The sequence below is a fragment of the Lissotriton helveticus genome, chromosome 5_1 (assembly GCF_964261635.1).
Source record: "Lissotriton helveticus chromosome 5_1, aLisHel1.1, whole genome shotgun sequence".
In the NCBI taxonomy this organism is placed as follows: Eukaryota; Metazoa; Chordata; class Amphibia; order Caudata; family Salamandridae; genus Lissotriton; species Lissotriton helveticus.
The window spans coordinates 1,659,475,517-1,659,547,605 of record NC_136065.1 but is presented as its reverse complement, the minus strand read 5'-3'; the positions used below and the strand labels follow the sequence as shown (position 1 = coordinate 1,659,547,605).

Genomic DNA, 72,089 nt, shown 5'->3' with positions numbered 1-72,089 from the left:
AATTTAGCGGCACAAAAATGAAAATTTAGCGGCACAAAAATGGAAATTTAGCGGCATTTAGCGGCATTTTTTTTTTTTTTTTTTTTACAACAAACAGATATCTTATTGTTTGAGTTATTTTAGAACATGGAGCTATGTACATTTTGTTTATTTACAATTCAGCCCATTTGTTTTGGTTAAAAGGCATGTTAATCTTGACCATGTACGTTCAGTTCTTCCGAGCACTCCAAATCTAGACCAGTATTGTGCTGCTGGTTATAATGTAAAAACAATAATGCCCGGATCGATTGCTCTGAAAGGGACCGTCGTCTGGATGAGAGAATAATTTTGTAGATGCTATTGCTCCTTTCAGCATCTGCAGAACTGGTCACACAGTCCTTGTATACAGCTGCAAGTTGGGAAAGAGCTGGAATGCGGTCAGCCAGCCCACGCCAAAAGAGGTCAGTGTCAATCACTCCAGAAACAGATGCCTGCACTGCTTCTGGGCCTACATTTTCAAAGTAGAGGCGAAGCTCCTGATCGGGAACTTCGCTCAAACCAGGGATGGCTGAATAGGCACTCTTCTCATTAGGCAGGATGCAGAGTCGCGCAGGATTAAAAATGCGTACTTGTTTCAAGAATTGTATGCCTGGCTGGGCCTCCCCCATGTATTTGGCCACCTTTTCTAGTGAATGTTCAAAAGCGTCATTAAGCTGGGCTGTTATCCTTTTTTTCTGTGCCAGACTTAATTTTGCCCCTGCAGTGGTCTGTAGAAATGGCTGTAGTGACTCCACAGTGAGGACTGAATTGTTGGTTAGGTTCATGTGGAGGTCCTCCAAATAATCATATACCTTCATGGTCACTGGTGTCTGACTCTGGAATAACTCCATCAGGTTTAAAATGGTTTGGCATTTTTCTGCCACAATGTCCAATTGGACTTTGATGCACTCCCTTTGGTCGCTGTGAAAAATCTTCTGTAGATTTTCAAGGGAATCTGGGGGCGACTTGCTGAGTTGCATCTCGGACTCCACAAACCCAGCATAGGCCTCAAAGTGCTTGGAGTGGTACTGGACAGCTGCAAACCAAGAATTCCAGCGGGTACTGCAAGGGTCAGGTGCCACCCGTGCCTTCATCCCATGGTTCTCAGCAAGATGGTGCAGGTACCTTCTCTTTCTGCTACCGGCCATGTAAAAAATGCGGGAGAAGTACAGAAGGAAAGCATTTAGCTCCACAAAAGGCTTCCTAAATGCCTCTCCAACAAGATTCATGATGTGTGCCAAGCAGGTGATGTGTATGGAGTTTGTATACAGATTCCTCAACACCGTGTTGTAGGCCTTGAGCATGTATGCCGCGTTGTCAGTGTTAAAGGAAATAACGTTCTGGAAGTCTATGCTGTACTCTGTGAGCACCTTTACAACAGCTTGCGCTACAGTCCCATGGTTGCACTGTGATAGGAAGACTGTGTCCACCAGGTGGGTATGGATCTGACGGGCACCCTGCGGAGAGACTACTGCAACTAGCACATTCAAAACACACCGCCCTTCGACATCTGGTGTTTCATCAAAGATGACACTGATCTTCTGATCTTTCAATAGCTCTTTCAGCTCGTTCTTGGCACTTATATATCTCTCAGGGAGATGTCGTTCTTGCAGCTGATGACTCCCAGGTATCGCTCCACCATTCCGTACTCGCTCGTGTAGGAACTTGCGCAACACAGGGTGGTCGGTTTTGCTCAGCGGAATGTTCAAAGCGGTGCAGACGTTAACCCACTCACTTATCATTTCATGGTTTGCGGCATCGGCAGCCGTACTCTTTGTGAATAGCGAGTTCACAGTCATCTGGCGTGCACGTTTTGGCGAGGATTGAAGGTCAGGATCATCTGAACAGCGTTTTAAGTGTTTTTGGGACCGCACATGCATATCCACAGTGTGTTTCCGGATGTGGTCCACCGCCACATTGCACACACTGCAAAACAGCACCCCACCGTCAGCGTGCATCACGGTGCTGTAGTCTCTGGCCCGATCTGCTGCTGTTATCTGGGTGGGCAGATGTGATCTGTGCTTCACACCCTTTGCAGCCTGCATAAACTTCTCCATTTTTGCTTTTCTTCTTGTGGCGCAGTCAGTTAACTCACCTACAAAGATAGTTGGTATTACTAATGCATCTCAAAGGGGGGAAAGGCAATTGTTGAATGGGAAGTTCAGAAAGCGCCGGTGCTCAAAAATTCAGTACAGTGCAAGTAAAAAACCATGCCAAAGGGTCAAGATTCAGGACAAAAACTCAGTACAGTGCAGAGAACACAACAATTGCCCAGAACCAAAACAAACAATTATGAAATTCCCCAAAGGTGCCCACAACCCCAAACTTACCAGTGCGCTGCGGCAGCTGGCCCAATTGGCTCTTGCAACAGCAGATTCTTCCCTGTGATGCTCTGCAAAATAACCAAAATAAAGAGTTAGGAAACTCACCAGAGGGGCTCAGAACCCCAAACTTACCAGTGCGCAGCGGCACCTGGCCCAATGGCAAGTAAAAATGCATGCCAAAGGGTCAAGATTCAGGACAAAAATTCAGTACAGTGACAGTAAAAATGCATGCCAAAGGGTCAAGATTCAGGACAAAAATGAAGTACAGTGCAAGTAAAAAACCATGCCAAAGGGTCAAGATTCAGGACAACAATTCAGTACAGTGCAGAGAACACAACAATTGCCCAGAACCAAAACAAACAATTATGAAATTCCCCACAGGTGCCCACAACCCCAAACTTACCTGTGCGCTGCAGCAGCTGGCCCAATTGGCTCTTGCAGCAGCAGATTCTTCCCTGTGATGGTCTGCAAAAGAACCAAAATAAAGAGTTAGGAAACTCACCAGAGGGGCTCAGAACCCCAAACTTACCAGTGCGCAGCGGCACCTGGCCCAATGGCAAGTAAAAATTCATGCCAAAGGGTCAAGATTCAGGACAAAAATTCTGTACAGTGCAAGTAAAAAACCATGCCAAAGGGTTAAGAATCAGGACAAAAATTCAGTACAGTGACAGTAAAAATGCAGGCCAAAGGGTCAAGATTCAGGACAAAAATTTTGGCACAGCTTGCCCATCAGTTTACAATACAATTTCTTATGCAGGACCTAGAATATCAAGTCACAGCTAATTTTGCCCGCCCGGGGCCCGCCACGGGCCCCCACAACAAAGTACAAAAAAGACATTTTGACCGCCCGGGGCCCGCCGCGTGCCCCGTTGCGGCCGTCCCCCACAGAAACAACCAAAAAGAATTATGGCCCCCCCGGGGGCACGCCGCGTGCCCCTTGTGCGGCAGGCCCCTACAACAAAGTACAAAAAAGACATTTTGCCCGCCGCGTGCCCCGTGTGTGGCGGGCCCCCACAACAAAGGCATCGAAAAGAATTATGGCCCCCGGGGGCCCGCCGCGTGCCCTGTGTGCGGCGGGCCCCACAACAAAGGCATCGAAAACAATTATGTCCCCCGGGGGCCCGCTGCGGGCCCCCACAGAAACTACCAAAAAATGATGGCCTCCGGGGGCCCGCCGCGTGCCCCTTGTGCGGCGGGCCCCCACAACAAAGTACAAAAAATACATTTTGCCCGCCCGGGGCCCGCCGCGTGCCCCGTGTGCGGCGGGCCCCCACAGAAACTCCCAAAAAGAATTATGGCCCCCCCGGGGGCCCGCCGCGTGCCCCTTGTGCGGCGGGCCCCCACAACAAAGTACAAAAAAGACATTTTGCCCGCCCGGTGGCCGCCGCGTGCCCCGTGTGCGGCGGGCCCCACAGAAACTCCCAAAAAGAATTATGGCCCCCCGGGGGCCCGCCGCGTGCCCCTTGTGCGGCGGGCCCCCACAACAAAGTACAAAAAAAGACATTTTGCCCGCCGGGGCCCGCCGCGTGCCCCGTGTGCGGCGGGCCCCCACAGAAACTCCCAAAAAGAATTATGGGCCCCCGGGGGCCCGCCGCGTGCCCCTTGTGCGGCGGGCCCCCACAACAAAGTACAAAAAATACATTTTGCCCGCCCGGGGCCCGCCGCGTGCCCCGTGTGCGGCGGGCCCCCACAGAAACAACCAAAAAGAATTATGGCCCCCCGGGGGCCCGCCGCGTGCCCCTTGTGCGGCGGGCCCCCACAAGAAAGTACAAAAAAGACATTTTGCCCGCCCGGGGCCCGCCGCGTGCCCCGTGTGCGGCGGGCCCCCACAGAAACAACTAAAAAGAATTATGGCCACCCAGGGGCCCGCCGCGTGCCCCTTGTGCGGCGGGCCACCAAAACAACAAAAAAATTTGACCCCCGGAGCCCGCCGCCTGCCCAGTCTGCTCTGCCCGGGCCCCCACAGCACAGCCAGCCTGAAAATGCAGGTACCTGGCTCGGGTCGTTGGTTGCTCCCTCCTGCCTCCTGTGCTGGTTCGTCTCTTCTTGTCGCTGCAGACTGCTCTCCTCCCTCGGCGCCGCCGCGAAATCCTGGATGCTGGATGCTGGAAGCAAGCTAGAAGCTCGATCGTCGGAAGTGAGGAGGGGTGGAGAGGAGGGCAGCAGGCAAAGTCTAGGAGAGAGAAGACGAGATTGGCTCCTGTGTCTCGTCCAATCAAAATGGCGGATTTCACGGCCGGTTTGCAAAAAATCGCGGGATTTGCACAAAGATGCAAATTTCGAGATTTTTTTGCAAATCGCGATAGCCTGGAGGGTCTGATTAGGTACTATTATGTACTTGTACTAATTGATTTAAGGAAATCATTTATGAATTTGGATTGATGATTCTCATGAGTATTCCTGAGCACTATGCTATAATTCCTTCTGTTGTGTCATTTCGCTATCGAATGCGTTTAAATATTTACTTTAATGCTTGGTTTGTATTCTTGTCTACCCATGCGTCCTGTTTCTTTAGGCGTATGGGCTTTTATTCACTATAAATGTACCAGCCTACTTCTGACGAGTCATGTGACCAAGCTCCGTCCGCGGAGCGAAACGCGTCAGGGAGGGCACTCGCTCTGATATTAACAGAAAATAAATTTCTGCACTGCTGACACTTCATTGGTGTGATGGCGTTATGATATTTGATTAAGTTCATCTGAAAAGAGGAGAGGAGATCTGCGCCCGTTCATGACCGCAGCGAGAGGCGGTCGGGATTCTTTTGATATATATATATCGATTCCAACTCCTGCCTGTCGGTCCTGGATACCAACGTCGATACAGGTACAGACCACAAGGAAAACGCTCAAGTCATATGCAAAAGGTGGTTTATTGTCCCCTCGTCTCCAGCATGACGCGTTTCGGCTACGTCACTGTAGCCTTGTTCACATGACATTAGGAACCAATAACAGTGTTTAAATAGTGTATGCAATCAGAGGCTAGTCATTACAGCGCATAGACATAGACAACACATTTTAAATACTAAAGTGCATTCATGTACAATGTGGCAATCATATAAAAGTATATATAAAAGCAATTAATTTGATAAATAGCTAATTCATAAATAACCAATTTCAACGGTGATCCTATTTTGTGGGATGTTATATATCGGAATCAAAACCACATTTAAAAGGATTGAATATGCTAAAATTCATGACCACAACGATATACTAATGAATGTACAGCAAAATAAGAAGTTCATGAATCTCCAAAAATATGTTCTATGGAACAGTGCTGAAATTAAGACAGCCCCAAAAGAAGACTAAAAGTGCTAGTGCAAAAATATGCATAAGTGCAAATTCGTGCATAGTGCAAAATTGTAGTGAAACTTGGATAAAAAGATATATAATCACCATATCACATTACCAAGTAAAAAATAAATAAATATATATATATATATATATATATATATATATATATATATATATATATATATATATATTTATATACACACTGAAAAAAACATAGGTTTCAGACATGCTATAGTTAGGAATTAGCATTTAAAAAACCTTAGAAATTCACTGAAAAAAACATAGGTTTTAGGGGTGTTATAGTTAGTTGCACATTTCACTCGTATAAAACCATTGAAATTCCCACGTTATAGTTAGTTGTACTAACTATAACTCGCGCGTCCGCAATCCACTGCTGATGATGTCACATATTACATCATTCATGACATGGTCGGTGACATCACTGATGACATCTCAAATGACATCACTGATGACATCATCCAGTGAATGTGGTGTGCTTCGATATTTAAATAAGTATTATATATAGCAATCTGCCTTGAAGACTGAGTGGATGTATAAGTGTCCGAATGGAGGATTTAGTAGCAATGTGATTGACTAAGTGACGAATTTAAAGTGTCTCACTAAATATATGGGATAGTGATTAAACTGTGTGAATACCTGTATCACTCTATCTCTTGTTGTGTAAACTATACATAAGTTGGTTACTAGCTATGTGAAAGTCTATATTAGTTATTAATTAGTTAAGTTTGTATGGGATAGTGAATGAATGTGTGTGTGGTTGGGTGGGAGGAGAGTGGCTGTCCATAGATGTGTAAATAGTTGATTTAGTAGGTGTATGAGGTTAAGACTGTATGTTGAAACAGTTGTTTGGATGAGTGAATCTATTTATGGATGTGGTGATGAGTACATATATTTCTCTATGATACATGTCCAACAAACTAGAAATACAAAAGGCAGTGTATGTGACAGTTGTTTATAAATAAGTATACATAAGACTCAGTGATTGTATGAGTGACGTATGGATAACTGTATACTTGTAATAGTGATTTTATAACACACTAATTATGAGTTACTATCTATGTGACTAAATAAAGTGTTGTTTGTGTATTGTGTAGCTTAGTAAATGTAAATATGATCAATTGTTTGCATAATTGAGTAGGATTACTGCATAAGTGCACAGGATGTGTGCTAGTGTGTAATGTCGATGTAGGTGTACAAGTATATTTAATAGTGTTCTATTGATCTTTGTTAGCATGTATGAGTAAATCTATAGGTAAGTGTTTAGATGTGTGTGAAGATGTAGGAATCACTGAGTGGGTTTTTAGAAGCGTGTATTGGTGTGTCAATGGTTTCAAATATGGTACTCCATATTTTATTATGAGTGTTGAAAGGTTATAATAATGTATGATAAGATGTATCAGATTGTCACGTGGAGGATGTCATCAGTGATGTCATTTGAGATGTCATCAGTGATGTCACTGACCATGTCATGAATGATGTAATATATGACATAATCAGCAGTGGATTGCAGGCGTGCGAGTTATAGTTAGTACAACTTACTATAACGAGGGAATTTCAATGGTTTTGTACAAGTAAAATGTGCAACTATAACACCCCTAAAATCTATGTTTTTTTCAGTGAATTTCAAAGGTTTTTTAAATGCTAATTCCTAACTAGAACAGTCCTCAAACCTATGTTTTTTTCAGTGAATTTCTAAGGTTTTTTAAATGCTAATTCCCAACTATAACAGTCCTCAAACCTATGTTTTTTTCCGTGAATTTCAAAGGTTTTTTAAATGTTAATTCCTAACTATAACATGTCTGAAACCTATGTTTTTTTCAGTGAATTTCAAAGGTTTTGTAAATGACCTTTTTTAAATGTATTTATTGTGATTTTTATTTTTTTATAATGATTTTCTACATTTTGTAAACAGTTTATTTTTAGATATTTTTATTTTTTAAATTACATTATAATTACATTATACATTACAAAATATACTTTCTCAGAATGAATTACATTAGTTTAAATCCTTTGTAAATAGGCAATAGACTTTTAAGTACAGTAGTTACAGTTGTTTCAATGGGCAACTCAATTTCAAAAACAATGCAACATTGAGGTCAATGTGAATTTCTAGTTAAATGTAATTAATTACTTTTTGGATTACTTTTCTAACCACAGGACTGGATCCTATATTCAGTCCTGAGACATTACCTGTAAACAGTTGAGTAAAAGCGTTTTGGTTACAGTAGTGATTTTTAAGGAATGTTTAAAAGATGACACTTTTTCACATAGAATAACTAATGTTATCCTATGGGAGGAAATTCACTTATGAGGTAAGTAGTGTTAACGTTACTTTTTCTTACTCAGTGGTGGATCCTGGTTCCAGCATGGGTGCATCTCCTGTAAACAGTCAAAAGAATGCGTTTAAGTCATACAGGCAATTTTTAAGGAATATTTTTAGTTTGTGAAACTAGGCACTCAGAAACTTTTCTGGTGAAAACCGCACAATGGATTCCTATGGAAGGAAATACAAGTTACTTTAAGTACGCTTACAATTATATTTCAGGGTCAGTACTGGGCTAAAAGATGCCGCACTGGGTTCTCTCCTGACCTGATAACAGGTGAGTAAATCAGGAATTCGTAGTTCGGCTGATTTTACAGGAATATTTGTACAATGGTGAAAGAAGGGGCCGGGCCTGATGTGACATGTGTGCAAACATGCCCTGTGGCGCGTTTTAAGTTGCAGGATTAAGTGCCCTTGAATCCTGTGGTCCCCTGGGGTCCAACTAGCCCACCAGGTACCTCTAGTATGCGCCACTTGGTACCTCTAGTATGCGCTGGAAAGCAGTTTGCAATGACAGGGTGGGAGCCGCGAACAGCAGTGTCCTGGGGTGGGCACCCCTGGACACAGCAGGTGCCAGCCCTGAGGGGTGGTGATCCCCAGGGCCATCGAGGACTCCAGGAGGGGGGACCGCGCGGCCCCCCTCTCACATTTTGAGCAGCCCCGGGGGGAGGAGGGGTGGTGGTCCCGGGGCCTCAGAGCCTCCCCACCCAATTTTATTAAGCCCAGGGGCGTGGCGGTCCCCGGGGCTGGGGGGGCCTGAGAGCCCGCCACCCATTTGTTTGAATCCCTGGGGGGTGGCGGTCCCCGGGGCTGCGGGGGGGCCCCGTGAGCCCCCGCATACATTAAATTCTTGCCCCGGGGTGGCGGTCCATGGGGCTGGGGGGCCTGAGGGCCCTCCCACCCATTTCAAAATAGCCCCGGGGGTGGTGGTCCCTGGGGCTGGGGGGGCCCCATGAGCCCCCCGCATACATTAAAATTGAGCCCCGGGGGGCTGGCGGTCCCCGGGGCTGCGGCGGGCACCCCCGTGAGCCCCCACATACATTAAATTCTTGCCCCGGGGTGGCGGTCCCTGGGGCTGGGGGGGCCTGAGAGCCCCCCACCCATTTCAAAATAGCCCTGGGGGTGGCGGTCCCCGGCCTCAGAGCCCCCAGTTAATATTTTAAAGCCCCGGGGGTGGCAGTCCTCATGGGCTGGGGGGCCTGAGAGCCACCCCAATCATTTCAAAATAGCCCCCGGGGGTGGTGGTCCATGGGGCTGCGGGGGGGCCCCCATGAGCCCCCCGCATACATTAAAATCGAGTCCTGGGGGTGGTGGTACCCGGGGCTGGGGGGCCTGAGACCCCCACCCATTTCAAAATAGCCCTGGGGGTGGCGGTCCCTGGGGCTGCGGGGGGCCCTGTGAGCCCCCGCATATATTACATTAGAGCCCCAGGGGTGGCAGTCCCCGGGGCAGTGTGGGGAGCATTGGGACCCCCCCACACACTATTTTTTCAATAATGACCTCTGGATTTGGCCCCACCGGAGGCAAATTAACATTTACCGCGGGAGACCGTGTTTATTTTTTTATATCGCTAATATGCGCAGATCCTACGCGCATTCCGCTATTTAAAAAATATACATATATTTCTGGGGCCCTGGGGGTCCTTGTGGGACCCAAAAGCAGGCCTAGGGGGTCAGGGTGTGTCTACCCTGCCCCCTTTTCGCGTTTCTGTTTTGGTTTCCTGTGCTTCGGTTCTACCGAGGCACAAGATGGCTGCCAACACTTCCTGATTTGGAGTGTTGACAGCCAATTAAAAAGCAGCTCGTGCAGGACAGGGTGTGTGCAGGCTCCGCGTAGGGTACGCGGACCCTCCGAGCCCATAGATATATATGTACTTTTAAATGCCATTTTCTCAGAAACTACTGAACAGATGTATACCAAATAAGCAAAAGGCACAAGTCTGAACTGAGGACTACCTCTTTGCCAAATTTAGTGTAATTCCGTTCAGCCATTCGGGCTGTAGCCGTGGCTAAAGGTCCTACGGGAAATTGCATGGGGAAAACACGTTTAAGGACCCCTCTATTTTCTCGGCCTCGCTTGACCAATCACCCCCAAACTTTCAGGGAAGGAGCGGAACTGAGTCAGGCCAAAAGTTTGGAACATTTGGCGCAGATTCACCAATCTGCGCCAAAGTTATTGTCAATAGAATGTTGCGGATTTCCTTTTTTAAATTTTTTTATTAAAGAACCAGCAGCAGCATAAGACAATCAGGGATAATATTAAACAGTGATAAAAACAAAACAGAACATAAAGCTTTAAGAATGGATACATTATAGATACATTTAGGAACATTTATGATCTGTGGAACTGAATACAGAAACTAAGAGCTACTAAGTGGCAAATATACAATCAAATGGAGTCTTGTAAAAGCTCAACCAATTCCGCTTGGAAATATCCCGGCTTTCCAATTTGAAACAGCCCGCCAAATCGCCTCCCCTCGAAGCATTGCTTTAAAGCCTCTAGTAGCAAATGTAGCCGATTCGTAACTGTAAACCGCTAAGAAGAGGGCTAGCCACATCTGAAAGCTAGGTGGGGAGGCTTCTTTCCAACGGGCGGACAAAATTAATCTCAAAACCGCTGTACCAATAAATAACAGTCTTTCTTCAGTTTTTGAAAGTTGTCATAACCTAAGACAAATAGGGTATCAGACTCGGGGAGTTTATGACCAAATATTTTCTCCCAAAAGGAAGCAATCATACTTTTTATAACAATAAGTTCGGAACAATTGCTGAACATATGGATTAGAGTAGCGGGTCCCTGTAAACATCGTGGGCACAGATCATTCTCTCTTTTGCCCCACGCAAAAAGTTTGGCCGGGGTAAAATAAAGATCAAATACTGTTTTGAACAGTTGAGCTTTTAGGTTACTAGCCATAAATAATTTATGGCTCAACTCCAAGACTCTGCCTATGTCAATATCTGGATTATTAAGTTTCGCCGCCCATTTACTTTCCGTCTGTTCCATATCATCCTGTGATTCAGTCAGAAGGGTGTCCTAAAACGTTCCTATCCTAGTATTTGGTCTAACAGTTGCCTCAATGATATCAATTTTTGAAAGACACAGTGGAGACCCTTTAGCTCTTAGCTTAGCGAATAACTGTGCAAACTAAAGAAAGTCCCCGTTAGAAAGACCATACTTCGATTTTAAATCAATAAAAACAGTGTCTGATCCTTTTAGCAAAAACTCGTTAATAGTTTTAATACCTAGCCTTTCCCATTTCCTTGCAGTAGATTTAAAATCAAGACCAAGTGTAATGGTGGAATGCCAGAGAGGTGTATAACGATTAATTTTCCCAATGTGCATGTGTTTGGCTACTTTATCCCAAATTTTCCAGGCGCTATTTAGAATTTCTCCCTTATTCTTCTTATAATAACTTGCCTCAGTCCTTCTTAGTAATAAACCTTTAGCATCTTGGCCGAGTACGAGCTCATAAATTGAGGGAATTAACGTTGTATCAGACCAATTTTCTTCGATCGAATCTAACACCATAGGAGTTAGCTGTTTAAGAAAAGCTGCCCAGTGGTAGAAGTTTATATTAGGTAAAGTAAGCCCACCCCTATCCAGTGGAAGACACAGAAAAGAATGTGATCGCCTAATCTTTCCGTGCTGCCAAACAAATTTAGACATAAGGGCGTTGATCAATGTGAGAATTTTAGGTTCAACAGATAAAGGAATAGTTCGAAATAGATATAGGCATCTAGGGAGTACATTCATTTTCAAATAATTGACCCTACCTATGATGGAGAGGTAGAGACCATTTACCCTATCCAAATCAGTCTTTATCTTTTCCAGGAGCGGATCAAAGTTAAGTTTCACTACAAGCTTAGTATTAGAGCACATGACTACTCCAAGATAAGTAGCTGTCTTGGCTCTTCTTTGATCCGGGCAGACAGTATTATCAGTACATAAGATAACAGTCTTTCCTCTATTGAGAGAATACCCCAAGCAATTACCATATCCTAAAGCCACTCGCTCAATTTCCTGAATCGCCTCGATCGGGTCAGGTGTTAAAACCGCGATGTCATCGGCATAAGCTAACACTTTTGTTTCAAATTGATTACAGAGTGCTGGTTTAATGACATTGCTTTCCAAAAATTTAAGAATTAGGGAGATGATGTAGAGAGTTAAAAGCAGGGGCGAACAGGGACACCCCTGCCTCGTGCCTCTTGCAATATTAATATAACCAGATTCTGAACCTAACATTAGAAGCTTTGGGACGTAGATACATTGATTTAATAGATTTCAAAAATGTAGGGCCGAAATTAGTGCGTGCCATGGCTACCCACAAAAAGTTCCATGAACACGATCAAAGGCTTTCTCAGCGTCAAGTAGGATCATTGACATCCGCCCCCCGTGACAGACATGGCATCAAATAGGGCAATAGCCCGACGGGTATGGTCTGTAGTCCCCTTGCCCGGGACGAAGCCATGTTGCCACGGAGAGACCAGATGCCCAATGACCCCACTGAGTCTAACAGCCATCACCTTTGCGTATAATTTGGAGTCCGAATTAATCAAAGATATTGGGCGATAGGATGTTAATTGCTCAGGTGGTTTTCCCTTCTTTGGGAATACAATGATGCTGGCCTCATCCCAGGAGTGTGGAGGAACACCATTGTACTGAACCCCCAGAAATAAATCATATAGAAGGGGACATAGTTGTTGGCCAAGAATTTTATAAATATCGATCGGCAATCTATCGGGGCCCGCTGCTTTGCCAGATGTTAAAAGCGATAATGCGGACTCTACCTCAGCCAACGTAATCTCACCTTCTAACTCTTCCCTGGATATATCATCTAATAGGCTAACAGCCTCAGGGTTATTAAGGAAGTTCGCCAGAAAATAATCGATATCTTTTTCGGTGGTAACAGCTTTTTCTGAATACAACCTTTGATAGTATTTTTGGAATTGAAGGATGATATCAGCTGCTTGCGAAAAGGTTTGCACCACCGTCTACAATTGTAGAGATGTTATTTGTTACGTTTTTTTGACGGGTTCGAAGTGCAAGCTGCTTGCCCACCCTTTCACCGCTTTCATACACCTTCCTCCTATGAACTCTATAGGTTTGAGCAGCTTTCTGGCTAAGATTAGTATTAAGCTCAGCTTTTATGACCGCTACCTGGAGCATCTGGTTACTAGTATCTCATAGAAAGACTCGCACTCGGGATAACCTCAGTTTATTTAAGCAATGTAACGCGTTTCAACAGCAAAAGCTGACTTGATCACACAATTTGCTCATTGAAACAGGAAGTCTATACATAGGTATTAAACACTAAAGAAGGACTGGTGGTTTGATAACTAGTGTTCACATATCAACCTTGGCGGCCATCTTAAGATGGTAAATGTAACTGGGTAGTAGTTTATACATGTTCATATTTACAACATATTTACACATATATGTACAATTCCTACGTCCATTTGGAGACTTTGAATGTGAATAATACTATTTCTATAGTATTTGTATATGTACATAAGTATGACAATCAAATATATACATATTAAGCAATTTGCAAAGTTTAGGCAACATATCCATTCGACATAGTGTCTATAAAGAACTGCCCAAATTGTCTCCCAAACACAGACAAGTTTATATCTATTTTCGGCATAGTGCCCAAATTGTATCGGAATTGTACTTGTTATACATATGGCAAATTAAACATAGAAACTTAAATGAACATTATCCTACAAATCATATTATGTATTTTTCAACGATGGACCAATGTATACACTGGGGCCCGGGGCCTGTCATTCTGCCCGTCCCCTCACATACACCCGCTCTGCCCTTATCAATCTCCATGATCACGCGCTTCCCTCCCCCTGAGTCCTCATTTAGACTTGCTTTGTTGGGTTTGCTTACGGCTAGAAAGGTCTTTCCCGAGACTGCACCTCTCCCGGGTGCCTCTAGACCGGTTGGTCTGGTTTCCAGGTCTAGCTCTCCTCCATCTGTAAGGGCCCGCAAACCCAAACTATCAGTGATCTATCTTAACACCCGTTCCCTGGTCAGTCATCAGCTGGATATATTCCATCTCCTGGGATCTGAGCAACCTGATATTTTATTTCTTACCGAGACCAGGCTCACCGAAGACTCATCCCCCGACATTCTGGCTGCAATCCCGCCGGGCTATTACATACTTCAGGCAAATCGCCCTTCCGGCAAGTCAGGCGGTGGAGTTGCAGCCATTATTAGGCACCCGATTCGATTTTCCACAGTTGTCACCACCAGTATTCCCATGACCGACTGCTTGGTGCTTAGGTTGGAGCAGCCAGGCTCGTCCCTTATATGTGTTCTGGTTTATCGCCCTCCCCAGCCTATGCCCAGCTTCTCGGCCCAGTTTGGTGACCTTATCTCCCAACTTGCCCTTAATAACACCAACATCCTGGTCCTAGGCGACTTTAACTATTGGCCTTCCGACGCTCATGAAACCCCATGTTCTTTTGCCTTTTCTAACCTCATGTTGGGTCTGAACTGCTCTCAGCACATACATGCACCCACCCACATTAAGGGCCATATCTTGGACCAGGTTTGGACCTCTTGTCTGGACATTTCTACCCCCCTTATCCTTCCATGTCTTTGGTCAGACCATTCCATGATCACTGTCACTCTAGCTATGCCTCCCCCTGTTACTAATGTCCTAGAAACCAATTTTTTCGCACGCAACTGGAATAGGGCGGACCTGAGCAAATTCACCTCCCTTCTTAGCACATCTGTCCCCCCCAGCACTGGATCTATTGACTCTCAAGCACAGGGCTTGACTTGCTGGCTCACTTCTGCCTCCGACTCTGTGGCACCTCTAAAACTGGTCAGAGCCAGGCGCCGCCATGACGCCCAAAGGTGGTTCACTGAGGGTCTCAAAGCTTTGAAACTCGGGCTCCGACAGGCCGAACGGTGCTGGCGCCGGGGCTATTCTCCTGATATCAAATTGACATTCTCCACCCTGCTCAAAGAGTATAAGCTAGCCATATCCTCAGCCAAGACTCTGTATTTCTCCAATAAATCCAAGGACATCTTCTCAATAGTCGAGGAGTTATCCAACCCTGAAAGAGTTACTATTGCACCTCTCCCTTCCCAGTCACTTTGTGACTCTCTCAACCAATTCTTCATTGACAAAATAATTAAGATTAAAAACAGTATCCCCACTCAAGCCTCCCTTACCCTCCCTCAACCTGTTGTTCATTGTCCCTTACAAGATTCCCACACTTTAACCCAGATTCCCCTCATCTCGAAGGAAGGCTTTCTTGCCCTCCTACGCAAAGTCTCCTCTGGTTCACCCAGTGACTGTTGCCCCCCTATAGTTCTCCGCGAAGCCTTCACTGCCTGCCCTGAACCCCCCTGGCCCTTTTGAACAACTCTCTTGCCATGGGTGAGGTCCCTTGCTTCTTTAAGCAGGCAGAGGTGGTGGCCATCCTAAAGAAACCCTCGGCAGACCCCTCGATTATGAGCAACTTTCGCCCCATATCTCTCCTTCCTTTTCTCAGTAAGGTACTGGAGTCACATGTTACCAACACCCTCAGTTCTTTTATTGAGGAATCTTGTTTTCTGGACTCCCAGCAAGCTGGGTTCAGACCTGCGCACTCCACAGAGGCAGTCATACTCTCTGTTATGGAGGAACTGCGTAGAGGGGCCGACACTAACATCTGTCAGGCCCTGGTGCTTCTGGACTTGTCGGCCGCCTTTGACACGGTCGACCATGGCATCCTTGTCGACCGTGTCGGAGAGGCCGGCATCCAGGGCACCGCTCTTGACTGGGTTCACTCTTTCCTGTCTAACCGCCAACAAGCAGTTAGACTGTCCCAGTTCTCAGCAGACCAGGTTGGGCTGACCTGCGGTGTCCCGCAGGGTTCCTCTCTGTCCCCACTCCTTTTTAACTTATACTTGGCTCCCTTGATCCGCTCCCTCCGTAGGCTGAATATCACCGCGTTTAAGTACGCGGATGATATTCAACTGGTCTTTACCATCGACCCCTCGGATCAATCTATCTCTACTTTTCAAACTACCCTCTGTTTTATCAGTGACTGGATGAGCTCAAATCATCTTAAGCTCAACCCCGACAAGACCGAGCTGGTTCTTGTCGGGGGACCCTCTAACCCCTGGCAACCCTCTTTCTGGCCGGCAAGTCTGGGCAGTCCCCCTTGCCCAGTGAATTCAGCTAAAAGTTTGGGGGTTATCATCAGCAGCGCCCTTTCAATGAAACCCCAGATTAGCGCGGTAGTGTCTTCCAGCCACTTTCAGCTCAGGAAGATTCGTAAAATCTCCCGCCTCCTTCCCACCGAGGCCCTTACCCTGGCTCTGTTAGCGCTAGTCATCTCAAGAATTGACTACGCAAACACGCTCTACGTAGGCATCCCTGACTACCAAGCCAAGAGACTCCAGCAGATTCAAAATCAAGCCGCCCGCCTTATCTTCCGCCAACCCAGACATCAACATGTTCTCCCGGTCACCGCGCGCTGCAAGTTTAAACTAGGTTGTATAATCTTCAAATCCCTTGCAGGCGGAGGCCCTTCTTTCATTTCTTCTCTCCTTCACCCCTATGTCCCCTCACGTAGCCTTCGCTCGTCTCAGTTGGCTTTACTGTCAGTCCCAAGATTTAAGAGGAAGAAACACGGTGGCCTTAGGTTCTCATTTTTAGCTCCTTCTTTCTGGAATGCCCTTCCCCTCCCTCTAAGGCTGTCTTCCCCTTACACTAGGTTCAGATCCCTCCTCAAAACCTTTTTGTTTACCGAGGCCTATAACTAGTCTTGTCCCCTCACTTTATGTCCCTTCACTCTTTTTCCGCTCCCTCAGCACAAGCGCCAAGAAACCTTCAGGTGTTAGCTGCGCTATATAAAATTTTTTAACATAACATAATATACCCATGATTAGCTCCCTGTGTCAACAAAGAGAAGAAAAGAAAAATGTGTAAAGTGCATTCAATTGAATGAATTCAATAACTATAAGTGCTGAATAATCTTATCTGAGAAACAGGACCCTGGTGGAGAAAGGGGTAGGTTATCAGGAACGGATGAACAGTCCAGAATACCGGTAACCAATCCTTTCCACCTAAAAGTAAGATCAAATAGAGAAATAAACCTCTAAAATTAAATAGTGTTGTGTTGTAAGTGAAAAAATAATAAAGTTTTTTCAAAAAATTCATCAAAAGGGCACGAAAACTGATTGCAGTATAATATATGTACAAGCAGATACAGAAAAAGAGCTACATATAGCAAGACCATGCATTAATCCTTTAAATGATAGGCAAGTTCTTCATCAAGATTATGGCCTTTAGGATACTTAGTCTCGAGATTAATTATCCACTTCGATTCACGTTTCCGAAGAGCAAGGGTCCTATTCCCGCCTCTTGGACCGATATGGACTTGTTCCAATGCAAAGAAACATAATAAATTGCTATTGGACTGATGGAAAAGTTCAAAATGTCTTGCTATCGGGTAGTGAGGGTCTTTGTTGTTTATAGCCCGCATATGTTCAAGTACTCTTTTTTTTGGTTGTAAGAGTACTACCCACGTATTTCATCTTACAAGGGCACGTCAATACATATACACAAAAGGTGGAACTGCAAGTCAAAAATTGATCAATATTTTTGGGAGTATCAAAGCCCGGAATAGCAATGGATTTAACCATGCTACTATTACGACAGGCTTTACAGTGCCCACAAGGGTACAAGCCCTTCAGATGATGATCATTGGCAGTTTTTATGGGTGTGATATCATTGCGAACAATGATGTCTCTGATGCTCCTCCCTTTCCTGTATGTTATTTGGGGCCTGCGTGGCATACTCGGACCAATGATAGGGTCACTAGTTAATACATCCCACTTGTCGGCCAGTATTTTAGATATTTGGGTGGAATTACTGTTGTACGTAAATATTGCCCGCACCGTGGGTTCTGACTCCTTAGTTTCATCTTGTGTATTGGTCTCCTTATTGGAACTGAGTAAAGATATACGTTCTACACTCCTCATTCGTTCCTTAGCTTTATTGAGTACCCACTCGGGATAGCCCCTGTCTCTAAATCTGGTAGTCATGATGCCCATCTCTTGTTCGATATCAGAGGTGGAACTACAATTTCTTCTTGCCCTCAGCAGCTCACCGTATGGAATACTCCACTTGAGAGCATCAAGGTGGCTGCTGAGGGCATGGAGAAGAGTATTCCCTGCGGTTGTCTTTCGATAGAGGCTGGTTTTCAAGGTGTTGTCTTCAGTTGTTATGTATAGGTCCAGAAACTCAATGGATGTGCTGCTGATCTGGCTAGTTAATTTGATATTATAACTGTTGGTATTCAGAATGTTGATGAACTCTAGAGCCATTGCTTCCACTCCTGTCCAGATGACAAACAGATCATCAATATATCTGAACCACACCTTCACCTTCGAAAAGTACAAATTCAAGGTGTGGTCAGATCTGATCTCCTCCTCCCACTTGCCAAGGAAGAGATTGGCAAAACTCGGGGCAAAACATGTGCCCATAGCCGTGCCACGGATCTGCTGAAAGAGAATGCCATTAAACAAAGATGTTACCCGTTAGACATAATGACATCATGTCTATTACCATCTGGGTATGCTCTAGAAATTGTATTGATCTCTTTTTCAGATAGTGGTGACTAGCTTGTATACCATCTTTATGATCAATTATTGTGTACAAAGAGTTCACATCCATAGTTATTAATAGATCAGTAGACTCCCATGAAACATCTTGTATTTTACAGATAAAATCTGTACTGTCTCTCACATCTGAAGGTAACTCAGTAACATATTCTCTCAAAAAGAAGTCGACATACTTCGAGACATTCTCTAATGCACTTCCAATAGAGGACACAATGGGTCTCCCTGGCGGAGAAGTGGGATTCTTATGCACCTTAGGGAGAAGATACAATATAGATAGTTTGGGGTGATCTCTTTTCAAAAAACAGTATTCCTCCCATGTTAACAGCCCCATTTGTTCCCACTGTTTCCGCTTTTCCCAGATATCAACAATACTGTTATTATACACATCTGAATTTACAGGAATATAAAACTGTTGATCATCCAACTGTCTCTGTGCCTCCTTAATATATAGATCTCTTGGCCAGGGGACAATATTGCCCCCCTTATCTGCGGGGCGAATAATAATGTTTGTGTCATTGGCTAGATCAGTCAAGAAGGTTCTTTGATCACGTGAAAGGTTGAAACATACTTTAGTATTCGCTTTCCTTTTTAGTTTTAGTGAAGATTGGGTGACAACATCTTGAAAAGTATCTATATTGTCATGGGGTAGGGTGGGATAGAAAATAGAGCGTGGTTTAAATCCAGTACATGGGGTCCGATTAGTTGTCATACCCAACTCTCTGTCATTGGAAAAAGTATCATCCCCATTTGTTAGTTCTTGTATATTTTGGATTCCTGATGCATCTCCCACAGTGAGGTTGGGGAAAGTACTAGAAATATTGTCTGTTTGTGGGAAAGTTCCTGTAGAGTTTTGTTTGTATAGATAATGCCATTTCTTAAGTTTTACTTTTCTCACAAATTTATACAGATCTATTCTAGCATCTGCATAATTGAAAACTTCAGATGGACAAAATGTTAAACCAAGACAAAGTGTGCTTTTCTCAGAAAAAGTTAAGTGTCTGCTACTAAGATTAATAATAGTTTGATTTACCGTGGCAGGATCCATTATTCCTTGTTCAATGAGCTTTGTGTTCTTGTTCCCATGGGCTCTTTTGCATTCTTCTTTGTTTTGTTTTCTTTGTTTCCCTCTTTGTTAGCTCCTCCCCTCCCTCTTCCTCTTCCGCGGCCTCTCCCCCGTGTTTTTCCTTTCGTCGGAGGTGACTCGGGAGTTGGTTTGGGTACTTGACGGCCCCTTCTTAGGACCTTGAATTCGTCTAAAAAATTGGCTCTCCTTGTTGGTATGGGTCTTTCTGAGATGTAGCTCACTGTTGAAATTGAGAGATCAGTATCTGACCCAGTTGTTTCCATTATTGTATTCTCATTGGGTGTCGTGCTTCCTGTCAATATGGTTTTCTGTGGTGGTAGGTCCTCATACAAATAATCATATTTCGGACTGTACGTCAGAATCCGGCCAGATTCGTAATCTAAACAGTCTCTATGTAATTTACGTTGTTTACGATTTTTTATATCCTCTTCATGATGTTCTAATTTAGGTTTTAGGTCTTTCATGAATTTGTTTATCAAATCTTGATCTGTACTTTTAGTTAGTTCTTCTTCTGTTTTTATTTCTGCCATAATTACTTCATGATCTTCCCATGCGTACTTGATCAGAATATTCATCATAATTCTTGATCCATTGGCTGAATTTTCTTGCCAATCCAATAGCATTTGTGGGTTGAGTGATTCATATGACGGCATGATATAGATTTGCAGACCTCTAGGAACCATTTGTTTGTCTACATAGTTTTGTAGCGAGATGGCCTCCCACCACTTGGATGTCTCGGATTTTTTGAGTTTTTCCAATTTCTTTAACTTGGTGAGTAGTGACGTGTCCAGATGATTATCGTTTCTCTGTATACTGCTTGTACCTACGCCCGGGGCCCTAGCAAATAAAGCTGCTGCCGCTGCACGGCGTTCAGCTTTCATATTAAGTGCCACTCTAAAATGTGTGTCCTTGTGTACTGAAGAAATGTATACACGAGCGTAGTGCTACAAAAAAATGATATGGTATAGTAAGCACTTCTCTTTACACAATAAACTGAGGTTTTAATCCCCCTTCTGTTTAGAAGGTTTGTACACTAGCATGAGTTTATCCTCGTACAGATGGTACGAGTGAACATTACATTTGACTCTAGTGGAGTGGTGTGGCTCACTGGTTAGAGGCGGCAGACCCGTAAGCATAGAACGGCCCGGGACCAGGGTTCAATTCCCGACGCGGCAGGGTTGTGGACCAGGGTCAAAACGGACTCGATATTTCTCGCCTCGGTGCCTACTCTAACCAGGGAACACACTCGGCAACTCTGGGCATTAAGCTTGCCTCATCTCTACAACGGCCCCCCACAGACGCCGGGGATGCCTGGTTTCACCTTGGAGACACCCAGAAAGGGACCATCTCACAGGGAAAACCAGGACGGGTTCCCCAGCGGTCTTCAGCGCCTAGATACTCCTTGGAGTCGTAGTGCGCTTTACAAGTACACCCACATTTACATTTACATTTACATTTACGATGCTATAAAATGTTGGATTAAAACCAGAGAGTATGAACAATACCATTAACGTACACTGTGGTGTGGACGAGATATAACAATTTACATATCTAATAACCCAAGTATTTGAACCTCAAGCAATCTCGACACTGTTCTGGAATCCTTTATCTTTGTGATACGATTTCGATATCACTGGATTAGCGAAAACGAAAGCGGCAACAGAATCTTTCAAGAGAATAATCATTTTTTTTCATTTAACATAGGTTATTTTTACTTAGCAATACTGTCAAACATGTCCTTGGACCAGCAGACTCGTAATCAGGCCCCAAGTGTACTTATCTGATGTAAGGTAATTTATCATGTATTGCAATGGAATCACTTTTTATAAGGTGGAATAGTAGAAGTCAATAGCATGAAGTGCGATGGAACTAAAATTCCTCTGGGCGGAGCCATATCCCACTCGATGCATGTTTTATAGAACTGGCAAGAAGTACCAAAAACCAACTAATGGACAAGACTACTCAGGCCTCTCCTACTCTCATCCAACAAAAACACAGGCCTTCCTAATACCTCACCTGGAATAGATCTACTTTATACTCATCAGAATCACATTTTCTAATATTCAGCAACAGTCCACCGGGATGCATCAGCCCTAAAGTAGGATAGATCCTCTACTTTACACACAAAGACTTCACCAAAACTAAAGAAGTATGCTTGAACTTTCACCCCTCAGTGACCCCACTCAGCTGAAATGCAGGTTACTCTTCCCCCCCATAAACAGATGGATAAAAATCCCAGAGTGCATGCTCATCATTTGAATAACAGTGCAGACTAATAAGGAAACAGAGGCCCCAACCAGTGAAAGAGATAATTTATTTATTGTGGTCTTTTATTTCGCAAAAGGGCTCCTTTTGGCTTCAAAAGATGTTTTCGCTTCTCCTCCTCTTTTGCCAACAGCTGTTGTTGCTTCTGTTCCCAGGTGTGCATTCCTCTGTCAACTTCCTCACTTAACATCACCACCCGGCGCTGCAAAAAACAAAAGGAAAGGAGTGGTGAACTACACCTTGGTCAAGTTCTGTGTAGAACGAACAAGTGGCCCCTACTTTACCAGCCCCTGTACAGCATTACAAGACAGCATCAAATACGCCCCTCCTCATCCCAGGTGCTGTATAATGTGATATATATATATATATATGAACCAGCAATCTTCACCACCTCCGCAGCTGCAGCGAAATGAAGAGACGGACCCAAGGCCGTTGGCAAGTTAAGATTTATTTTGTACCTCTCAACGGGCGACGCGTTTCGAGCATCACGTGCTCTTGTTCACACACCGTGCACGTTGTCAGCTTTGTTTTTATATACTTTTTTTTGGTGTTGCTCCACCTCTCAAGTGAATCACAAGGTCAATAGTAAACATAAAGAAAATACTTTATTTTACAAAAGGTCCTATTTACATGTTGCATATTCGCATTTGAGACAATATACATAATACTAGGTAATGCACTTACTTCATCTTACCAACTAGCCTACACAATTGTAATGTTTGTCTAGGTATATGAGGTTGCGGAGTTAATTTAAGAAACATATTATTTCCTGCATGAATGCATTGACAGTACCTAATAACAAGCACATGTGTACTAAACAATGTCGCTAAGGTGCACTATATAGGGCATTCCCATTATCGTGATCATAAGTTGATTATAAATACATAAAAAACATAGAATACATACTTTGTATCCCATATATACAATTATTGTACATAATTTACAATTTATTTACATATAGCTGCTTGAATGCAAGTTCTACTAAAACATATCACTTGATCACCTATTGGTTTTCTGAAATGTCACGTGCCTACAATCCTGTGCCTCATAGGGTACTGCTGTATATTCCACCGCTATAACTCCTTGCCTCCTTATACTTGGCATATGGATATATTGCTTCCCATAAATACAATGTTGTTTGTTGGACCTTACAAGACCTGTGTTACATAATAATTAGTGACTTCAAATGTGATACCCTCCACTCTTAAGCTACAAAGGTAAGTTGATCTATACCGTGAAACAACTTTGTTTCACCCCTTACAACATTTCAGACCCCTGTATCCTTATCCTAAAAAACTAATTTCAAATATATAGTATATACATACATATTTACAAACGTGGATAGCAACTAACAATAAAGAAAAAGAAAATTTTATGTTTCATCAATATTTACATTGTGCGGTCTGATGTGTTATTTCGGGCTAAATCATTTCAGCGTTTCTCTCTTTTGTTACTCTTTTGTAACCGCTTTCCAGCATAGCATTAGATCACACAGCAGTCCACCTAATGGTGGAAACATAAAGTGCATATTCACTGTGACAGTTGTGTGTATATATATATATGTGTGTATATATATATATATATATGTGTATATATATATATATATATATATATATATATATATATATATATATATATATATATATATATATATATATATATATATATATATATATATATATTCACTGAAAAAACCATAGGTTTCAGGAGTTATATAGTTAGGAATTAGCTTTTAAAAAACCTTTGAAATTCACTCAAAAAACTATAAGTTTTAGGGGTGTTATAGTTAGCTGGACATTTTACTCATACAAAACCATTGAAATTGCTCCTATATAGTTAGTTGTACTAACTATATTTCGCGCACCCGCAATCCACTGCTGATGATGTCGCATATTAGATCATTCATGACATGGTCAGTGACATCACTGATGACATCTTAAATGACATCACTGATGACATCACTGATGACATCATCCAGTGAATGTGGTTTGCTTCGTTATTTAAATATGCATTATATATATAGCAATTTGCATTGAAGAATAAGTGGATATATATAAATAAATATTTGGATGGAGGATTTAGTAGCAGTGTAATTGACTGTTTACTTGACCAATTTATAATGTCTCACTAAATATAGTGGATAGTGACTAAACTGTGTGAATATCTGTATCACTTTGTCAGTTGTTGTGTAAACTGATTCTACAGTTGGTTACTAGCTATGTGAAAGTCTATATTAGTTATTGATTAGTTAACTGAGTATTTGTATGGGAGTGTGAAAGTGTGTGTGGTTCGGTGGGGGGGGTGTGACTGTCCAAAGATGTGTGAATAGTTGATTCAGTAGATATATGAAGTGAAAACTACATGTTCTAACAGTTGTTTGGGTGGGTGAATCTCTTTATGGGTGTGGTGATGAGCAAATATATTTCTCAATGGTACATGTCCAACAAACTAGAAAAATAAAAGGCAGTGTATGTGTCAGTTGTTGTATATAAATAAGTATACATAAGACACAATGATTGTGTGAGTGACTGTATGGATAACTGTATACTTGTAATAATGATTTTATAATTCACTAAGTATGACTTACTATCTAAATGAATAGAAGAAGTGGTGTTTGTATAAGTGTTTTGCTAAGTAAATATGTAAGTATGATCCATTGTTTGCATAAGTGAGTAGGATGACTTCATATGTGAATAGGATGCGTGCTGTTGTTTAATGTCGATATAGATGTATAAGTATTTTTGATAGTGTTCTATTGTTCATTGACAGCATGTATGAGTGAATCCATAGGTAAGTGATTAGATGTGTGTATACATCTATGAATCACTGAGTGGATTTTTAGATACTTGTATTGCTGTGACAATGGATTTAAATATGATACTCTGTATTTTACAAAGAGTGATGAAAAATTGTAATAGTGTATGAAAAGGTGTATGTGATGGTCACGTGGATGATGTCATCAGTGATGTCATTTGAGATGTCATCAGTGATGTCACTGACCATGTCATGAATGATCTAATATGTGACATCATCAGCAGTGGATTGCGGGTGCGCGAAATATAGTTAGTACAACTAACTATATAGGAGCAATTTCAATGGTTTTGTACGAGTCAAATGTCCAGCTAACTATAACACCACTAAAACTTCTAGTTTTTGAGTGAATTTCAAAGGTTTTTTAAAAGCTAATTCCTAAATATATAACTCCTGAAACCTATGGTTTTTTCAGTGAATTTGAAAGTTTTTTTTAAATGCTAATTCCTAACTATATAAGGCCTGAAACCTATAGTTTTTTCAGTGAATTTCAAAGGTTTTTTAAATGCTAATTCCTAACTATATAAGGCCTGAAACCTATGGTTTTTTCAGTGAATTCGCAAGGTTTTTTAAATGCTAATTCCTAACTATATAAGGCCTGAAACCTATGTTTTTTTCAGTGAATTGCAAAGGGTTTTTAAATGCTAATTCCTAACTATATAAGGCCTGAAACCTATGGTTTTTTCAGTGAATTTCAAAGGTTTTTTAAATACTAATTCTATTAGCGGAGAACGTTTAAATATATTAATATCCTAGTGGGACCACCTGAGCAGCCCTAAGGGGTCAGGGTGTTTCTACCCTGCCCCCTTTTTGTGTTCTACACGTTTGTTTTTCTGCTTTCTTGTGCCTAATTCCTAACTATATAAGGCCTGAAACCTATGTTTTTTTCAGTGAATTTAGGTGTGCCATACTTTTGTCATAAGTAAGACTGCTAGCGCTCTAGTTGTTCTGTAGAACACTCTGGGACATTTTGTCATTGGGCTATAGTTGGGCTACATCTGGCTGATATTTGGGCTACATTTGTTTTTTTTGGTCTCTGGTGGCCATCTTTGGGCTACATTGGGCTACATTTGGGCTCTAACATATATATAGCCCAATGTAGCCCAATATATATTTTTTCAAAGTTAATTTTCGTAAAAACCACTGAAGCATATATCTTGAGACATAGCAAAGGCACATCGGGCTACCAGTCCCTACAATTTTGCCAAGTTTGGTGGAAAACCATTCAGCCGTTCGGGCTAAAAGTGAGTCCAACCGCCCTATGGAAATTAACATTGGGAAAACACGTTTTGGGACCCCCCTTTTATCTCGGCCCCCGCTTGACGGATCCCCCCAAACTTTCAGGGAAGGACCGGAGCGCCGCAAGGCAAAGTTAAGGAAAATTTCAGGAACCGGCGCCAAAGTTATTCCCAATAGAATGTTGCGATTTCCCTATGGAAAACAATCCTAACTATATATACCTACTGGCTATCGCCAGTAGGTAATACATATATATATATATATATATATATATATATATACGCTCCGTTACCACTGGCTCAAACGGTGCACTCGCAGGCGGGTGCTGTTTGTGGTTAAACTGTCAACTATTCACGCTCAAGTCCTCCAAAAGTAGAAGAAATAACCCCACTCACGGGGGTTGGGGGGGTTGGGGCGCATCCAAACTTTATTCAGCAGTCACAGACACAGACTGCTGAATAAAGTTTTGAAGTGCCCCCCCGTGAGTGAGTAGCACACTACTCTGGGACCCATAAAGGATTAGTGGTGAATTAGTATAGTGGAATATGGAATTTGAGAGGTGAAAAGGTTAGTCTGTTATTTTGATTGAAAAGGATAGTGGAGGGATAAGAGAGTGAAGGATTTTTTTTGGGGGGCCATAGCATTATGGGGAGGCTTTTGGATGAGTTAAAAGGAATATTGTGGAGGGGAATAGTCAGAGGGAAGAGTTTAGAAAGGTTTATTTTGGGGATTGGTATAGTAAAAAGAGGTGTCCGATAATGCAAGGAGGGGTAGAGTAAGGGAGAGTCTAGAAAGGGTCATTTTGGGGATCATAGTAGTGGTATGGGGTTTGGGATAAATTAGAGAGTGGGTGTAGAGGATATATTGATAGATGTATAGGCTGAGAAATAGGGTAGTGCATTGGAAAGTATAGTAGAAAGAAGTTTGAGATGAGTCAGAAACTTGGGTTAGAATATATGTTGAGAGACGTATAGGGTGAGAAATAGGGTAGTGCATTGGATATGCAGAATTAGAAGAAAGTGATAAATATATAGATCCATAAGAACATCGAAAGTATATAGATGCATAAAGGAGGTAGGTATATGTAGATTAAAGATATTGATAGAGGTACAGGATGAGAAATAGGGTAGTGCATTGGATATGCTTTTCCGGAGGAAAGTAACAACCACACAGATCCAAGTATATGGAAGGTACATAGATGCACAATGGAAGAAGTACATGTAGACCAAAGATGCACCAGACAAACTCCAGTTTTCAAGTGTTATTGTACTTTTATATATATATATATATATATATTTAAAAAAAATATTCTACATGTTTATACAAAGCAATACACAAAGATAGGTGCATATCTATAGTAAAAATAGATGATTATATACAGAGGGATATGCTGTAAATTTCTGTTTGCGTATGGTGCTTATTTGGGGAAGAGCCAATTCTTGAGCAGTTTTCTGAAGATAAGGTGGCTGTCCGTGGATCTTATATTGGGAGGTAAAGAGTTCCATAGTTTGGCTGCTTGAACAGAGAAGGATGTGCCACCGTTGTTTTTTTTCTTGTATCTTGGGATTTTGAGGCGAGGTGCCATTTTAGAGGGAGGTTCCTTTGTTGAATGTGTTTGGTGATTTTATTCCTGATGAAGAGCGGTCCCATTCCATGTATTGTTTTGTGGGTGATACAAAGCAGCTTGAACGTGGACCTTCTGGCAACCAGTAACCAATGCAGGGCTTTCAAGTCAGGGGAGATGTGGTTTCGCGGTTTGAGTAGTCTGGAAGGCGAGTTCTGAATCCGTTGTAGTCTTTTCAATGTTGTTACAGGTGATCCGTGGTACAGGCTATTGGCATAATCGAGTTTGGACAAAACAAGGGAGATGGTAGCTTGGAGCTTGTGTGAAGAAATGGGGCCTGAGATATGCACAGACTATAACCTAAAACTCCTCACCCAGCCCAATATAACCATTACACAGAAATGGGATCTTAAGAAAATACACCTATAGATTGAACAGCCCAAGCATCATTTATGTAGAGGAAACAGGAATAGGATTTACACAGAACTTGGGACGTTTCACCTAAGTCTGTTCCACCATCATATATGAAACAAACCTTATAGCTGTATACCTCCTGCGACTCACCTTCCAAGGCCTTTATTTACAAAACATGACAAGCGATTACAACAGAATATACCACTGGGACCTTGCAAGGCAATGTACCACCTTTATATAAACAAGTAAAGCCAAAAGGTTTGGGTTTATTTAATGCACGTATGCATGCAGCCATAACACTTTATAGCAAGGCTTACAGGAGGCAGCCAGCAAGAGCAGACAGAGGAGGATAGAGCTGTGAAGTAGACCCGTATGCAGTTTTAAACAAGCACTGAAGTGGAGGTGGAAATACACATCCACACAGCCAATAGCATTTTGAGAGATGAATATTCCATTATGCTCAGCCAAAACGTGATTCACAATGTTTCAAGCCAAAGACTGAAAGGGAGTCGTTGAAGAAAGCCGTTGGAGGAAAGGGGTGCAACCAAAGCACACTCTTTGTATAGAATTATCAACAGGCCGGTTTGATAGCTTTGCCGTTGAAAGTCAGGCCTAAAAAGAGGATCTAGAATCTGCATACCGCAGAAATATTTCTAAACACCCTATGAATTACTTATAAAGGAAACATTGCATTTGCCAATTGGTGATTTGTGAACTCCTAGGCTCTTGCCTATTTTCAGGTGGTGAGGTCAGAAACTGCTCTGCAAAACTGTAAACACTGTGCACTGCACACACATGAAGACTATCTCACATACAATGCGCCCTGCCCTGATTGTCTCTTTAAGCATTGGTTGCGGAATAGCCAGGAGATGGTAGGGCTGAAGTGGGTACTGTTAAATGGAGTGCACACAGAAGAACTTCAACAACTGAAGAACCTGAATCAGCATAAAGATAACATTCTAATCCTAAAGCCTGTCTACCTCATATACGGAGTGGGATAGATTCCTATAGAAAGAAGAGCAATGCAAAACAAATTTCTTAAGGAAGCAGTGAAAGAGTAATGAGTGTGAGAGGGATGTGCGTGTGTGTGTGGAGAACCATTAGTGCTTATGGTTGGTTGATCGTACCTTCCCATGTAAAATGGATTCATGACAGGCATAATCGAGATTGATGTATTGTTGCAAGTTAGGAGCAGCAGTGGGGAGCTTCAATATAGGGTCTCAGAGTAGAGATGATATGGCTGCTCATTGGCTCTGGATCTTTATGTGCGACAATAAACGGAAGTCCAACAACCCTGAAAGTTGACATCTAGTATAGGTATAAGTTCATGTCTGCTTCGTGTCCAGGTTTTGGTGACTCTTAGCAGCCAGGCAAGAAGACGAGTGACGAAGACCACACGATGCATCTTTTCAATGAGACGAAGCTCGAAAGGGTTTAATGCAGAAAGTAGAGACTTGGCACTCCTTTTAGTGATGAAAAATAGCATAGAACTTCAAGGAACACAAGTCTTACAATGTGCATATTCTTTTGCTAATGAGGAAAGTAGTTTTGCGAGAAAGCAGAGTAGGTCACAGGAGGCCAAAAGTTGGAAAATGACAAAGGAAAATGAGATCTCACCAAGGACGAGGCTTTCTACCACAAAGGAAAACGTGAAGAGGAACACAGATAAGACACATGATGGTTGTTTCATGTAAGCTGCAATCACGGCCAGTTCATGGTCTTGCAGTGTACGTTGAGCTATTGGCTACAGTAGCAAAAGATTTCCCATCCACTTAAGGCCGCCTTAAATCCAAAACCACAGTTGCCTGCAGTAGAGGAGCCCACGAGAAAGGTAAAAATCGGCTTCCAATCTTTATTGGGAGCAGCAGCGAAATGGATGCAAAGCAGCAGCAACAACAGATTCACCAATCAGCTCCTTCCACTAATCCCGAAGGCGTGTGCTTCCTGGGTTAACCTCCTCTTTCTTTCCTGCTGCCAGCAAGTTAAGTAGCTTTTCCCTTTGTCTCTCACGTTTTTCATACGAATTGTACTGTGTATAGTATGGTATTTCTATCTTTATTGTATTTTGAGATGTGCGCTATTGTGTATTAGACGCTGTCACTGAGTGGCTTGTGGTGTTTGGGGCTGACTTATATTGGTGGTTACGGCGGTTCGCATCAGCTTCATTTTTCCCTTTTGAGGAGCTGTATCGCCGCCCACGTCTGTTTTCTTTCTTGCGCATTTGTTTATGTATCTCAGCAGGGCCGAGGGAGCAACGCCGGATCAGCTCCACTCGCGGCCCGGGTCCTGGTGCAGTGCGCGTTGGCTCGTGAGGTGGCGTGGGTGCAGACTCGATCCGTGCCGTTCCTGAGGCGGGGATCATCGAGTTCTGATCGAGCCCGTGAGTTTCTTGCGTTTTTCGCGCTCCTGCACTGTGGAACCCGAACACCTGTTCGCAGGTCATTCTCTTCTGTTGCCACAGCTTGACACCTGTCTGGGTCGGCTTAGTTGGCGTGAGGCAGTTTTTGCAAGCGCTGTATTTGCTTTATCGCTGGCTTGCTGTGGTGGGGGCGGGCCCAGACCTTTTTTGACACCTATTGAGTTGAGGATGAGCGCCCCCATTCTTTTGACCTACCCCTGGGCGGAATAAAAGTTAGCGATCTGCACCTGTGACATTGTTGATCGTTGCCTTGCGCCCATATACATAAATATATATATATTAGTTGGCACACTCTGCATTGAAGGGCAATTATACTCCAATGGAGGCGGAATATCAGGAGGAGGAAAACCCTCCAGGTCATCCCACTGGATGATGATTTCTGTGATGCGGTGGATACGTCTATTCACCGGGCAGTCGAGGCACCGATGGGGCCCTTTGAGCAGCGCATAATGAAGTATGCTTACGCCATTCAGGCCTAACAGACCGAGAAGACCCAACGCGCGGGAAAGCGCAAGTCATCCACGGCGCCTGCACCTGATGTGTTTGAACACTTGAAATCAGCGTTTTTGGAGAAATCTCAGCGGTTGGAACAGGAATATGTACCTGATGCGCCAGAAGAACCGCAGTTCACTATGAAGATGATGAAGATGATTCGGCAGGGGATTCTATGGAAGGTGCAGGCCGGTCTACTCCCTGGTGTCCCGGTCCCCCCTCGGAGCTTTCTTCTCAGCCCGAAGTGCCTTCAGATATGTTGGTACCGGAGGACTTGGTCCACCCCATTTTCTCGGCCTGGACCCCCTTGGCGAAGGTGTCGGCTTTTGTGGCCAGTAGACTGCGCAAGCCCCTTGAGAAAGAAGTCAGAGCCTGCCTAAGGGCAGAGTGCCCTCGACCAGCCCTTCCCGGCAAGGTGGCCAGGACACCTGAGGTCAATTCTATGATGGCAACCTTCTTGCAGAAGTACGTCCGCGACCCGAAAAAAGGCATTGATCGTTCCTGGAAGAACTGCCAGGATAAGCTCCTAGATATGACTGGACCTCTAACTAAGATCTTGGAGCTAGATGAGAAGGCCAAATCGTCAGGTTCATCCTTGTTCCGGATCGGATATCCAATTGGGCCCAACGGGCTATAGTCTTTTTGGGCAATGCAAATTGCGCCCTCTCTATGGAGAGGCGTCGTTCCTTCTTGCTGAAGGTGAATCCTAAGCTCGGCGATTTGGCCTCTTCGAAGGCAGGCTCGGTGGCCCAAGGCAGAATATTCTGGGATCCTTTTATTAAGGAATTGACAAAATTTGTCTCAACGTTCACCTCTCTCGACAAGGCGCAATCCTCTATCAAGAGGGTTTGAACCCACGTATTTGTGTCGCTGCCGGTCGTGGCAGAGGGCGCTCGGCCGGCAAGTCCTTCACCCAGGACTCTAAGAGTGGTGGTAGGAAGTCCAGGAATTTAGGGCGGTAGGAGTTCTTCCAATCCCGTCGTGGAGGCAGAGGTCGTGGTGGTAGAGGTCGAGGCCAATAGATGGCCACGGCAGGTGAGTGTGTCCCCTTCACGTTTACCCAGGGTGGGGGGGCAGGCTGGCTCTTTTTTCGAGGGCAACTGGAGAACTATTACTTCAGATGCCTAGGTGTTTCAGACTGTTCAAGGTTTTCAGATCGAATTTTACGGGACGCCCTCCCAGATGGTTCGACCCAGGCCGCTGGTTTTCGCTTGGGACACGGCTGTGCTCATAGACAAGGAGGTGGCCGATCTCTTGCGGAAAGGAGCGGTAGTTCCCACCTCCCTACACCCAAGGGGTTTTGCCAGCAATATTTTCGTGGTGGACAAGGCCGGCGGTGGGCAACGCCCCGTCATAGATCTGAAGGAATTCAACCGATGGCTGGTTTACCGCCACTTTAAGATGGAGGGTATCCATCTTCTCCGCGAACTTTTGCAACCCGGCGACTGGATGGTGCGTTTGGACCAGAAGGACGCGCACCTGACCGTGCCGGTCTATCCCCCACACAGCCGATTTCTGCAGTTTCTGTGGAGAGGTCAGGTTTACGAGTTCGCGACTCTGCTTTTCGGACTCTCCTCCGCCCCGTGGTGCTTCACAAAGGTTCTCAAACCAGTGGTAGAGGCGCTTCGGGCGAGGGGCCTTCGGCTCATCGTTTACTTCGACGATTTCCTGCTTTTGGAGCAGTGTCCCTTACGATTGGCAGACCGTCTCAAGGAGGCGTCCGATTTGCTGCAGCATCTGGGGTTAGCCATAAACAACAAAAAGTCTCTCCAGGTTCCATCCAGACAGGTAACCTTTCTTGGTTTTACCATCGATTCGGTGGCCCGTACCTTGAGCCTTCCTCCCTACGAAAATTGTCAAAATACGCAGAGAGCTCAGGCGCACCCTGGCTCGCCCCTCCACCTCGCTTCGGCAGATAGCGAGAGTAGTGGGCCTCTTGCCCTCGTCGATACAAGCCATATTTCCGGCACCGCTCCACTACAGGGTATTACAGCGCCTAAAGGCCGCCCTTCTCCGCAAAGGTCTTCAATATGCGTATCAGGTCCCTCTCACTGAGGAAGTGCGCAGGGAGATGCGATGGTGGCTCGACCATATGGAGGCCTGGAACGGCAGAGCCATCTTTGGTTCTGAGCCGGATTTTATCATAGAGTCCGATGCCAGCAAACTCGGCTGGGGTGCTCGCTGTGGGGACTCCTTTTCAGGAGGAAAGTGGTCTGCCGCAGAAAGTCAATTGCACATCAATTGTCTGGAATTGATGGCGGGTTCCTTCGCCATTCGGTGTTGGACCAAGGACAAAGTCTCGTGCCATGTCCTTCTCAAGATGGACAATGTCTCTGCGGTGCGTTATATCAACCACCTAGGGGGCACGAAGTCCATAGCTCTGGCGGAGTTAGCCAAGAATTTATGGACCTTTTCTTTTGCCCCCAATATCTCGGTGACGGCGGAATACCTCCCGGGGGTGGTTAATGTGGTGGCGGACAGGCATTCCAAGACTTGGACGGACATGAGTTTGTGGCAGCTTCAACCGCGGGTTTTCCAGTGGTTGAACGACGTATGGGGGCCGTTCTCAGTGGACCTTTTTGCGTCCAGACTGGACCCTCGGCTCCCAAAGTTTTACAGTTGGAAGCCGGACCCTCTAGCAGCAGCGACAGATGCGTTCCTCCAAGACTGGTCAGTGGAGTTAGGGTATGCCTTTCCCCACTTCGCAATGATCATGAGGCTCACAACTCAGGTCCGCAGACAGAAGGCGAGGGTGGTCCTGATAACTCCGTATTGGAGGTCTCAAGTGTGGTTTCCAGTTCTTCTGGAACTTTCTTGGGATTCTCCAATCCTTCTACCCCGCGATCTTTTTCTCCTGAGGGATCCTCAAGGTTTCCCTCACCCTCTCCTCCAACAAGATCGAATGCCCCTTGTGGCCTGGCGGATTTCAGGCATCGCTGGAGAGTCGGTGGCCTATCGCAAGATGCTCAACGACTGCTGGGAGCAGCGTGGGCAGATAGCACTCACAAGCGGTACAGGTCAGCTTGGGCTTGATGGGTTGATTGGTGTGTACGGAACAACTTCGATCCCATGGAATGCGAGGTGGTAGATATCCTCAATGTTTTAGGTTCTCTGGCATCCCAAGGTTTGGCTTTTAGGACGATTAAGTCATCTCGTTCGGCAATTTCGGCCGGTCATGGGCCATCCTGTTGGTGAGCATCCTCTGGTGTGCAAGTTGCTGAGAGGTATTCGGCTGACGCTTCCTCTGGAGCCGAGGTATTCCTCTCTTTGGGACGTGAACAAGGTTCTTAGATTGTTTAAGTCTTGGCAATCTAATAGGTACTTGTCCAGGAAAGAACTTTCTGCAAAATTGGCCATGCTTTTGTGCTTGGTCTCCTGTCGTAGAGTGTCCAACGTGCGGGCTCTGGATGTCTCAAGCAGGGTCTAAACCCCTCACGGGGTTACTTTTCATGTGTCGCGTCAAACAAAATCAGATTCCAGAATCATTTCCTATCCAGCGTTCGATCACTCCCCTAAGTAATGCGTGGTCAGGTGTCTCAAGGAATATGAGTCTATGACTGAAGAGACACGGCCACTGGGTGAGCGACAGTTATTAATTTCCTTACCTAAGCCCTTCAAAGCGGTTTCACCACCGACTATTGCGTGCTGGGTCAGATGGGTCATGCAAGAAGCAGGCATAAATGTCTCGCAGTTCGGCGCTCATTCAGTGCAAGAAGCCATGCCGTCCAAAGCCTTCTCCTTGGGAGCCAGGTTGGAGGACATTTTGAATGCGGCCGACTGGTCATCGGACTTCATGTTCAAGAGATTTTATTTCAAGCCAGTCGTGGATATGGCCTCGCTGGTGGTGGATAAGCTTTGAAAGAGCATAATCCTCGCCTCCGGTCCTGCCATAGAATGAAAAATGTCCTAGTAACCATGACGGAAAGTTTCAATTCTATTAAGGACGATGAGGCCAGGATTATTCCTGCCCAGGGCTCTAGCGACTTCCTTGAAATGTATTGTTATTAATGTTTTTTCATGATGATATATATGCTTTCAGTAATCCTTCCTGTTGTTTGGGTTCTTTTCGCTTGCTCGTTTGGTTCAAAGAATCAGAGTCATGGCTTCTGTTTTCTTTCAGGCTCTGATGGAACCAAAATGAGTGATGCTTTGAGTACCAGTTATGGCTGCAGTCACGAAAGAGGAGGTTAACCCAGGAGCACACGCCTTCTGGATTAGTGGAAGGAGCGGATTGGTAGACATTGTGGACTGCCTAAGGCATCTTGGGAATGCTGGTTTTTCTTTTGTAAAAAAAAAAAATGTTTATGTTCAACACTGCTGGCTGTAGGAATAAAGGAAAGTACAGCATAATCCTCGCCTCCGCGTCTTTAATAGAATTGAAACTTTCCGCCATGGTTACTAGGAAATTTTTCATTATCTAGGGTACTGATGTGTTTTGATCATATTCAAATATTTGTTTCTACCACACTTCAGAAATACAGAAAAATATGCTTCATTTGTATTTTCCAAATTCTGATTTATTTCTGAAACAAACATTAGCACAGCTAAATGTTGTTGTGTGCTTAAAACAATAACATCTTACACTCTCTCCTCTCACATGGGTATTCAGCAAGCTTGTCAAATAAATTCTCTCATTTTTAAGTCAGAGACAGAAAAGGAAATACCAAGTTCCCTTGGAAGATAGAGCCGGATATTCGACCTTTGCCTTTAAATGCACAGCAAATGTGACAAGCAAAGAACCAGATTTAAAGGCTTGTTTACAGAAAGAGAGTACTCGGAAGGAAACAGTAAACAAGGAATGCTCACAGGAGGGGCAAACTACAGCTGGACAGCCTAAAGCATATAAAGTCAGCAAACAGAAAGCAAACAACTATGAGTTTCAAAGCCAATAGAAAGCAATGGGATAAATGCACTCCCAGGGAAGCTTTCAGAAAACCCAAAAGAAATGGTAAGCAAATGTCTGGTAGGCTCGGTCATAAAAATGATGGTGAATTAGGGTTATCCCAGGATTGATCATAGGACCATTTTTGACTCCAAGACATTAACAGTCATTTTGAACAATGTGGTACCTTCTACACCCCCAACATGGGACTACTCTTGTAAATTAATGACCACATTTCTGTGTCTAGACTGAAGCTTTCTTTAGAACGAACAAATGCATTATAAAATATGGCATCTCGCTTTGTCCCCTTTGGTTACTATAGCCCTCTACCTCCTAAATTTAAAACCCATACTTGAAAACGAGTAGGAAGCCTGTTAAAAAAGCCACTGACCACTAGTACATTGTGATCACTGCACCTCTCAGCTACTAGCTCATCCGACTCCCTCAAAAAGGCTATCACTACACCTTTGCTAAAATGTTATGGTTCTCCCTGGATCCCAGCACCTCAGATAACTATCAGCCAATTGATCACCTGCCTGTAAATTCATGTAGTATGTGGTTAGCTATAGCAACAGCTAGATTCATATCAAACCATTGTTAGTCACCAAGCAGTAGCCTACTTTGCAAATCACGGTGGATGACAACTATATAGTTGACAAAGGTAATCTGACAATGCTCAGATCTTTGATCTTTCTACAGCTTTCAATAGTGTCTAGTTTTGAAATGGAGAATGGAAAAAACAGAGAGCGATGAGCATTCATGGAAAGTGTTTTCTTCTTTCTCTTATTTAACTGCACCATACTGCTTAAAATGGGCTGCTACAAAGCATCACCATGACTGGTGAATTACTGTCACTCGGGGATCTCACATAACTAACTTATATTTAGTGTCTCCTTTCCATCACTGAAATTCAAGGACCTATCCATCGGAGCTATCCTGTTGGCTTGTAAATTTTTCTAGGCTTGTATTGGTTCTCTGATTAGTTCTTAGCTGCCAATCCCAAGTTGACAAAATTGTGAGTGCTACTTTTTCCTCGTTGTCTCACTTACAAAAAATAGGCCTCAATTTACTTCAAAACATGAGAGCTGTGAGTCTGCACAGGTGTGAACTCAAGATCTGACAATGCAAGGTCCCTGAATGTGATTGCCAGCAGAAAAGCTCTTAATATGAAAAATGCCAACATTCTGGAGTTATACTAAGAACTGGTCTGTGGAAGTGGCAACGTTGTTGGGGATTCTAGAAAGAAATTACCATGGCAATCGGTTGATATATGCAGTCTCTGTCCACTTTTACCCAAAGGAGAAAATCAATTTTTTGCCCCAGATTTTCCCAGGCTTGAAAATTGGCAGAGAATATGCTATTTTTCTGTCTGATCATACTGGGAGACAGCTTGTTCTTTAATCTGGGAGTGCGGTTTGGAATAATCTCCTGAGATCAATCGCATTGGAACCGTGTTTCAAAAGTTTTAAAGTACTGTAAAAACCATTCTCTTCAGCTAAACGTCCAGTCCACTTTGCCTGTATTGCCTGTATTGTTAGAGTTGCAGGCACAATTTAGGTCTAATTCAGTTTTATTTTTTTTGGTAAATGGATAATAGCAGAATCTTAATTCTGTTCACCACTGTGTTTCTCATGTGGACACAATAAACTTGACCATGGCATTTAAACAATTGAATGCACCCTTTCTGAGATATACTGTAGAAATGGAGTCTATGCTATCAATGCACAGTGCTACAAAAACGTCGCGCAAACACAAAAACCCATCTAATCCTAGTACATTAGGAGTTTCTTGCTCTCTTGGTCAAGTATGATGCAGACTAGTGGGCAGTGTGACAAACATTACCTGTTTACAGGGCTACTACACTTTTAGTGCCACAGTAGTCACACATATTGCCAGTTCCTGCAAAAATGTAAGGAATGAATGTGCATTTACCTTCAACTCCCTATTAATCTGAGGGGGGCAGATGCACGTTGGTTTGAAAGTGAAAGAATAATGTACTGCTGCATGGTACTTCACGTTAGAATGCTTAATGAACTCACCTTTGCTTGGCACGAGTAGCCTGACTAGTTGCTTAAAGGCAATAGTTTATCAGATCTCCGGATATCATTTTAGGGCGGTTTCATTAGATGCATTAAGGGTCAGGCAAATTGCATGCTTTACAATATCCAGTATTTGTACTGCAGGGGTGCCTAATACCAATACCAATGCCTTAAGGATATATGGCAAAGCAGGACTGTGTTCCCTTTTAAACTGTTTATTACTCCATCAGGTATGTATATGAATCGGTGCATGCAAGACCCCGCCCCCGTTTTGTAAACTTACTTCTGAATGAATATTGTTTTTTCTTTATAGCCTGTATCTCTGCCATTGAACACCAGAGCCCGCTTAAGTTCATTCTGCTTGTTGTGCACAGATATAGATTTGGGCATAAGCGAAGTCACAGGGGGCATTTCACAGACTGACGTCTAGGTGTCAGATTCCGATAATACTGAAATGGCTAAGTAAAAGAATGAAGCGATACCAAAGGGGAGGATGGACGGAGCGCTTGAGCAAATCAAACACTCACCCCTAGTCAACAGCTCTGAGTTTAATCCATCATCATTCTTTAGCTCACTCGACCACCCCAGTTCCGACATGGCCATATGCAAATCAGTCTGACCCTGTGCCTCATCCGAACAGTCCAGCCCGAACTGCCAAGCAATGTTTTCCGTGGACCGTAAACAAGCATCCTGGGAACGGTTTCGGGTTCATAACCCTCATCAGCCAGGCTATCTTGGCATAACTCCGTCCATCATCCACTTTGGTTTTGCTTTGTTCGCCCTAAGTTGGCATGGTATGCCCAGACGTGGGTTCCTTGCTCACTTTGCCACTGGATTCAAGCTAGCCTGGCTGATGACAACTGATTAGCCAGAAACCAGTCCCAGGATGCTGATTTCCGGTTCAGGGAAGACATGGCTTGGCAGTTCGGGCTGGAATGTTCCCATGAGGCACAGGGTCAGACTGATTTGCATATAGCCATGTCTGAACTGGGATGGCGGAGTGAGCTAAAGAATGATGATGGATTAAACCAAGATCAGTTGACGGGGCGAGTGCTTGCATTTTTCAACACTCCCTCCATCATCCCCTTTGGTTTTGCTTTGTTCGCCCTAAGTTGGCAGGGTATGCCCAGACGTGGGTCCCTTGCTCACTTTGCCACTGGATTCAAGCTAGCATGGCTGATGACGGCTGATTAGCCAGAAACCGGCCCCAGGATGCTTGTTTCCGGTCCAGGGAAGACATGGCTTGGCAGTTCGGGCTGGACGGTTTCCATGAGGCACAGGGTCAGACTGATTTGCATATGGCCATGTCTGAACTGGGGTGGCAGAGTGAGCTAAAGAATGATGATGGATTAAACCCAGATCAGTTGCCTGGGGGTGAGTGCTTGCATTGTTCAACACTCCGTCCATCATCCCCTTTGGTTTTGCTAAGTAAAAGAATGAGCATAACAGTTAGATCCATGGGCACCCTACCAAATGCGGATTGGAACTGCAATGGGACTTCACAGCTACTATACTTGTTATGGGAGAAAGTACTGGCACAAAATGGCAGAGTTACTAGAATGTTTGAGAGACTGTGGCTGCACCTCTCATCTGGGTTGCAACTTCTAATTGTACATTTCCTGTATTCTTGAAAGCTTAAGCCCAACAGCCAAGGATTAAATTGCGATCAGGTCATAATTCCCCTTTTATTCCATGAAACAGGCAGAGATGCTGCCCTTCAATCTCCTCCTCTCCTGTGCCTGAAATTTTACCCAGCATTCCCAAGTCCTATCTGTATTTCAGAAATGTCCTGTAGTTTACCAAAAAATTATATGCACGGATAAATACACAATAAAATGGATAAGAGTTACAGGATTATACCCTTACAATGCAGAACAAAGACTGTTGCGTTAGTGCCCTGCTAAAACTCCACCTCAACCAAGTAATTTATTCCACTAACAGTTGCAGCACACCACCCACCAGTAACATGCCCAGGCTGGGCAAAACTTAAACGCCAACAGCATTTGTTGAAATATTTTTATTAGTTGAATACAAAGAAAGCTGCCATGGACCTCATAAGCACTCTAATTTTCATCTGGGTCAGACATTTCAGCATCAGAGAGCTAAAACCACCTGTACCTACATTAGGAAAAAAACAACAACAGACCAAGAAGATAGTGGTCTAACCATAATAGGAAGAAAGAAACCACTTCTATGGGGGATGCTCTCCCTTAAACTAAGCATGGAACCGTTCACAGTCTCTGATGATTAATGGAAATGAGGTAGATGAGGTTGAGGGATCCTCTACCAAATGGAGGAAATGGGAATGAGTCCGCTAATATGGGGCATGTAGGCAAATATTTTGCTGACAACTCTGGGGAGTTCCTGGCTACACCAAAAGGTAACAAGATAATCACGTTAGAAAAAGGAGTGAGCCAAGACCCAAGAGTAGTAGTGTCCGACGGAGCACCCAAGAGATTGTTTTGCAGATAATTTATCACATACTTACAGCAAATTCCTCCCGCTCCAATTTTCTGCGCACTTGTCCTTTCCATGGAGAAGCTGGCCTTCCATCTACGCCAAAACAGATGAATTGGGAAAACTGTCAACGTGTACCCATGCACTGGCATGTAGGCTTTAGTACTCAAACACATTTACCAACAAAAGAACAATAAGGAGCGTATCACATCAAAAGTGAACAGTAAATAGACAACTTAATTCTGCTACTCTGAGCTTCACCAGTTTACACTTACTGAGAAAATGTGGTAGAGCAGATGACAATATTCCAATCTCTTCTGGCCTTACATTAGATCAGGGTTTCCAACCACCAGGCCATTGATATGATATACAACTTGTTCTTTTGGTAGTTTTACTTTATAGTAAAGCCCCACACTTAAGTCTATTATTGATTTGTAGGAAACCCTGATAAAGTGCTCATTGTTCACAAAACATGTGTTGGCACAGAGCATCCTATGGTGGTGAAGCTCCCTCTAAACCACAATGTATGTGAAGATAGTATTTAGATCTCACATAAATCTACTAGACTAACCACCATTTTATTTACAATAATGCCCTCTAAAATCACTGTGCTATCATTTAGTCAGGATCAGGTCATAATCTAAAGGAAGACGGTTCGCTCCTTTTTAGTACCCTTCAAATGCCCGATGCAAACTGGGTAACACAGAGGAAACCTCGCAGTCAAGGCTACAGACCAAACGTAATAATCCAGGGCGCAAATTCTATCATATATGATGTGCCTAAAGGATAAACTGAATTTTGGCTTCATTAGGCTTCAATGATCTGCCAGTGGTCGCATACTGCAGCCCATAGGAATTTAATTATACTTATAACTAATGTTGAGTAATAAAGGGATCTCAAGATTTAGAAAGAGAACACAAACTGCAAAGTATTGTTATTGTTGAAGCAATTATGGGGCGGGGGGAACAACATGATAAAACAAATTGGCTAAAGAATTTATGTTCAGAGGCAATTTATCTCCTTGATCCATAAACAAATACAGTAAGCCACACCAGAAATAGGTGATCGCTCAATAGATCTTTCTTCAGGAATACATCCAAAGGAAGGCGCACATGGTTGTGAAATGGCCCTTAGTCTAGACTTACATGCATATTAATGCACTGTGTAAATGTTTACAAGAACAACAGACTGAAGGCCATGGTACTCACCTACGAAGGACCAATCAGGAAGATCTGTGAGAGGTCCATATTGTGTTCCACCAGCAGCTAGGCCATGTCTACAGAAAAAGAATCAAGGGTTTTACACAATTTCATTCCTCATGTTTCTTTAAAGGTCTGGGATTTAAACAAGCAACTGAGAGGGATCTGGGTCTAGAAATAAGTGGCAAATGTGCCACAATATTTACAGGCAGGCCACCGAACGTTGATGAAGGTTAGGGGATATAGAAAAGCAAGAAAACAAGGACCTGAAATACAGCAGTAGGTTAGAAGGGGCATAAGTCTAGTTAAGCAACACAAATGTTTTAGATCTAGAAAAGCATGCAAGGGAGAACCAGGGATACAGAAAGGCCTTTAAACAGAAGGCTCCAAATAAAGGGAGAGAAGACGACCCTGGAATCTATAATGGTAGGAGATTTAGAACTAGGGATCAAGTAAGGTAGGACATACATGGCTTTGGCTTGAGAAATATCACAGATAAAGAGATTGAGATCTAGAGACTACCTTTGAAGTGGCTAGGAGGAAAAGAGACATAATAAACAGAGTCCAAGTTTTAGAGAGGCACAAGAAAGAGAAATAGAGAGGGGCAAAGGAGGAGAGAAAGACCTAAGCTCATTAAAGGCAAGAAAACGAGTTATGGATTTAAAAGAGCAGGAGCAGAGGGTGAGGAGCCGGAGAGGCACAAGCAAACAACATGGGTTTTAAAGAGATGGGAGATAGAAAGTAGGGGATTTAAAGGCATGAAATGCAGGACTGGGATCTTGAAAGGGATAACAGAGAAAGATGTATAAACCTCAAGAGGCTGGAAAGAAATTTCCTGAAATGTAAAGAAGCTGAAGACCCAGAAATATTTTCTTACTTTACTCTCCATTCTTGTCCAGCTTGGTTCAAAGCACTGCAGTGAATAGTTCGCGCTGAGAGTGTTCCACTGAGCCTGAAGCCTGAGGAACAGAGGACAGCATCAGTTAGAAGAGGAAATGAAATAGTAGGTATGACACACTCAGAGTGCACCCTGGTGATAAGACGAAAATGTGTGAGAAGGAAATGACACCACTCAATTGAGATACAACTCTTTTCTATGCACCTTCTCTAATCCTGACATGAAACTGTGTAACAATGTAAGGACTCTCAGCAATGATGTCAGGAACTTCCATAACTAGAAGAAGATCTCTCGTCATGACGCAGCTTCTCTAGTGACATGCGTCTGCAATGAGGACAGAACCGTAAAGAGTGTAAAGGGCTTCAGTATTAAGATCAAGATATCTATTAGGAAGACAGAGCCCTTGTTACTATTTTGAAAACATTTAGTCACAATCATCAAATTTTCAGTCACAACTGAACAGAAAATGGAATTGCCTGTGTGCAGCTTTATTACAGGATAATAGATTAAACGTCTTTACAACACCACCACCACCACCACTATTTTGTCGCCCACAATATTGGTTTAATCTGGAACACAGATAACTGTCACAAATCAGCACAGTGGATGAAAAAGTGCTGTTGTCCTAAAACAAAGATGCATCTGAGCTGTTCTTAGGGTTGATCAATAATTAGATTTCTGATTTCCATGCACAGTGCTTTCAAAAAATGCAAAGTAGGTTACAAATAACTGAACAAACTATGGATAGTTCTCATTGTCGCTAAGCACAAGGTCAACACATGCGTTGAAGGACAAAACATCTTTGCAACATGGTCTGATCAGCACAAGTAATGATATTAAGACAATTCCAATTTTTAAGGGGCCCAGAACTGTGACTTGTTCAAGGGATGAGAGGAGTTGATGAATTCTAGTATATCTGGTATCTTTGTATGACAGATTGTTGTTATGCTAGAGCTTGAGGAATTGGTTTGGTTTCACAGGAGTTAAGTCTGTTAAGTGCTGTTAAGCCTCTTTGTCTAAATCCTACAATAATGGATTGAAATTATGTTTGGTCTAGTACAAAGCTAGAGAGGTGGCAATTTGAGGATGAAACCATCTAACTGGACTGCATTGTTCCAGTTCACATTCATGTGGAAAACTGGGTTTGGTGAGGGAAGTGGAAGTTCCATTTTAAGGTCATGAAGGTTTAAGTGTTTACCTTTCAGCCTTCTTGTATTTTGTGTAGACAGGAAGACAAGATTGAATGGTATTATCTCCAGTTCTATTGATAGGATTCCACATGGGAAATGTATATCTTGAATATTATCAGTGCCACTATTGAGCTTTGAACTACACTGCATGTTACATGGACAGCTTTGTCAACTTGTACAGACTTAAATTTCTTCGAGACATAGCATTCCAACTAACATAAGACTCTCTGAATGTACGTAGGAGGATTTCATGATCTACCATGTCAAAGACAGAGCTGTAAGCCTAATAGAATTAAGAAGTAGTTCTTGGCTTCATCGAAAATAAATTAGGGTGTCATCCAACACAGTTGCCCTGGAGGTTTTGGTGTAATAATTCGAGTTTAAACCTGATTGAAACTCACCAAGGAGGTGGTACACTTCAAACAGTTGTTTGAGCGGAGAGGCATTACTGCTTTTAAGAGATTCATGAAAAAGTCTAGCCCTGAAATAGAAAGAAAACATGTCCAAGCGATTCTGATCCGCTGACAGTTTTGAGCAGATGTCTGAAATTTCCAATTTTTAAGGGACGCAGTACTGTGACTTGTTCAAGGGATAAGATAAGTTGATGAATTCTAGTATATCTGGTATCTTTGTAGGACTTATTTTTTTATGCTAGAGCTGGAGGAACTGAGTTGGTTTCACATCAGGGCTTCGTGTTAAGTTTTTGTCTCAATCCTAAAATAATGGATTGAAATTGATCAATGATGCATTTGCTTTCTTGGTCATCAAGATTTTTGTATTAGATGAGCAAAACTCCGATCTGATAGAATTCATTTTGTTGGCAGGCTTGTCACATTTGTCTGTTTTGATTTTTTGTTTAGTCAGTTGTGTGTATATAACTGGTTAAACATTTGGAAAAAATTTACAGGTCTGCGTTTGGTCTCATTTAAATGCTTGCTAAAACAGTTTACTTGGGCAGTTAGAATATTCTTTCTTATAGGCTGTTCTGACTTTGAAGGCAGAGGTGATGGGGACTTAAGTCTCTAGTGGTGCTGGCGGAAAGGAGGATGATAAGGGACATAGTGGAGGGTGTAAGAGGAGAGTGCAGCACGTCATTGAGTTACAAGAGTAGTGGATAGAGGGTAGCTTCATGACCCAAAAGCAAAAAGACAGTATTGAATGTCCCGGAGCTTACTGGTTCCTACTAAAGCGGCATTTGAATAGGAATGTTTTCTGAATTTTTCTAAATATGAAAAGGTCTTCTTGACACCTGCGTGGGCTTTCATTTTTTCTTAAATTTAAGCCCGAGTGCATGTTTATTTCTAGGCGTTTATTTCCTTCTAATAATTGTAGGATGCGATGAAGGTAATAGGAGGTGGCATTGTGAATAGGATTGAACATTATTCTGGCCAGTGTAAACTTCATTTTGGCCTCAGGGTGTAGTCACTGAGGTTCTTGTAGGTAGTACTTTAGTGATATGATCAAATATTCCGGTACCCAACACCAATCTGCCATGGAAAGCATGATAAAAATAAGAGAAAGTGTGGAGACTCTTTGAAGGCAGCATTCCCATACTAAAACTTTGACCACTAGGCAAAAATAAGTTAATGTCAGGGAAGATGTCTCTTTTTTTGTTAAGGGAAAGTAGTGTTATTTTCGCTGGTGTTTCAGTGTGGTCCATTTTAAGGACGAGGGAGTGATCAGATATACTAACTTTACTCCATTTCTAAAAGAAGCAGTCATACTGTAATTCATTCTGCTATTTCTTATTAAATATTTTATTAATGGTGCCTCTGAATAAGAATGAAATCAGTTTTCTTGGTGTTGAGTCTGAAGAGATTTTCAAACAACCTTAACAGTCAGCAAATGTTGGCTAGAGTTTATTTCCCCATAGTTGAGGGTGTCCTTGGCACTCTGGCCAATTTCCCACACAGATCTCTCAGTGGCTTCAAATACAAGTTCAAAAGCATAGAAGGAAATATTATACCCCTACGCACACCACAAGTGACAATTAGCAAAACAAAAACAGGGGTATAGGGTAAGACACTTAACTGCACTCCTTCTACTCTATACTGGTCTGGTTGTATTTGTGGGTGCCAAAAACCTGAAGCCATATACCCCTATGCTTCCAAAGTCAATGCCCTAAAGCACTGTATACAGTTCAACACAATGGTTCAGCACACCACACAATGTATAATGGCAATAGTAATCAAATTAATAATATCAGTAGGCCATGAGGTATTCTTTCTTGTTTTTATTCCAAATCTTCACACATAAGTAGCCAACGCGTTTCGTCCGAAGGACTTCTTCAGGGCGAAAAATTGTCAAAATTATCTCACAGAGTATGCATTCCAGGGCTTTATAAATATGAACCAGTCTTCAATTAGCTAAAAAGAATCCTTATTTTAAAATAGTCTGGTAGATTTTCTTTCAAACTTGTATTCGGTGGAAAACGTGATTATGAGATGCCAAAATTCACATCCTTTATTAGTGATATCTGTATTCACCTTAAGTGGTCGTTACATCTCGCTTCTATCCGGTCGCCGCCTCGAGTTCGTAGTTTGAACTACGAACTCGAGGCGGCGACTGGAAATATTTTTAATGATTGGAGCTGGAGTGGATTTGTCATGGCAGGTGGTTGGCTTTAGGTTTTTTGTGATTTTGGCATGGTGTTCCTAAAAAATTAAATCCAATTTGGTTCATTCACAGTGAGCAGAAGGAGACTGATTACCATTTCTTGTATGTTCATTGTTGCTGTGGTCAAGATACAATTACTCAGAAATGCAATTTTTTTAAGGAAGTTTTTTTTATTTGAGTGAACAAGGCAACCCTAGCACAAAATGCCACATACATTATCATATTTTTAGCGTAGCATAAGACACTCACGTACAGAATTTATAACAAGGAAGAAAGCAAAAGAATAATTATTTTGGTTCTGTTGCAATTGGTTTAGGGAGAAGTTTCTTCACAATTCTCAGTCTGGATTTAGGGCTGAACACAGTATGGAATCCGCCCTTTTGGGTGTTACCGAGCATCTGAGACAGCATATTGATTTTGTTAGGCCTTAGTGCAGCCTTCGATACTGTGTCTCATTTCATCTTGGAGGAGAGAATGATTCTACGGGGCCTTGAAGGCTCAGCCTTGCTCAGATCATTTCTAACAGACCATACGTTTCAAATCTTTTCCTCTAATGCCAGATCTGAGACACAAGCCTTAATGTCCGGAGTCTCCCCAAAGGTTCTGTGTTAGCCCATTGCTATTTAACATTTAAGTCCGCCCTCTGGTGGATGAAGTGGAGAGGTGTGGTTTCACACTCTTCTCTTATGCAGAGGCCACCAAGATCATCTTTTTACTTTGTCATTTTAACAGAACCATGCAGCTTCAGACTTAAGTCTGGGCCCGAGTCGCATCTCCCCATTGATGAACAAAAACTCTCTCAAGCTCAAGGGCGACAAAACTGAGGTAATGATTCTGGGGGGAAAACTCCTCTCTCTGGGGCCAACATCACAGGCCCGACTCCCTAGGGACACTGCCCACCCCATCTCAGAAAGTTAAAAGTCTGGGATTCTGCTTGGATGACAATTTTTTTTATGAAGCCTAAGTGGCTAAGGTGACTGCCACTTGTTTTGCGGTACTCAAATGGCTAAAAAAGATCATTTGGGTGATCCTTGCTCCCGCTAAAAGGACTGTGATCCAGGCTGTAATCATATCCAAACTGCACTACGGCAATGTGCTGTATGTGGGAGTCGATAAAGCTACAACCCGCCGGCTGCAGCTGGTGCAAAACGCAGCGGCAAGGTTACTCTATCAGCTTCCAAAGACTTCCTCAGCCACCAACATTCTTGCTAGCTTTGCTGACTCACGATTCCTAAGTGCAAAAGTTCAAAGCTTTATACTATATATTCAAGGCTAAAATAGGAACTGGACCATGGTATATTTAGGATTTGGTGCCACTATCATCTTTCTTGATCTATGAAACGCACCCTGCTCAATGTGCCTAGTTTCCACATGACTCGTATGAAAGGGCGCTCCTCTTCATATTTGAGCCAGAAACTCTGAAAATCGCTTTCAAGGTCTCTGGGAAGCGGTTAGTCTCTTTTTGCTTTTAGCAAAGGTTTGAAGGTGTGGCACTTTTAGCCTGTTGCGCATAGGACTCCCCCATAACCTTCCTTTGTGCAAGGAATGACAGCGGAAAACAATACTACCGCCCCTGGCTCGGGTTAGCATGCTGCACTTGGTTATGCAGAAGGAACAGTTTAACCTCCCCCAATTGGGCCAGGTGTTGCAGCTTACTTTACCCACATGTAGCAAAAACGTGTGGGGGCAAAGGGACCAATAAACACCTCCAACGCAGGAGGAAGGCAGTGTGAACGGTTGCATTATGGAAAAAATTATAAAGCACAAAGAAAACCAAACTAGCTTCTGGCCACCAACGAGGGTGGCAGAAAGGTCCGCTACCCTGCTATGTTCTCTTACCTCTTAGGATTACAACAATTTGTCAACCATGCAGGAACGATACCCTCCTCTGTCCAGCAATCCCAATCATGTCTCCCTGTACCAAATCACAGAGGGCTGCATTTCCTTTATTTGGTTACAAAGACCGTACTACTGCCCTACAGTTGGCGCCTTTAGATCGTACCTCGGAAGTGCATATTTAATCTAATTAGCAGACTATTTTGGTGAAACGATAGTAATCGTGGTGCCTAGATTCAAGAGAAAGGCCACTGGGTTATGGGCCACCAAAACCATATTGTGCCTGCTCTTTTCCTATACCATGCTTGGTTTTGTTCCTCTGTAATCCAGGACCAGAGCTGGAAGACAGGATTGCCCAGCTGACCTCATGTCGGTGTGGTTGCACTTTTGTAAAACCATTCTCTTAGGAGTTTCCTCTGTAGACTTTGCTTGAACTTCACCCTGAGAAACATCTTATACTTAGAAGCTGATATATCTGAACAAGATTTATATGCCTTCAGACTGACCAAGAGCCACCTGAAATTAGTACAATTACACACTATACTTCATAGTTCGTCAAAAAGGAAATTGCCAGTAATCCCAGTCCTCAAAGGAATGTCTTTAAAGTAATAAACAGTTTTAAGGTATCTCCTAAATCGGTCACAAAGGAACCCAAGCAATAAGATGCAGACACACCACATACATACATAATCCACGTGCATCTTCGGTAAACAACGAGAAAATATTTTATCGCTTAAAGTCGGGCTCTTTCATTCTTCAATGTATGCCAAACATCCTTATTATCCGTATATATATATATATATATATATATATATTTTGGAAGAACCTTTCCTCTGTGCATGCCCACTTAAAAAAAAAAAAATCTCAGGTCTTGGCGAGACAAGATCTACAATATTTGTAAAAGGGACTGTAACCCAGCCCCTCTTTTCCATTGGGTAGCGTCAGCGTTTATGGTAAATGCTGGCTTCCCATTGGAAAAGAGGGTTTTTGGGTGCCACCATGTCCGCTTTTCGTACATCCCCTCCGGACATGGAAGCCTGCTTTGTGACTGTCGTGAAGACTTTCTTTTCTTATCTGCTTGTTTAGTTAACAAGCAGATAAGAAAATTCTTCAGTACAGCCATGAAGCAGACTAGCTGTTCTGAGCACTTCCCCCTCGTCTCCCACCCACCTCTGGAATTTCAGCACAGACGAGCCTCGGTTGTGACGTTCCACCCACCCCCTCCCTGAGCCTGCAGGCACAGGGTAGAGAGAGAGAGATGGGTCTCTGGGTGCACTGTGGGTTCAGCATTTGCTGTACAAGGGCAGCTTTTTTCTCAATGCATTACTATTCTAACTTTAGTATATGACAATGAGCTCACTTTCACGCCAGTGCATTGTTCCTTTAACACGATTAAGTACTAGAAATGGGTCCTGGCCCATGTTAAGACTTGGAGTTTCTCTCAATCAATCAATCAATCATAGCACTTGTATAGCGCACTACTCAGCCGGAAGGGTCTCAAGGCGCTTGGGGGAAGGGGTCCGCTACTGCTCGAACAGCCAGGTCTTGAGTTGTCTCCTGAAGGCGAGATGATCCTGTGTCAGCCGAAGGTGGATGGGGAGGGAGTTCCATGTCTTGGCCGCCAGGTAGGAGAAGGATTTTCCTCCGGCGGTGGCTCTTCGGATGCGTGGTACGGCGGCGAGGGCGAGGCTAGTAGATCGTAGCTGACGGGTGGGCGTGTAGAAGGTCAGGCGGTCGTTGAGGTACTTGGGGCCCAGGTCGTGGAGAGACTTGTGTGCGTGGGTGAGGAGCCTGAACGGGATCCTTGTGAGAAGTTGGCCTGGTATATGATGCTCACTAGTTCTAGTGATCCCCTTGTACCATGCCAAGCAACCCTTATGGTGGAGGTTGTAAAGTCAACCTTATAGACAAGCTATCCTAGGGGTAGCATGGACTAAGCAGTCTTAGGCTAAACTCTGTAAAGGTCTGCTATCCTATGGTCACCCCAAATTTTTGTTTTTTGCTTCACTGGTTTATGACTTAATGTGGCTGTGGGCCTGCTAATCAGACCCACAGCCTGCTGTTCTCTCTCTAAATTGATGCCAATGCACTTTAGGTGCATTATGAAATTGGAACTGGTTCACCTTATTGGCCCCTGTAACAGAGTACCCAGGTACCCAGGGCATAGGTGGTTCCAAGGCCTACCAGGGGCTGCAGCACGTATTGTGCCACCCCTGGCCTGGCCTCCATATTTGACACAACTGGCTGATCACTCAGCTGGGGTAAGTCGGTGTAACCACCCCTTACTTAGGTGTAGTATGCCTATACCTAACCTAAAATGGACACATATGTTCCTATCAGCCACTCCTATGGAAGGCCCCATCAATCCTGGAGGCAGAGTGCTTGGAAATATGTGAGATGGTGCTCTGGCATGAGCTGAGCCTGTCTGCAGCTTTCGGAACCATGTCCTTTAGCGGTTTCATGATACTGCCATACCATATGCTCTTAAGTGCATTATAATCCTCGCGGTTAAATGCTATCTTTGGTTTGGCTTTATCAAAACATGTCGAGTAAGGTGTCATACGAATTGAAATACTACCCCCTCGCCAGTTCTGGCGACGGGGGTAGCATTCCACCCTTCTAGAGGGACACGACATGTACCTAACCTGAACCCCAGCATCACAAAATGGATGCTGCCACCACAGACACAAGTCTGACCTCCTGCTGCTGGGAGTCCTTCCAGCGAGGGCAGCTTGGACAAAGGGTTTCCTGCCTTGGGAGGTGCTAGCACCACCCCAGACAGGATTTTGTGTATTGGGTAGGACAGGGCTGAATAGAATCAGACATGCCTGGGGCACACAAGGTGTCCCCGTGCATTTGCCAGTTCAAACCGGTGCTGGGGCTTCCCAGCCCCAGTCCTGGCGCGAAGCTGGACAAAGGAAAGGGGGTGTAACTGCCCCCCTTCCTGGTCCCACCCAGAGGAGGGACCTAGCAGGTGATCCGGCACCTAGAATTGGAATAAGAGTAGGAGCTGTGTCCTGAGACTTCAGATCATCCTGAACTCGACTTGAAACTAAGAAGAAAACTGGACTTCGACATTCTGCTGCACAGAAGACTGAAGAGACTCTCCCTTGTGGCCAAGGAGTGACCACCCTGTGAATACAGGCACCAACCAGCAACTCGACGTCTGCTTTGCCGCCGCCTCCCGCCGGAGCCCGAGCCCAGAGCCTGACAAGACCCAGACTCCCAGACATCTCACAGCCCGATCCACAGTCCCTGCAAAGAAGGGACCCGTGGAGGCACCGAGAGACGTGGGACCGGACCTCTTGAAAGACCCCCGAGAAGCTGACTGCGCAGCACCCGAGGCACCTTCGACGCTGTGCTTTGGGGTTTGAGAAGCCCCAACCTCGAGCAGCCCTTGCACCGAAGATCAGCCCCCCAGCATCTCCACGATCTGCGTGAGGCCCTTTTGCACTGTGCCACTCGACGCGCCATCCCGGACACTTGCTACGTGGCTAGCGGCCATCTTGGCGACGAAAACTACGACTTACACCGCTGGTCTGGTTGCTCCAGACTGGCCCTTGCTCCCCTGAAAAGGAGCACCCGCTCTGACCTTGCTGGTCCGAGTGAGAAGCTTGAATCGATTCCTGCTTGGCTTGCTTTAGCCAAGGCCTGTTTGCTCCAATCAAGTTGCCGACACCGCCATCAGCGAGAGCCTTCGTGGGACAGCTCGTGACCAATGCCTGGACGTCCTTGACCTCTTCGTGTCCACGTGGCTGCAGAGACAATCTTCACCTCATCGCCTGTTTGCACCCGACATTGCCTGGTTCCTTCCTGGTTCCACGGTAGTCACTGGCTAGTGACTTTGAACATTGTCCCCTCTGCTTTAAGGTCTTCACCTCTTCAGATCCACCCTTGGATCCACCAGAACTCTTCTTGACGACCCGCCTGCAGCATCTTCAGCTCCAAGCACCATCGACCTGCGTGACGAAACCCGACACTACTTCGCACCTGTGCACCCGCTTCCTGTGGGTGAGGTAACTCAGCAACGCCGGTGTTCCCACACTGGTATACACCTCTAGTGCCTGTGTCTAAAGTTTTATCCTTGTAGGTCCATCGGAAGGTTCCTAAAACACCAACTTCTTAACTTTTACGCACCATTGACATTGCATTGGTGCATGCGTGCGCTTTAAGCGCTGCACCCGAGTCCCGCGGGCCTTTCCCGACTTCATCACTGCTAGTCCCGAACAGCTCCAGCGATTCCCCAGGCCCTAGGCCTCTTCACTTTCCCCATAGTGGTTCTTATACCACTATTTTAGTATATGGTTTAGGTGGCCCCTAGGGCTCATCCAAAATTGTGCAACTTTTGTATATTTAAACTGTGTTTTGTTTTAACGCATTTGCTTCTGTGCTCATAAAGAGTATAGGGTATATTTGTAGAAATAAATCTATATATATTTTCAATATATATCTATGTGGTGTCCTTTCATTTGGTATTCAAGGGAATTGTGTATGGTAAAACAGCTTGCTTCACATGCCTTTACAGAGTTTAGCCTAAGACTGCTTAGTCCATGCTACCCCATGGATAGCTTGTCTATAAGGTTGACTTTACAACCTCCACCATAAGGGTTGCTTGGCATGGTACAAGGTGATCACTAGAACTAGTGAGCATGATATACCAGGCCAACTTCTCACAATCCTCTTGTTGACGGGGAGCCAGTGCAGGTCCCTCAGTCAGCCGGAGATGTGGCTGCGTCGGGGGATGTCCAGGATGAGTCGGCGGAGGCGTTCTGGATGCGTTGGAGTCTTTTCTGTAGCTTGGCTGTGGTACCGGCGTAGAGGGTGTTTCCGTAGTCCAGTCGGCTGGTGACGAGTGCCTGGGTGACCGTCTTCCTGGTTTCGGTCGGGATCCATCGGAAGATCTTGTGGAGCATGCGTAGGGTGTGAAAGCATGATGAGGAGACGGCGTTGACTTGTCTGGTCATCGAGAGGGAGGAGTCCAGGATGAAGCCCAGGTTGCGTGCGTGGTCTGTTGGCTTGGGAGTGGTGCCCAGGGCGGGGGGCCACCAGGAGTCGTCCCAGGCGGAGGGCGATGGTCCCAGGATGAGGACTTCCGTCTTGTCTGAGTTCAGTTTCAGGCGGCTGTTCTTCATCCACTCGGCGACCTCTTTCATCCCTTCGTGTAGGCAGGTTCTGGCGGTGTCGGGGTCTCTGGTGAGGGAGAGGATCAGTTGGGTGTCGTCGGCGTAGGAGATGATGTTGAGGTTGTGTTGGCGTGCGATGGCTGCAAGAGGTCTCATGTAGACGTTGAAGAGGGTGGGGCTGAGTGATGATCCTTGTGGTACGCCGCAGATGACTTCGGTGGCCTCAGATCGAAACGGGGGGGGGGGGGGGAGGCAGACTCTCTGTGTTCTTCCGGCGAGGAACGAGGTGATCCACTCCAGTGCCTTCTCTTGGATGTCGATGTTGCTGAGGCGTTGAACTAGGGTGCGGTGGCAGACAGTGTCGAACGCTGCAGAGAGGTCCAGGAGGATGAGTGCCGCTGTTTCCCCGTTGTCGAGCAGGGCTCGGATGTCGTCGGTGGCTGCGATGAGGGCGGTCTCGGTGCTGTGGTTGGCTCTGAAACCGGACTGCGAGGGGGTCGAGGGATCCGTTCGTCTCGAGGAAGGCGGCAAGCTGTCTGTTGACGATCTTCTCGATGACTTTAGCAGGAAAAGGGAGGAGCGAGATGGGGCGGAAGTTCTTGAGGTTGGTGGTGTCCGCTGTTGATTTCTTCAGTAGGGAGGCTGAGCTTGGCGTGCTTCCAGCTCTCCGGGAAGGTGGCGGTGTTGAAGGAGGTGTTGATGATGTTCCGGAGTTGGGGTGCGATGGTGGAGTCGGCCTTGTTGAAGACGTGGTGGGGGCAGGGGTCGGTTGGAGATCCGGAGTGGATGGTGTTCTTCGTGCTGGCTGTGTCTTCGGTGGTCACTGTGGTCCAGGTGCGGAGGGTGGCGGTGGGGGGCGTTGGTTCGACGGTTGGGTGCGTGGATGGCGCGCCGAAGCTGTTGTGGATGTCGGCGATCTTGCGGTGGAAGAACAAGGCGAGGGAGTCGCAGAGATCTTGTGAAGGAGTGATGTCGTTGTTGCCGGTGCTGGGGTTGGAGAACTCCTTGACGATGCTGAAGAGTTCCTTGCTGTCGTGGGTGTTTTTGTCCAGTCGTTCCTTCAGTGATTTCTTCTTGGTGGTGCGGATAAGCTGGTGGTGCTTGCGGGTGGCGTGTTTGAGGGCGGTCATGTTGTCTGTGGTCTGGTCCCGGAGCCAGGCTCTCTCGAGGGTGCGGCAGTTCTTCTTGGAGTCCTTGAGTTCGTCGGTGAACCAGGAGGCCTTCTTGCTTCTGGGTCTGCTGGGAGGGTTCTTCAGTGGTGCGAGGTCGTCGGCGCAGGCGGTCAGCCACTGCGTGATGTTGCGGGCTGCTTCGATGGGGTCCGTTGTGCTGGCGGGTGGGTTCTGGTTGAGGGAGGTGGTGAGCTGGTCGGCGGTGATCTTGCTCCAGCTTCTGTGAGGCACCTGTTCCGGGCGGTGGTGGGTCGTGGTTCTTCTGAAGCTGAAGTGGACGCAGCTGTGGTCGGTCCGGTGGAGTGGCTGAAGGTGATGTGCTTGCTGGATGAGAAGACGGGATCAAGCGTGTGGCCGGCGTAGTGGGTGGGGGTGTTGACCAGTTGCTTGAGTCCGAGGTTGGCGAGGTTGTCCAGCAGGGCGGTGGTGTTGCGGTCCTTGTTGTTCTCCAGGTGGAAGTTGAGGTCCCCTAGGAGGATGTAGTCGGCGGAGGGGAGGGCGTGCGGGCTGATGAAGTCCGTGATGTCTTCGCTGAATTGTGTGCGTGGTCCCGGGGGTCTGTAGACGAGGGTGCCTCTGAGGGTCGTCTTTGGGTCGGTGTGTATCTGGAAGTGGAGGTGCTCGGCGGCGGCGAAGGTGTCGTTGGAGTCGGTCGTGATGCGGATGGTGTTCTTGTGGACGATGGCGATGCCTCCTCCGGTCTGGTTGACGCGGTCCCTCCTGATGATCTTGTACCCGTCCGGGATGGAGATGGCGATGTCGGGGGCTGAGGAGACGTTCATCCAGGTTTCCGTGAGGAAAGCGATGGCTGGTGATGTTGTGTCGAGGAGGTTCCAGAGTTCCACGGCGTGTCTGTGGACGGAGCGGGTGTTGAGCAGGATGCATTTGAGGTGGTTGCTGCTGGTGCTTGGCGGGTGAGGTGCCGGCTCGGAGGCAGGTGAACTTGCAGGTTTTGCAGGTGATGGGTCCGTGGGTGCATTTCAGGGTGGCCCGGCAGCAAGCGGGGTTCCAGCCGGCATTGAGTGCGTTGAGGGCGGCGGCGTCGTAGGTCTGTCGGGTCGTCTTGCATCGATGGGGGCCAGGGGTCCTGGCGCTGGGCGCGGGCCAGGCACGGACGGGCGCAGACGGGCTTGCCTTTGGCGCACAATCGCTGCGCGTGGGGGTCATAAGTAAGGAGCCAGGAGGGCGGGTCAGCTGGGTGGCGGGAGCGGGCGGCGAATGGGCTGGCGGGGCCGCAGGTAGGCAGCGGAGGGAAAGTCTTGTGCAGGCGGGCGGCTCAGCGGCGGCTGGGTCGCTCGGGAAGCGGCAGGCAGTCAGGCAGGCAGGAGCAGGCTGAAGCGGCGTCAGCAGGAGCAGGAGGGGGCGACCAGGCCTTGTCACAGGCGCAGTTCTCTGAGCTACTCGAGGCTGAGGACATGTGCTCTTCTTAATATGGCCTTCCACCTGGGGCTCAACAGGAGTGCCTTCTGTGTGCTTCTATTATTTTGTCACAAAAGTTAGCCATAGGCTTCTATGTTTGCTGTTTTTTTAAGAACCTTCCCACTTTAAAATGCACAGCACCCCCACTGCTGTTCCTTAAAGTAAAAAGTTTAAAGTATTCTAATCGAAACCGTCAGGTGCGACACCTCTAGCCAGGGTATAGTTCAAGTTCGGGCATTTATATAGCGCACTACTCACCCAGAGGGTCTCAAGGCGCTAGAGGGAGGGGTTCACTATTTGTCGAATAGCCAGGTTTTCAGTTCTTTTCTGAAGGAGATGTGGTTCTGAGTAAGGCGGAGGTGGGTGGGGAGTGAGTTCCAGGTCTTGGCAGCCAGGAAGGAGAATGATCTGCCACCCATGGTGGTTTTACGGATGCGCGGGACTGCAGCGAGGGCTTGATTGGATGATCTTAGTTGGCGGGTGGGAATGTAGAAGGACAGTCGGGTGTTGAGGCATTCGGGTCCCAGATTATAAAGGGCCTTGTGTGCGTGGGTAAGAAGGCGGAAAGTAATTCTCTTGTTGACGGGAAGCCAGTGGAGGTTTTTTAGGTGTCCAGTGATGTGCTCTTGGCGCGGGATGTCTAATATGAGTCTCGCTGACGCGTTTTGGATACGCTGGAGCTTTTTCTGCAATTTTGTTGTAATTCCGGCGTAAAGTGTGTTGCCATAGTCTAGTCGACTCGTGACCAGTGCATGGGTGACAGTCTTTCTTGTCTCGAGGGGGATCCAGCGGAAGATCTTTTTGAGAATGCGAAGGACGTTGAAGCAGGAGAACGATACGGCGTTGACTTGTCTGGACATTGAGAGAGAGGAGTCTAGAATGAAGCCAAGGTTACGTGCATGGTCTGTGGGTGTGGGTGCTGATCCCAAAGCGGAAGGCCACCAAGAGTCGTCCCAAGCTGAGGGGGAGGATCCTAGGATGAGCACCTCCGTTTTGTCTGAGTTGAGTTTTAGGCGGCTCTGTTTCATCCATTCGGCTACTTCTTTCATACCTTCGTGAAGATTGGTTTTGGCGGTGTTGGGGTCTTTGGTGAGGGAAAGGATTAGCTGGGTGTCGTCGGCGTAGGAGAGGATGTTGAGGTTGTGTTGACGTGCGATGGAGGCGAGAGGACTCATGTAGACGTTGAAGAGGGTGGGACTGAGTGAGGAACCTTGAGGTACGCTGCAGATGACTTCGGTGGGCTCTGAGTAGAATGGGGGGAGTCGGACTCTCTGGGTTCTCCCAGCTAGGAAAGAGATGATCCAGTCCAAGGCTTTTCCTTGTATGCCGATGTTGTTGAGGCGTTGTATGAGGGTGCTGTGACAGACAGTGTCGAAGGCGGCGGAGGGGTCGAGTAGAATGAGGGCCACTGTTTCTCCGTTGTCTAGGAGTGCTCGGATGTCGTCGGTCGCCGCAATGAGGGCGGTTTCGGTGCTGTGTTTGGCTCGAAAGCCGTTCTGTGAGGGATCCAGGGAGTTGTTGGATTCAAGGAAGGCGGCGAGTTGGCTGTTGACAGCTTTCTCGATGACTTTGGCCGGGAAAGGGAGGAGGGATATGGGTCGGTAGTTTTTCAGTTCTGAGGGGTCTGCTGTGGGTTTTTTCAGAAGGGCGCTGAGTTCGGCGTGTTTCCAGATTTCTGGAAAGGTGGCAGAGTTGAAAGAGCAGTTGATGACATCGCGGAGTTGGGGAGCGATGATGGAGTCAGCTTTGTTGAAGATGTAGTGGGGACAGGGGTCAGAAGGCGAGCCAGAGTGGATTGAGTTCATGAGGCGAATGGTGTCTTCAATGGTGATTGGGTTCCAGGAGCTGAGGTTGTTAGTTGGAGGGGTGGGATTTGAAGGGGGTGGGGCGGGTTGGTCACTGGGAGTATTCTTGAAGCTGTTGTGTATGTCGGCAATTTTGTTGTAGAAGAAGGAGGATAGTGCATCGCAGAGGTCTTGGGAGTTAGTGATGTCGTTGGATGCTGCGGAAGGGTTGGTGAGTTCTTTGACGATATTGAAGAGTTCCTTGCTGTTATGAGAATTGTTGTCGAGACGGTCCTTGAATGCTGATTTCTTGGCGGATCGAATCAGTTGGTGGTGTTTGCGGGTGGCTGTCTTGAGGGAGGCCATATTGTCTGGGGTTGGTTCTTTTCTCCAATTCTTCTCCAGGGTGCGGCATGTCTTCTTGGATTTTTTAAGGTCATCATTGAACCAGGGAGCCTTTTTGCTGGATGATTTCAACTGGTGTTTTTTCAGGGGTGCTAGTTCGTCCGCACTGTGGGTAATCCATTGCCTGAGGTTGGTGGCCGCTTGGTCTGGGTCCATTGCTAGGGTGGGAGGGTTTTGGTTGAGTGATGTGAGGAGTTGGTCGGTGGTAATTTTATTCCATTTTCTCCGGGGAATGGGTTGTGGACGGTTGTGGGATAGGGTGGTTTTGTAGTTGAAGTGAACACAGCTGTGATCCGTCCAGTGGAGAGCTGTAGTGCGATCGAAGGAGATGTGCTTGCTGGAGGTGAAGATAGGGTCGAGCGTGTGTCCGGCTGTGTGAGTGGGGGTGTCAACAAGTTGTTTGAGTCCAAGATTGGACAGGTTGTCCAGAAGGGTGGTGGTGTTGTTGTCGAGTATGTTTTCAAGGTGGTAGTTGAGGTCTCCTAGAAGAATGTAGTTCTCGGAGGCGAGGGCGTGCGGGCTGACGAAGTCTGTGATGTCGTCGCTGAATTGAGATCGGGTGCCTGGAGGCCTGTAAATGAGGGTGCCTCTAAGGGTGGTCCTGGGGTCGGTGTGGATCTGAAAGTGGAGATGTTCGGCGGTTGCAAGATTGTCGTCGGAGCTGGTTGTGATTTTGATGGTGTTTCTGTGGACGATGGCGATGCCTCCTCCAGTTTGATTGGTGCGGTCTTTTCGAATGATCTTGTAAGTGTCCGGTATGGCTATGGCGATGTCGGGGGCAGAAGATGCGTTCATCCATGTTTCAGTAAGGAAGGCGATGTCAGGTGACGCAGTGTCGATTAGGTCCCAGAGTTCTGTTGCATGTCTGTGGACCGAGCGGGTGTTCAGTAGGATGCATTTCAGGCTGTTGAGTTCGGAGCTGTGTGTGGAGGAAGTGGGTTTGGTGAGGGTCCTGAAGCAGTTGAACTTGCAGGAGAGGCAGGCGAATGGGCCGTGGGTACGTCCTGGGGAAGCTTCGCAGCATAGTAGGGTGCGTCCGGGGTTGAGGGCGAGGAGAGTAGCGGCATCATATGTGACTCTAGAGGGTTGGTAGCGGCGGGGACCAGGGGGTCTGGCGCTGGGCGCGGTCCAGGCACGGACGGGCGCAGACGGGCTTACCTTTGGCGCACCTTCGGCGCGCAAGGGGCGCGTCCGCTGCGCGTGAACGCTGCGCGGAAAGGCATCTGTCATAAATGGAAAGTAGAGGGGGAGGGGCGAGGGAGGAGCAGCTGGGGGGCGGGAGCGGGGCGGAGTTCAGGGCAGGGAGGCACAAAACAACAACAGGATACAAAATGGCAGTCAGCCAAACAGCGCTATCGGGTTGGGGCACAATATCAACAACAGAACGCAGACTGTATTCACAATCAGGCACCGAAAATTCCACCCAGGCAGCACACTAAATTATATTGTTGCAGCGCGCTTTCTCAGACTAGCGACGCGGTAGTATGCTAATGAGCGCTTGTTAACTCGGCAGGGCAGCGCAACAATGCGGTAATAGATTCGAGCGTTCTGACTCGAACTGGCACAATGCGGTAAACAAATAGATTTAATGCAGGCACAAGTCTTGTCAAGATGTGGGCGCTACGATACCAGATACTCTCTCAGGGCAGGGAGCAGCTTGGAGGAGCGACCGCCTCCGATGAAATCAGGACGGTATGTAGTCAACAGCCCGTAAAAATACTGAACCCCCAGCTCCTAGAGTGCAACATGCTATTGTCTTTAAAAAGCCACGCGTGAGTGGACAGGTAACACTCCATGTGGATACTTGTTTTAAAGTGAAATCAATCCCTTGCGTGCTGATTATTTTTTGGTATTAATAACCCAAGTCACACTGCTGAAAGGAAGAGAAACCAAGGAAAGAGACACGGCATCTTGGTTTTATCGCTTTAAAAAGTAAATGTAGTGAGCTGTAACATTAGTCACAAACAAATCTGCAGTTCTGTATTTTTCCTTTGCAACTTTGCATGCATACCTCCTAACTCTAGGGTATTCTGGCAGCTACTAAGAAATTCTATCAGGTGCACGCCCAAAAGTCAATCTGCTCTATAATGTAATACCTTTTCTATTCTTTCGATGTGGTTACAGTATCATGTACATTAATCCCAAATAACTGTCTAGCAGCCAGATTCATCAAGCCCAAAACGGCTCGCAAAGGGCCAGATTCTGAGAATCTGGCCCTTCGCAAGCGCTATTTTTGCATTTGGGATTCACCATCCCAAATGCAAAAATCGCTAAATTGCGAATAATTGCATTTAAGGAATCTCAATTTGAGATTCCTTAAATGCAATTCATGAACCATTTTAAATTTGCGAATCCGCAATCTGGGGCCGCTATTTACCGCAAAGTCTGACTACGTGGTAAATAGCGAAAACTTAGAAAAATGCACTTTAGTGCATTTTTCTAAGTTGTATGTTACACACACACATGTCCTTTGGACATGTGTGTGCGCAACACCAGTGTACATTACCATTTCAGGGGTGCTACAGGGTGGCACCCTTGAAATTGCTTCCTTATTTGCGATTCGCTAATTGCTAATCGCAAATAAGGAATGACTCCCCATTCATTCCTATGGGCCCATGGAAGCAGTAGAAATCGCAAAAAATATTGCGATTTCTACATGAATCCCGTTTTGCGAGTCTTTAATAGCGATTCCTTAAAAATCGCTATTAAGGACTCGCAAAACATGACAATGATGAATCTGGGGGTAGGTTTCCAGTGAGCACCAGTTGTGCAGTTTTGGCAGAGCGCGCTGTGGAGCTCGTAATGCGAGCCCGAGTGTCTTCACTGCACCTGGATCTATCCACACTTTAACAAGCATTTGCAATGCAATAGGTCTCGCATTCACATGAGTTTGAGCTATTGGCATTGTAAATGACAATGCCTTTTATTTATGTTTTGAGTTTTAAAACGTAAATAAAAGGCATTGCCATTTACAAACCTAATAGCTTAAACTCTCGCAAATGTGAGACCTATTGTATTGCAAATGCTAGTCTAAACACACTTCGGACGCTGTTCCCTCGCTGAGCCCATGATCTGTTCCTAAACCTAGAGGTTGGAGACCGGATGCTGCTGAATATCTAGCGCCTGGACAACAGCAACCACCTGTCCTAGGAGCAACTCACCCAATATCAGCAGTGAGGCGCTTCTGAGGCCCATTCGCCTCATTTAAAGAAACGTCCCATTGATCTGCATGTATTTGTCCCTACTGAAATCCTTTATGTGCATGATACAGAATTAGCCTATTCCCTCTTGTATGGCGCAGCGTTGCTTTCTAGCTACGTTTGCACTGTATACATTAAAATACATAAATATGTATAGTTCGACATTGAAGAAAAATGAAGCCCAAAAGCCACTGGAAAACAGTAAAATGTTAAAAGTTAAGTGGATAAAATGAGCATAGTAAAAGCATGAGTGACAAATAGGAAAACGGTCAGAAAGAGAAAGCAACAGAGCGAGGTCAGGCACAAAGCAGTTGCAACAGAAAAGCGGGAAACAATGAGAGATTCAGTGAAAGAAAAAATAGAGAGAAAATGGGCAGAACCTGGGAGGAAAACGAGCTGGGAGGCCAGAGTGGAGTTAGGGTACATATGTAGTTCCTGGGTAGAATAAAGGTGTGAGAGACAGGAGCTATGGAGACCGAGGAGACAGGCAGAAACAGAAAAACAATAAACCAACAAAAAAAAAACGAAATAGGCGCAGATCGAAAGAAGGACTTGGAAGATGAGTAGTATCTAATGGGATATTTTCTAGACGAAAAATGAGATCTCTGTTTTTGTGTAGCAATAAAAGAACATGCTGATTTTTATTTGTGAACTATGGGCCAGCAGGAATGGGCATCCTATGCCTCTACAAGAGATACTGTGAGTACATATCCAGTCACACACTTTTCTCTTCCACACATGAACATAGCTGTGAGTGAATCTCGACACTTTCAAGAGCAGAGTTGTAAGAGAGTCTAAGCTTTTTGCAAAAGTAATATTTGGAGTATTATTTTCAACATGATCCGGATATAGGCACAGGAATTAGGGATGCAGGTGGAGCTGCAGCACCTCAAAAGACCTATGCTGGAGTTCAGAACGTGATTGAGCAATAAAGATGTATTTAAAATGTGTTTTTATCTCGTTTCATTTGTGTCTGTACAGTTAATACGGATTACTTGACGCAAACGCACACACTGCAGACAGCCACCGCACACATACACCGCAGACAGGCCCTGCATACACACACACTGCAGACAGGCACCACGCACATATGCAGAAATGGCATGCCATCTAACACTACCCTACAGCTCTGTGCCTCCGGTTTGCCCTGGGTCATGCCCCGAAAAGCTTCTACAGAAAAATGCAACAGCTCGGAGGGCTGCACCTCTAGCAGCTGCACCAGGGCAGGTGCCTCGGTCAGGACAAGAACCTGCTTGGCCATCGTCCCTGCACCGTCACGGCACGGCGCCATTAGCTCCACGGCAACCGGAGTCACAGACCTAAGGAGAGCAGCCTTGACTCTACCCACACAGTCATCAGGAATAGCAATCTCTGCGCACCTACCCGAAACAAATGTTTTCATCTGTAACATATTTCATGGAACATGTGTACACATACGAAATACGCATGTGTAAGCAAGACCGTGTATTTGGCAGTGTTGTCTGCACAGCCCAAACGCACGCGGTAGCCTCTCCAAGGCACTATTGTGTCACGTCACAAACACGAGTCACCAACTCATCCCCACATCAAGGCATTTTGTGCACATATGCTCTGCTGTCAGAATGTGTGTGGAGAGCCACACTCGCTGTGAACAGCAGCAATGTGCGCACACTCACCTGGCTGGCACTCTTCATCATAAGTACCAGTCTCTGCATCCGACGATGGCCTCACACCTGAGCCCTACAGTTGGTAACACCCTTTGACATGCGCTTCAATGAGCTGTCAGTCAGTGTCTAATGGCTGTAGGGTGTGTGAAAGAAGTCTTTCAGGCAGATGCTCGGTCGCGTGACCTCTGAACAATTAGACGCACATTTCAGGAGTTTCACTATGTGAGAGGAGGGGAAGGCGCTGCTATCCATCATTTCTGGGTGTCTATGAGCAATGCCAGGCATGGGAAGCACTGACTGAACATGCCGCGGACTGATGGCCCAGCTCTTGGGCACAGATTGCGCAATCCCAGACACGGCATGCTCCGGGCTCTGTGAAGTGAAGGGCAGTCACTTTACGCTTGGGAACAAATTCCTGAGAATGACGCGAGCAACGGAAACGGCAATTTCTACCAGTTAAACAGTAACTAAGGGTCTTGCTCACTATGTATCTGAAGCGCACAGTGAAGGGCACGTTAATAATTGTTAAAGTAAAAAAATAAACAAGCCCAGAAGTGCTGCGCGCGCTCGCCACAGCGAGCGATCTGTTTTCCATTACCACGCCCGTATCTGGGCACAATAATTGAAAACAGATGTCGGCGTGCGGGTAACGCAACAGGAAGGAGGGGGCCGCTCATGGAAGCTTTTATCAGCACCGCGCGCCTCTCTGCAGACTCCCCTGCATTCCAGAGAGGCGTGCGACGCGATCCAATCCTTTCCTGCCATGCTGTGGAGACAAGACCTGGCCGCGCGCACAACGTTATCCTATGGGGAAACACTGCGCGCGGCCAGGTCTTGTCTCCCTTCGTCAGTCTCAGACTGCTGAGACGACTATAGATCTCGCTTGCGAGAACGCGCTTTCAGTGCATTCGTCGTAGGCGAGACCTAATAAAGGAGTCTGTGAACCAATCAGTCATCAATAGGGAACTTGAACGAGGGGTGGATTAGCAAGGAAGTACAGAAAATGAGTAGAAATTGAAGAACCGCCTTCTGGAAAATAACATCTGAAATCTGGATTCACAAATTACACCTCACGCTGGCAACGAGATATTCTCAGGGGTTTGTTCTCTTTCTACATCTGAATTATCTCAGAGCCTTGATACGTCAGTTTAGTGACCCGGATGAAATTAACTTTGTGGTCTAGCATGAGCATAGGTAACCGAAGCGAGTAACATGATTTGCAGCGGCGAGGCAAGGGTAAGATCGGTCCACTGCAGGAAAGGACAATAGATCTCGCAGTTACGTGAGTTTTGAGCTATTGACATTGCAAATAACAATGCCTTTTATTGGTATTTTTTTTTTAAAAACATAAATAAAAGGCATTGTCATTTACAATGCCAATAGCTTAAACTTGCGTAACCTATTGAATTGCAAATTGTTGGAAAGGTTATTTTTACGTTAGACCGTTTCCCTCTGGGCATTACAACGTTTATTTTATTAATATTTCAACAGGACTTCTCAATCAACCGCAAACGTTCCCAATGAGCCGCATAATTGGGCAGTCCAAATAAATCAAACAAGGACCACATAAATAGGACTCTCGAATAATCACATGTACAATAATTTACATCTTCAACCACTATCGACTGCACGTAGTACCTGGGTACTTTCAGTTTAGAATTAACACATTAAAATTAGAAAATACAGTCGTCAAAGTTCATTGATCTGCTCCATAAAAAGCCAAAACAGCCTACAGGTGTTTCGACCCATTTATTTAGTCACATCATAAATGTATGAATACGACCTTGGTTCTCGAGTCGGAGTTCCGAACTAAATATTCGAACTGAATTCTTGAAAAATGTGGAAATCTATGTGACGAAAGATGTAACGTAATGGGAACAAATGCATGAGCGCAGGAGAAGTCCTATGTAACGAAGAGAGAATGATAACCTACAATAAAATAACCCTTCTGTGAATATAACTCTCTGACGTGTGATGTGGGCACTGCATGTAGGAAACAGGTAAAATGTTTGTTGCGAGAAACATCAGCTTCGAAATGGGGGAAAAAACAGCTTCGAAATGGGGGAAACAACAGCTTCGAAATGGGAGAAACACCTCCACCCTCGACAACCCTCCTTACCCAGTCTGGCAGCTACGGCCGCCGCCATTACGAAGTGACAAACCGCACAGTTCTAGCCCGTCCCAAAAGTTGAAATAGAAACAGTACAAAGAGGGACATTACTACAAATGTGTGACCAACGCAAAATGGCCGCCAGGCATCGTGACAGCGAACGACGTACTTCCGAGGGTGGATTATTGTGAATATAGAGATGAATGGGCAGTGAAGAATTACAAAACATAAGTTAACACATCAGTTGAAATTTTGCAAGACTGAATAATATAACACATCGAATATGCACAAATCGTAGCATTTAATTTTACAAATTAAGTTTTTATATTTTAAATATGTAAATATTTTAAATTATAGTTGCATACTTTAGAATATTTTCCAGTTCTCTAGGCAGTTAAGAAAAGTTGTTTTCGTTGCTGTTGAGCTTTAAGGAGAACAGCGCCTTAAATATGGCCTCATTTACATTCGAGACACACTCATAAACGGGCAGGTACTCTCCGGTACTCACTCAGTGCATGCCACATTAGTTTGAATTTTGAAAGGGAGAGTATACCTGCAGTTTTCAGCACTTTAGCAACACATTTAGCGGGAGAGTATAGGTACTTCTCAGGAGCAAACAGTTACTGTAATTTTATTTATTTTATTTTATGCGTTTTTGTATAGTGCAGACTTTACACGAAGGTGTCAGAGCGCTTCACAATAGGAACAGAACTGATACATGAGGAGAACCCGAGTCAATGAGTGAGTACCTGCACTTCTACAGTTTCATTTGAAGCAGTGCAAATAGCAAGTCCGACATCTTCAACAGCAACGGGTACGACTGCACATAAAGGCCTCTTCACACATATTGATCAACTGTCCTCCTCAATTGCCAACCTAGCCGAATCTACAGAGCATGAGGATGCACACACACCAAAACACCAGCATGGCAGGACAGAAGGATGGGAAAGATAACATGGGCACAAAACAATCAATTTAATTAAAGAACGTAAGATAGTACATCACCTCCCCCGTCCATTAAATAGTGATTGAATCTGTCAGGCAACCTTACATTTCAGGAGTTGTGGCCATCCAACTAGCTACCCTCAAAACCAGGGGTATCTTTACAGTTCATGACAGTGATACTTGCTAATACTACAGCATGGGCTAAAGGGACGTTCAACACGTCGTTATGCTGCATAGAGATATCAGAAATTCTACCACCAACCAACACAGTCTCACTTCCACCAATCACAGGCAATAAAGGTCTTCTTTGGGGTGACGCTCATATAACATGCAAGACATTTCATTGTTGGCCATTATCCAACATTAATGGTTGAACCAGAGGGTCTAACCACATGCAAACGACCACTGATTTTGTCCCAAATACAGCAGCCAGAGCCCTACTTGGGCTCCCTGAAAGCTCCCGACAACTAGTGCCATTCGCTGGTTACATTGGCTGCCTATGGCCAAGCGTATTGAATTTAAGGCCCTTTGCTTGGCCTTTAAAATTTTGAAGCTCTTTTCCCCGGGTATTTTGGCCAATCTGTTGGTGCCTTACACACCCAGGTGCCATCTGCGCTCCATGGGGCAATGCCTGGGTCTTGTACCTCAGGTGAAACGTTTACGTGCCGGGGGTCGCTCCTTTCACAGCTTAGTGGCTAAACTCTGGAACTCCCTTTCCTTTCAGATCAGCAGTCTGGACAACTATCTGGCGTTTCGGAAGGCAATCAAAACCTATCTCTTCCCTCTGGTTTAGGTTCTACCTTGTGTCTTGCAGTCAGCGCCGGGACGCCTCTTTGCTGAGGCAGCTGTACGCTATACAAGTTGGGTTAACATAACATAACATAACCACCATGCTTAGTTGGCGGTTGTTTGACATCACCTACTGATATCCTACGATTCACCATCGCTTTCTTTCTGTCATAATGCTGTTTCATTATCTCGTTTTTTTCTTCCATAGTTTTTTAGACAAGCCATTATTCCTACTGGTTCTTGTACTTTGAGCTCCTCTCACACCCCCTTAAATAGACATGACCATAATTTTGGTCTTGGGAACATACCTTTCAACAATTCAAAAAGGGGTCCTGCCGGTTACACTGTGGGGAGTGAAGTCATATTCCCTGAAGCATGTTCTGAAGGCATTCTTAACTGGTAAGTTTGACCTAATGTGTAACTGTGTAGTTTCCTTGATAAGCTGGTTGGCACGCTCTACTTTCCCATTACTCTGGTGGTGGTACAGTGATGTGCTGCAGTGGGTGATACCAAGTATCCTGAAAACATCTGCAGTTTCGGCAAGAATGAATTTCCTACTATTGTCACTAACAACTTATTCAGGAAACTCTTCTCTAGAAAAAAAACTGTTTAAAGAATTCAATAATGGATGTAGGATCTGCTAACAATTCTAGGTCGATCCACTTGCTGTAATAATTCACCATGACTACAGCATAGAGTATGGTAAATGGTAAGTTGTTAATTTCTCATTTCAGATCCTGCATATTTTTTTCTCATTCTACTACCCACACTAAATCCGCATCCATCTGAATTAGGTGTCGGATTGGTTCCACTTTTTCACCATTGTTTTTTTTAACCCCAAGTAGATTTTGCAGAAACTTAGGAAGGACCCAATCCATCTTGTTACTAGTTTTAGAGGCTTGTTTATGGCAGTAACCAAACTAGGCTTGAGGCTAACTCTGTCAATGCTGATGACATGCCGTATACTTAACACTGGTTTGCAAGAATTTGCACTTGTCCTTTTGATGGCCAAGCGACTTTCCTTGATTCATTTTAGGGCTTCATGCAATGCTCTTAGGTGTTTCTCTTGAGTAGTGGAATAAATTAGTATATCATCTTGAAAGGCATATACACCATCCATACTTTCAAACATTTGTTCATGATTTTGTGGAACATAGCTGATGCAGCGTTTAGGCCGAAGGGAAGGCTGGAACAAATTTGGAATGCTCCATTTGGTGTGATTAATGCTATGAGGTCTTGTGAATCCTTTTGCAGAACAACCTGGTTGTATGCAGTGGTAAAATCCAATGTGGAGTAAATTCTTGTATTGCCAAGCGTGAAAACCATTTCATGGATGGGATGCAGTGATTGACTTTCCACAACCACCTGATGGCTACATTGGTGTAGATCAAGGCACAGTTTAAGTTCTCCTTTTTTCTTTTTAACCACAACCACAGAGGACAGCCATTGGGATATGCAGAGACAAGCCCCGATTATGCCTTCAGCTTGTCATTTGTCCAAAACCTCCTTCATGTTGTTATGAGCAGAAAGTGGAACACTCCATACTCTTTGCTTCACTGGTAGGATCAGTTTTTTTTAGTTTGTTGCAGTGCTAAAACCCTTTTAATCATCCCAGTTCATGTTTAGAATCACTGCTTTATTATGGTAGAACATGGTCAAGATTATTTTCAATGATGCTGAATACATTCGGTGTCTTGCACAGATTGATCAACATGCTCCTCTGCGCACCCTAGAATATTTACACCTCGATTAACAACATACACTGTGTACAAGTTGTCTTACCTTTGAAACATAGATCTGCTCCAAGTATGCTGTCATGACAGATTTTGTGTTCTCCATAAGCCTCTGGTACAATTTGTCTGCAGTATATTCTCTCCTTAATGACTTTGTGTTTGCTTGTTGTATGTTTGCTTAGATATAATGGTGTCCTCAAATTAGTATCCACACGAACCCCCACATTGGATTGATTGACTTGTATTACACATCTGGGTTGGCTTGATTATTCAAATTTGTCAATGATAGCTACCAATAAGACAGGGTCTTCCATATGATCCACAATGTCCAGGGCATAGTTATTCTCTTCCTGAAAAGGGGAGACCAATTTAAGCTAGTTACTTATCATGCATACCTTGGAGAAATTATCTTTCTTACCGCATTTGGTTTAGTCTCTTTCCAAATGAGTATAGTTCCTGTATAATTGTATATGGATACTGGACCCACAAGGGTAGCTCTCACTCTTGTTGGGTTCTTGAGAGTTAGATTTGTTTGTAGCAAATTAGCTTTTTTCTGGTCATGTTGTTGCTAGTCCTCACAAGGTTAACATCTGTAGCCTGTTTTTTTGGTTTCACCAGTATTTTTATTCCCTTTTATTGTATGTTCCACACTTTTGATTGTGCTGATGACTTCGTCCAAGCTTCGGTTACCGTGGCAAAACAGACTTCTTTGTGTCTTTGTTCAAGTAGTTTGCATCATGACTTTATCATATCTTTAGTGACTCTCCAGGGGCTTGATACCTGCAATAAACATTTTGGCTCTCCATAATTATGCTGTGAGTGTTATTGAAGTGTTAGTCTATCCTACTTTTTGCCTCAGTTTAAGTGTCCGATACTTTAGTTTTCTCTATCGTGTTATGTTTTCAAATATGCATCTGTCTTCAGCTCCTAGACCAGGGTACAATATCACTTTCTTTCTTTGGGCACTATACTCTTTCCCATCAATAGCAACCAAGTGCATTTAAAAACTATTAATCCAATAACTCTGCCTATTCTTCGTGTTCTGGTAATATTAAGGAAAGTATTTGGCATCATTACAGCATCCATGACTCCTGACATGGTTTTGTAGAATAGTAAGGTATCGCCCCTAAGTAGTAAAGGTGTAAGTTTAAAGTTTACATTTCATATATATCAGGAATGAGAAGGTCACAGATGTTGCCTGAGAATAGGTGGTTAGAAAAGTGACCTTCTAGGTTACCAGTCCTGTGGTACTTGATTGAGTTTACACAATAATGTAAATGTTTCATAACCCCATGTGCACAAGTGTGTGTTTGTGCTGCACATTGTACAGGACAACAGAGCGTGAATTCACTGACAGGTGTAACCTTCAGTAAGTACAATGAAGGGGCAATAGTTGCAGGGATGGCACAAACAGTTCCCCTAAAAAAAAAACTCCATAGGGCGAGGCATGATGGAATGACACTGGGAAGCTGGCACTGAAACACTCAGTTGGTCCCCCCTTCCAACATCAAGCAAGCCAACAATGAAGGTAGAGGGGTGACGTCATAGTCATCAAAGGCATAATAACCCCACCTGAGGTGTATGGCGCAGGCAGAACTTAAGAAGCAAGAGTGCTGAGACACCAGCGTGTAAGGGTGTAGCCCAACTGTGAGGAGATTGGCATGAGAGGGAGCGCAACGCAGGTGAACAAAAGGCCAGCAGCGGACTAGGCGACATGACGTATGGAGTAAGGCACAAATAATCAGGAGCTTACCTATACAGAGACCAGATGCACTGAAGGGATCAGCAATTACTTAGCGCAGTAATGGGATTCCACCCTAATCGCCAAGTGCGGAGATGTAGTTATGGCAGGCGGCATGAGGTAGGAACACAATGCCTTTATTTTGCACAGAAAGACTCCTCCACACATATTGATCAGCTGTTCTCTCCAAGCGCCACGCTAGCCCTCAACGTTCTAGGGATTTCACAGCATTTGCAGATGCATTCGCACAGAAAACCCAGGCAGGTAGGGCAAAGGAAAGATAACAAGGGCACAACACATTTAATCTCACAAAATGACACCGGATACTACAACTCTCTACTCTGCTAATAAAAGCACACTCCCAACCTAAAAAAAAAAAATCCGTTTCAGAAATTTCCCCTATGGTAATAAATTGTATTCCCACTGTCCACCGTATTTAAAACATGCTTTTATATCCAAGAAGCTCAACATCTGGCTGCTTTATTGGCCAGTAAGTTTGACTGGAACCAGAGAGTATGGCAACAAACTTTCCAATATTCTTTGACAAGACATATACACGTGTGTAGACATTTTGCACGAATGGCGGTGATTTGGGTACATAGACATACTTGTTAGGAAGCATGGGGGATTATGAGTAGCAGAGCTTATTTTAGGAGCATTAGTTGTAGGCATCGTAAGAAAGTTACCTTACTCCCAAGAAATGAAGCTAAGAGGGGTGGCCCAGCCCAGCCACCTGCGGTCAGTGACGGGCAAGGACGGGCCCGCCCGCACGCGTCCCGCGCCGCGGGAGCCCTACCATCCTTTTAGGCGCCTCCTGGCGCTGTCCTCGGCCGACAGCGGAGTGCGCGCCGCAAGGGACGCTGGGAGGTGTAGTTTACCTCCCTTCCGGCGTCCAGAGCTTGAGAAAATGGCCCCGATGACTCTTGGTGGTGGCGGCTCCTGTATCTGGAATGCCCCAGGAGGTAAGTTCATGCATTCATAGCATTCTTTGTATGTCTTCCCATTTAAGCAGGACTTAATTTTTTTTAATTAATGCCTCAGGGATGCCAAGTCACAAAGGGAAAACCCCCTGACTGGTTTGCTTACATAAGAAAAGAGAGCAAGAGGTTGGGCATCCCGGATCTTTGGAGCAAGCCTGAAATAGCTTGTATGAAGGTGTCCCGTGCAGATTTGATGAAATTCCATCGTAATCAACAACTGGAGGATGTTGTCACCAACTCTGCGCTGGGATCCATATCTCTAGACTTTTTAAGAAACAAAGATGAGTACAAACTTCAGCCATTTTTGCATGAGATTGTCCCCAGCGAAGCAAGGAAACTCTATGTTCAATTTAGACATGGCACACTACCACTTAGGTTTTTTTCCGCACAAATGGTCTAACAATAAATCGCTAGAATGCCCAGCATGTGGTGCAAAGGAGGAGTCTGTGCCCCACGTCCTCTTTTTTTGCCCATGCTATATGAATCTTAGGCAGCGATGGCTCATTCAATTATGCAGAAACCTGGGGCTCAAGCAGTATCATCAGGCACTCAGGATCTTAAAATGTGATACTTCCCAGCCAGTTGTATTCTCTGTTTCTTGTTATTTACATGCCATGTGGCGGAGGCGCTGGTCATTTATTAACTATTCCCGTGGCCAATGTTCTGTCTAGTCTTGCCTGTTGTGTGATACTCGTGCCCTGATTGTACAGTATTTTTAACATGTATATATCTTTTTTATCTTTTTAACCTCTTCTTATTTTTGTAGTTTCTATGAAAGGTAACTTGTGTATTTTTTTTTAATAAATGGAGCTACACATAGTTGTCATGATGCTTTTTATTGAGTGTATTTTGTACTTTGCATCTTTTAAGGTCCTCAACCGAAATAAAGATTACTTGACTTGATTTGGCTTATTTTAGGGGTTTAATTCTGTAAGTCTGTCTTCTAAATGAGGCACCTTTCTTTTAGAAAAGGTTTAACTTGCCCATATATTGAGTGTATTGTGTAAGATTATTGTGTCATACTGT

General features: G+C 44.9%; 1 protein-coding gene across 1 annotated transcript; it reads right to left on the bottom strand.

The window, feature by feature from the left end:
• Positions 1–21,990: 21,990 nt before the first annotated feature.
• On the bottom strand, positions 21,991–64,994 carry MRPL52 (mitochondrial ribosomal protein L52). Its single transcript, XM_078641343.1, has 5 exons — positions 64,885–64,994; positions 42,354–42,435; positions 41,486–41,553; positions 40,309–40,373; positions 21,991–22,162 (listed from the first exon to the last, which is right to left on the bottom strand). Exons 1-5 carry the CDS (start codon positions 64,910–64,912, stop codon positions 22,013–22,015), a joined length of 393 nt encoding a protein of 130 aa, XP_078497469.1. The 5' UTR covers positions 64,913–64,994; the 3' UTR covers positions 21,991–22,012.
• Between the last annotated feature and the right edge of the window lie 7,095 nt (positions 64,995–72,089).

Bases quoted from the DNA above. Each gene is read 5' to 3' on its own strand.
- MRPL52 (XM_078641343.1), bottom strand. From the start codon at position 64,912: ATGGCGGCGGCCGTAGCTGCCAGACTGG. The intron at 40,374-41,485 runs GTGAGTACCATG...GTTTTGGCGTAG, and splicing joins TCCTGATTGGTCCTTCGTAG to ATGGAAGGCCAGCTTCTCCA. The intron at 22,163-40,308 runs GTAAGTATGTGA...TGTTTTTTGCAG, and splicing joins TGGAGCGGGAGGAATTTGCT to CGCCGGGTGGTGATGTTAAG.